The sequence below is a fragment of the Calonectris borealis genome, chromosome 15 (assembly GCF_964195595.1).
Source record: "Calonectris borealis chromosome 15, bCalBor7.hap1.2, whole genome shotgun sequence".
NCBI lineage: Eukaryota > Metazoa > Chordata > Aves > Procellariiformes > Procellariidae > Calonectris > Calonectris borealis.
In genome coordinates, this window is record NC_134326.1 from 15749367 (window position 1) to 15816671 (window position 67305).

Here is a 67305-nt window from a genome sequence, read left to right on the forward strand (position 1 = left end):
CCCACTGCCTTCTGGGTTTTGCAGGAATTGTTTCTTGATGGTCAGCCCTTGATTCCATCTGTCGTATCATGACAGCCCCTTGCATGCAAGAACAGAAGAGCAGTGTTTGTTTCCGAGCCGATAAAGGAATGTGGCAATTTTTTGCGAGACTGGCATTAAAAAAAAGAAATCTTTGAGTTTCAACAGCAGGCTTTGCAGTCAGGGGGCACTCGGAAATCAAAAAGGGAGCAGAGCTCCTGAGGGTCTTTTGTGGGTTTATTTTTTTTTTTGCACTGAGCAAGGAACAGGTGTTCAGCTATTTCGTAGCCAGGAGCATCATTCCAGTCAGAGATGCCTCTCCAGCGTCAAGGGTTTTCCAGGAACACATTTGCACTCATTAGCAGTTATTGCCACACTGGTACAAGTCAGCACAAGCTTGGGGTGCTGGCACAAATATAAACTTGGTTGCTGTCCAGAAAAAGCATATTAAGTTTGTTTGAATGAGGTGAAGAGAGCTATAGTGGAACAAAGCATCCTCTAGGTACCTTTAACTAATCTTAAAAAAAGCAGAGGAAAAGGGAAACAAAAGTCATTGTGTGTTGACTTGCATGTCCAAATATCGTCATCAAAAATACTTTGCCAGGCCTAATGCTCACACTGACACATCAGACTTGCCTATTCAAGCCCTGGGACTATGGGTATATATCAGGTACCATATATATATGGGTATATATCAGGAAAATGCACCTAATTAACCTTTTGCACATATCTCCTCATTATGTCTTCAGACTTACAGCCCTCGTGCTCAAAAATAATCCTCCCAGATGTGCTCCCCAGACTATTTCAATATCTGGGCCTGTATTTTCACCAATTTTGATGTTTACTCAATACAACAGTATCTTGTACTCAGCCAGCAGTTCCCATTTTCATATCCTTCAGACAGAAAGCAGTTTTCAATGCATATCTGAAGGCATCAGCTTATATCACTCCTCAGACACAGCATGCTATTTTAACTAGGTTCTAACTAATTTTATTTAGGCATTAACTCATTACATTAGCAAATCTGATCCATGACAGTAATTGCTCTCTAACAGCTACTGTCTGGCCACCCTCAGCTCTGCATCTCCTCAGCAGCAGCCTCATGGGAGAGGCTCTGGTCCTGATGGACATCAGAACCAAACCTTCCTTTCCTGCCAAGAGGCAGATTTTGTCCACATCTGCCAGCTAGAAGCTAGGCCAGGAACTACAGCGTAGAGTGAAACATCAGAAGCAACCAGACTTTCTGGAACAATTTTCAAAGAAGAGGTTGCAAAGCCTGTGTTTTGGATAAATTAATAAACCGCTTCCGCACAAGCCACTGGTCAAGAGCATTAACTCCACATCATCTGCAGCAAACACTCCTGTTTTCAGTCTACCTCCTGCCTCTGAACTTTACCTCAGTGATGGAAACAAGAGCCGCATCTTTCACCTTCCTCAACCTTTGGGGAGATAGCTTGCTTTTCCCATTCCCTCTGGGATCTCAGGAATCCCAAATCCTGACAGCTGGAAACAGGGCAGATTTGTCCCAAAAGCTGGTGTCCAAACAAGAACCTTATTTACCAGTATGCTTGCTGTTTCGATGGCACGTCTAAAGGTCTTGTGTGGTCTCTGTGAGAAGCCAAGCAGGGTGTAGCAAAGTGTCCGTGCTCTTAATTGTGTTTTTGGTGACACAGGAGGCATGGAACAGCACTAACTTCAAACAGTGCTACGGATACATGAGAACCACAAAGGTGGGAAGGAAGTATCTCAGGAGCTCAACAGCTTCCTGCAAAGAGCTGTGATGGGGCAAGAAGAGCGAGACCTCCATGCCATGGTTTGACCATACAAACTGGACTCAGCGTATCCTGACCAAAACCACTGCAGCCACACGGGGCAAAATGCGGCACAGGTAGAAGCTCTGCTGGTTCAAATTTGTTCAAAACGTTTCAACATGTCAACTTTGTACCAGCAGGCTTTATGCCAGATCAAATATCACCTGCCTGCACCACTCTAACTTTATGCTGGATCAAGTATTCTCCATCCTCCTGCCACCAGCATAAAGCTGAAATAAAACGGCAAAGCCAGAATGCATTCTGCATCTTGTGGTCAACGGGAAGGCAACTGTGTTCCCATCCCTGACCTACACCAATTTCCTACCTCTGGATGCACAGATCTGATACTGTACAACCACAACCTGAAGATGGAATTACACAACCACTTTTCCAAGAAAAAACAGAATTTGAGAAGTTCCCACTTTCCTGCCTGATGCAGGTCTCCTGTTCCCATCCCTACACCTCAATTTACCTCCTGTTTGCTTGTGCTGATGCAACTGGTTGTGGGGTTATGCAGTAAACTGGGTCAGGAAAACTTCTTCTGGATAGCAGTGGGTTGTTTTTTTTAAATTTTGGATCATTTCATGTCTCCACAAAGGGCTGCCTCAGCACAACTGAGGGGGCAATGAACTGTGTGGTACAGTGCCAAGAGCAAGTGGCCAAAGGTGGGGGCAAAACTTCTAAATTGCCTCTGCTGCTGGGGAAAACATTCAGGTAACTGCACCCGGAGTAACGTTAGCAGCCAACCTCCTGAGCAAGCTATCAGCAGAGCATTTGCATTTGAATTGAGAGAAAAATCCCCAAGGAGCATGTCTAGGCAGGTGGCTAGTCTAGAGTTGGTCAGAGGTGGGATGGAAGGAGGGCATTCTTCATGAAAATTGGGTAAACAGTTCCCCAGGCTGCTACACACTACAAGGATTTTAGGTTGTTTCCAAAACTTCTACCTATCTATCTGTACCTTTGCCTTAAGCTTTAATAAATAAATCTTCCCTTTGCTTTGCAATGAAACCTGTCTAGGGTCATGGGACCAGACTGCGCAATGGAAAAGCTCATCTAGCTAATTAATTACTGCTCCTGCCTCCCTCAGCATCAGAGAACGAATCCAGGTCCTTTGGCTCCAGCTACATGAACTAATAGGAAGGCACTTTTAATTACAGCTAGGGACTGCATCCTCCGTAGTTTGCAGTCATCAAGCTTGGTCCACAGCGGGGAATTTTCCCTGTTGTAGCTTGTGGGAAATCGATGGGAGCCACAAGCACGGGCCAGGCTGCGGGAAACCTGGACTCCCGAATCGATTCTGAATCTTGCCGAGGGTGGTGAACGCACATACCTGCTGCCAGCCAAGTCTGCCTAACGCCGCGTTTGATACTGTCTGCTGCTGGATTTTTATTTGCTTGCCTATTTCAGGGGGAAAAGGGGTGAGAGAGGAAGGGGGAGGTGAGGGTGGTAGCAGGATTACCACATATAGTCATTATAATCATTAACCACAGAGCACTAAATGAATCATTAGGCATCACAACAGATCCACACATGCTTTACTTCTTAAAGCTTCCTGACTTGAATCTCTGTTTTCTGTACAAATGCCCAGTGATTGTTTGAAGCAACCAAGCACATTTCCAATGTTACTGCTGCAACTCCTTCCAAAAAAATAACTAAACAGATGAAGCTCTGCTGAAGGAACAGATCTGTTTATAGAACATACTTTTCTTTCACTAGACCAAATATATTCAGCCCTCTCAAATAAGTATGTACGTTAAAGACTCTATAACTGGCTAAATCAGAAAAAGAAAGAAATAGCAAATGGGAAATTATGTAACGAAGAGCAACTTCAAGAAGAACGTGCATTTTAGAATACTTTATGCATGCTCTTTTGAGGCTAAATCTGAGAGAAATTTTTTAAAAATTCAAATATCTAAGACTGAATAAATGCTTCCATTAGAGACAGAGAGGAACAAAAATGTAAAGGAAAGGGATTATTTTTAAACAATAAATAAATCTTCAGTCTGTAGTATTACAACTTAAATGTTGTCTTAGCCTGGAATATAAGAATCTGAAAGCGAATCTAACTAGGCAAATAAAGCAATACTGACTTGTTTGTTTTTATTACCCAAGCTAAAATTAAAAAAAAAAAAAAAGAGAGAGAGAGAGAAATAATATAAATCTTTTTTTTTTCAAATTCTATTGTTCTTATTACTCAAGCAGCTATTTCCACAGTCATATGCTTGCAACAGTACCTGGCAGCAGTTTCAATAAGTTATCTGAGTATTACAAAACAGCTTTACAACAGCAGACAAAACCACTCCGTTCAACCCTCCTAAACTGATCCCCTTTTGGCTTCCATTCCAAAATAGCCCCTCTGGAACAGCCCTCCCCATATCACAAGGCTGCTGAGATCACGCCAACTGAATCAAAACCCCAGGAAATCACAATAGGATTAAAAAATCCTGAGGAAAGAAGCCAAACAGCAGTTTTTCCATGGACATTAATAAAAGCAGGATCGGGCCATAAACACAACACTGTAATCTCCCAACCTTCACTCAGGTGTAGACTCGGGTGGCCTGTGGCTTCACATATGTTTGCACAGTACTTAGCAGGCTGAAAGAAGCAAGTAATGATAATTATGCAAGGAACAGTTGGCTTCACTGATTCAGCTCCGTTGAATAAAGGTTGCAGGAGCAGGCTCAAGATTATATATCATATCTTTCTAATCCTTCAGTTTATTCTGATTTAAGAGAGGACGCGTGCAACATTCATCAGCAGAGCCCCGAGCGCCCCGGTAAGCCAGCAATAATCACTGCAGCTATATCGGTCCAGATAATATCGTCTTATTTATCAGCTGCCTCTGCAGTTTATATGAGCTGCTTATCTCAAAGAGCTCTTAGATCTGAACTTTAGTTCAGTCTTTTGTTTGATCTTGTTTCCTTCTGCATTCATTTGAAGCTCTGCATATCGTGCTTTTAATTTCGCATCGAAACGCATCAGGGCCTTTAATTTTATTCCTGCTACTGATGCAATATGGTCTTAGCAACAATGAGAACAGTGAGCAAGTCATGAAAATAATAAACCATGCTAGGTCTGGAGGCTATGAAATCAGTTCAAACATACTGCGGGGAGCTGTACTGCCTGCACTGAGACACATGGCTTTCCATGGGCACCAGCCCATTTATGAGTCATGAAACATAATGGAGTATTGTTGAAAGCTTTGGGACCATGAGAAATTATCTACTGCCCGGCATGGGGAATGGTATAAACTGGCAAGGAACTGGAGTTACATTCTTTTACAGAAATGAAATCAGACAGCCTTGGCCTGCTTTCCAGTATACAAAACCACAAATCATGAGGACAACTCCTTAATTAGGACTAATTTTTTTTTTTTTTTTAAAAAAAAAAAAAAAAGAGTTGCCACTGCACTAACCAACCAGGGAAGCCAACATTTTCTCTGTCCCTAGCCAAGTTATAATAAGACAGGGGACATGGAGAAGACAAAAAGGAGGGGGGGCAAGGGGGATAAATGAGACTAGTGTCTCAGGACAAGTTACAAAAGCAAATGCACCTTTCTCTCTCCCACACCAGGTGACATTCCCTCATGTCGAGGATTTGGTACACATGGGCAAGTAGAACAAAACCTATTTGCTTAATATTATGGTGTAATAACAACAAGGTGCCATAGGTATGCATATCTCCATGCAGAAGAGAGCTGTCAGTGGGGGAGGCAGCGTGTTCTGTAGGGAGAGCACAGGGCTGGACATCATTTCTAATCCAAACCCCACCTTCCTCCCGGCTCCTATGCCTTCAGAGTAAAACGTTAAATGGCCCTCTGAGAAAGAAAATATCCTATTTTTAAATGAATGGTAAAGTGCTTTCGAAATTGTGTAACTGCAGGAATACAGAGCTTAGTAGATAATACCTGATGGGGGGGGAGAAAAGAAGACAAAGTCAGAATCTCCTCAGTGGTATCCAGTGAAAGCACAAGGGGCAACGCGTACATTGAAATACAGGAAACTTCATTTAAACACAAAAAAAAGTTGCTTTACTGTGCGGGTTGTTTGAACAATGGAACAAGTTGCCCTGAGAGGTTGTGGAGTCTCCCTCCTTGGAGACATTCAAATGGCCCTGAGGAATCTGCTTTAGCTATCCTTGCTTGGACTAGATGATCTTCAGAGGTCCCTGCCAACCTTAACAACGTTGTGATTGCAGGAGATACTCCTTCCATGCAGTGTCCCCAGGCAAGCATGCTAGAACGGGAAATGCAGCACTAAGCGGGATGACCTACTGTGTCAGTACGACTTGCCCACATCAGCTGTCTCCGTGAAAGCGTGTAAGGGTAAAGCCAGACTATAATGGGCATCTAAACCAGAGGTTTGGCACAGACTAAATGCTTTCCCAAAAGAAATGCAGAAGTCCAGGACAGCTAAATGAAGAGTTAACAATGTGAATGTTCATTTGAATATTTATATAGATTTGCTCCTTCCATGCTCGCAGGTCTTTTGTGCTAGCTTGCCACAAACTTCGGAAAGATCAGATTTTACTGGCAGAAATGCTCATGGAAAGCACATTTGCATTTACTTTGGAAATGCTTACACACTCACCCAGTCAAGGAGACAATAACAATATTATGCGTATTCTCTAACAAATTTCAGTTAACTGATACAATCTGGATATTGAGTTTTTATTATGTATTCAGTGAGCCCAGAAAGGTGAATAAAATCCCAAAGATTAACAGCTCTTAACAAATCAATTGCTAACCTGGAATTAAAATATGCTAGAGGAAATTATGGTCTGTGTACCAGTGATGAATGAGCAGAAAAGGACAAAACTGAATGGATATTCAACTAGGAATCATTCCGTCTACAAATGCAACCTCATCTTCCGTTGCGTAGCAGTTGCATCATGTTACACATCACCAATAATAAATCAGGAGCTCACTTCCCTCCCTCCTTCCCTCACTTCCCATGGACTATCTGAGACCCGTTCTCTTCCCTTCCCCAAGGAAATATCCAATTGATCAAAGATAAATGCCACCTGAAGCATGTGATTACATTTGACATTAATGACATTTTTTCCAAGTTCAAGAAGGTATCGATGGCCCCTAGAGACTGCAGTTTGGCTCCAAATTTACAAATCCGCATGAGCTGTATAGGCACAGTATGTCTACTAGGCTTCAAAATAGAGCGCGTGGTTTGCAGAGGGAGTGGGTAGGTGCAACTCTGGAAGCTGAGGACAGACATCGCTTCTGAAAGTGGCATCCTTAATATGACAAAATATAAATGTCACTCTGGCACCCAGGTTTAAAAAGTTGGGTTTGAACTACAGTTTCAGCAGCATGTTGTTCTTCTCGAAGATCGTGAAGTCCTCTACCTTCCTCTAGAAGTAGAGAGAGAACTTTATCAGGTTCAAGAGACAGGGACTCAATTCCTAGCTCAACCCCAGCGGCCTGTGAGTCTCTGAGCAAGTTGTTTCAGCCAGCCTGTTTTTTTGGTTCACCCTGTAAAGCACAGACTGCAAGTTCTGTGTCAAAATGCCTAAAATAGAGAGTAAAGATTCAGAGGTCATGGTCCCAGGCAAGTGGGCAGGAGGGGAGATATGATCTAGTGCAACACCTGAAAAGAGTCTACAGAAAGATGGAATGGAAACCCCTATGAAAGGCTTCAGCTTAAAGCTGAGGCACTGGCATTTCATCCGAATCAACAAAAAACACCTCTCTCGAAGGACACGTACAATCTTTGGGGAAGGGACCACACATTTTCCATACTTGCCTATTACTCGAAGCAGCACAGCTTTGATACTAGCTGCAGGAACTTCTGAAGATGCATTTACAGTGCATTGAAAGTACTAGCACCAGTCTTTTAGACATCCCCAAGGTAGTGTTATCGATACCTGATCTAGTTAGCACAGAAGGATGGCTGACAGCAGCGGGAGTTTCAGCTCAGGCTCAGTATGCTCGCCCGAGACTTTGCGAATATATTTGGCAACTAAGAATCTGCCAGTGCCGTTACACCACTATTGGTACGGATACACGAGGCGGAGCAATCACACCTTCAGTTGGACGGCAGACGTACTCTGCGAGACAGAATAAATGCTGGAGACCCAGCAATCAGGCAACTGTGAAAGACAAAAAAAGAGAGTGTGAGTTTGGGGAGGCCTTAGGCAAACTCTTTGGACGGGTGAATGTCTGAGTTTCACTCCAAGAGTGAGATATCTTTCCTTTTATTGGAAACGATCACTACATAAAATTTTATATTCTCCCCATACGCATACCTAATGAGAACTGAGAACTCTTGCACATTACTGTTGTTCCTGGATAACCAAAATGTCACCTTCATACCTCCTTGTGGGTTGCAGTTCCACCTCATACTCTCTAAAAGTGCAGCTGGTCCATTAAAAAAATTAAAAACCTCAATGTTTGTGACAATCACATCTACCTTAATGTCTTCCAGGTTCTTGGCTGGGATGATGCATCCCAATAACGCAGCAAAAGAAAATGCCCTCTTTCATACAAACTAGACTTTTGTTTTCCACAAAGCTTTTCCAAGCCCTGGACACATGGTCATAGTAAATTCAACCTCTCTGACTTTACCTCTCTGATCCAGGATAATTGGGAGACTAGATTAACCAGAGTTTAAAACCACGTCACCACCAACCATCTTTGGACAAAGACTGAGAGAGGATCCAGAAAGGATTTGATCTCTAACCTACCAAGTAGGGTTGCGGAAATAAAATCTGAAGTCCTAGAACTTTGTGAATTTGAATAAGTGGCGAGCTTTGGCCAAGGAAAGCAATGAAGGTGAAAGCAGGACTTCAAAACAAATATTTTCCTGCATTCCTAAAAGGCCTTTAGTTTAAAAAAAGCATTTGTAATAAAACCTAAAACAAGTTTTAAAAACTTCAGAAGCCAAGGGCACAAACAAGTTCCAAGTCAGTCAGAGGAGCTGTATCATTGCATAAATTGTGGGGAGAAAAAAAACCATTAACTTAATTACATTGGTCAAAAAGTAAAGTATGAAACCAGAGTGGGGTTTGTTTGTTTATTTGTTTTTAAAAGGGCACACATGTTCTAAAGCGGTTTTGGGGGGGGGGTTGGGAGGGGTCTTCTCTTTTTAATGTCTGCCCTCTTTTCCTCTAGCTATTTTATGCCACTGATTATTCTGGAACAAAATCTCACCTCACTGAATTATAGCACTTTTATAAGTTATGCAACATAGGAAGTAATAGCTCAGTAATTGTCAATATTCAGCCTGTCTTGTGGGAAACCAAAGAAAATGATAAAAGTGAGAGGCAATTTATGAAAAGAATGTCCATTGCATCAGCCGGTCCATCTGTAAAGTTTTGTTCATTATGTAGATTATACCACAGACATATGGAAGAGACATTTCACTGTTGTAGTCTAGATGAAAGGAATTAAAGTGTTTTATTTCTCAACTAGAAAATCATATGGAGAGCCTCACAAGTTTACAGGGACTCCTAATATGTTTTCCCTTTGTCCTTTTGTACACCCTTCTTTTTTTTCCCCTCTCAATATGTAGACTAATTAGAGTGATAAAACAACTCATATAAGATGTGACTCACACAGCCCTTAGGAGAACAATACAGTACTACCCTCAGACAGGGAAACAGCCCAGCTCACAACAGGCAATAACTTCAGGCCTGGGGATCATTCCCATGGATGCTTAGATATGGAGCTTAATTGCAAGGTCAGGTTAGGTAAGTCTAATTTTAGACTGATTTTCTACCCACATGTCCACATCCAAGCCTTTGAACTTGGAAACTGCAAATAAAAATGGCTAGCTTTGTGTTTTGCATTTGCACGTATAGCATTGGAAAAAAACAACCCCTGGTGTTTGAGAAAATTCTGGCCCTGGGTGTGGCTGCCCGATGCCTTCTGCATGGAATTTGCCCAGAGATATCACCCAGACAAGATGCAACTCATTCAGTTCTTAGAAGAGGAACACGAAGTATAAATGCATTGCATATGATTCAGATATAGCAACTTGGCCGTGTTGAAATGAAGATCAAAACAGGCTAACAACTTAATGAGTGATAAAACCCAACTGCAAGCATTAACAGCAATACCAAGAAGGTCTCGAGTTGGCTTACCCAAGCCACGCTCCTGTCATGTCATGGCAGGACGACTGTTCCAGTGGATTAAGCCATCTCCCACCTCAGGACCATGCTGAACCACCCAATGCTGAGTCCCATGAGGGAGCGTACAAGTACCTCAGACCTTGACATGCTCCTTTTGTGTGCATCCAGCTTCCCACCTTTTGGCTGCTACTCCAGCACTAGTATTGCAGCCCACTCATTTGCATGTGATGCGCCAAGTGCACCTGCTGATTGCTTTTCTTGATGATAAATCCATAGGGAAGTCTCTCCCTGTGTATGATTGTGAAAGGACAGGCATGCAATCGTACTGGGGAATAGAAGATGAAGAAAAAGCGAGAGATGGAGTTTACATAAGCTTAACATACTACAAAGCAAATCACACTAAATGACAGACAGTGTTCCAAAGCCTCTCATTCCCTTTGCTATAGCCATCAGATGACAGCTCACTGCCATCCCCCCCACTCCCATCCCAGCTGTTGAACCACCCACATGCCGTCCTTATGTTCTGTGACATACCGCGCAGATGCCAATGGCCCCACGTCGTAAAAGACTTCAACCTATGCAGGGCCTGAGCCTTCCCTGCTCAGCTGTCACAGCCATAGTTCGTTGTGAGATGAACTATATATTTCTTTTCAGAAATGCTGTATTTCACCCAGTTTCTGAAAGAGCATTCATCATGCTCTCAGGAAGAAGCAACTGGGTTAAGACGACAAACCCAACTTCTCTGCACATGTGTTTACCTAACTAATGAGAAACGAGGAATGTCTGACTGTATGCAAAGTCAAATTCCTCCAGAGAGCAAGTATGCTTAGATCTGGCCATGAGAGTAACTAATAATATGCAAGTGTTAGGAACTATTTACAGGCTTAACCCAACTGCAATGAAGTCAACGGTTTAACTCTCCCTGCCTTCAAAGGCAAAGGGATCTGGGCCCCAGCGCTGCTTGCGGCACAGCTCACTGCTAGGCTGGCTCATCAGCCTGCGATGAGTTTAGTAACCGTAGCCTGTACGGGATAAATCCCCAAATTATACCTACTTCTCGCTACAGCGAATTCCGATGATTCTGTGCCTTCCCACTGTCTAAATGCCGTTATTTGAAATAGAGGTACTAAATTATATAAGTAGATACACACATACACTTCAGGTTGAACAGAAGGACTGAAATCATGAATCGTTTCTGGACCAACAGTTGGACATTCTGTCTCAACCCTTTTGTTAACCAAGCAGAAGTCATACTAAAGCGTCCTGTGAGCTCCTGCTCTCTCTAGACATTGCTGTAAAGAACAGCAAGCAAGACATACCACTGCAGCACCGTACTCTGAGAAGACGCAATTAAGATGCCTTTGCACCTCTGCATGCTTACCAGCGCAAGCTCTTTCTATACAAGAACAAATTTACTTCGGCAGTCGGAGCACAGGAATGGCATCCAGAGCTCCTACCCTTGCCAGCCATTTGTCCCATTTGTTCAACCATCTTGCACAAGCCACTTAATCCAATTTTATTTTTTTCAAGCTGGTTACCTGAAATAGGGCCTGACCCAATCCCCAAAAAGGCAAATGGGAAATTTCCAGTCCACTTCAGTGGTACCCACAGACTCATAGGCCTCTACATCTATATTTAGACACTTAAATATAGTAGTCTGGGCTTCAGAGATTAGCGAGTGCCCACAGCTGCCACTAATCTCAGACAGGGGAAAAGAAGAACAAATCTCAGGTTCAAAAAGTTTCTCCATTGCAGTCTACTGCAGGCTAGGAAGGTATAATCAAGGGAAGTATCATTGTATTCTTGCTGTGTTATAGATTTCTCCTCACACAGCGGCCCTGATCCAAATCAGACCCAAGCTAGAGGACTACTTGCACTTCTGGGATGACACCGTACAGCTCTTTCTCTCTTCCCTCCCAGAGACTCAAGTACTAAAGATTGCAAGTCATTGCAAAAACAGTGCTTAAATTCTCCAATATATGGTCACACTGTCATTGTGAAGGTTTAGAAAACTTCACACAGACAAACCGAGCAAGTTCTCAGAGAAATGAAAAAAAACCCACCATTCTCCAAAGACCATCCATCCCAGTTCTGTGCAGTTAGACTGGTATTCTGCACAATGCCCTCGTTTTGACAAAACTGCAGAAATCCATTGAACTGATACTCCACAGTAGTCAAAGAACATCCCCAGCACCAGAACCTTAGGTAGGCAGAGTTAGGGAGAAAACTGATGGGCACATGGCTGGAATCACTCCATTGCCAGGAGAACCAGCACATCAGAAGAGAAACAGGCAGAGCTAAGGAAAGACAGGGCTCAAACTTAATTAATTTGTCCTATTCTTTAAGGCAGAAATAATGTGACTTCTTTGCACATGTCCTTCCATTTATGACATTGGGAATTTCACTATAAATGGTTTTAGTTACGGAGTTTTCATTTGGGTTCATCACAGTCTTCAAGTTCACATTCAGACTTGTTCCTCATTTCTGAACCTACTGCCCCACTACAGCAGCAGAAGAGAATCCTGACTGTCTGGTAGTCTTCAAGAGCTGCTTGTCAAACAGTTTAACTACCATGAGTCTCTCCTTGAATCCTTGTGCTTACATTTTCATTCATACATTTACAATGGTTTACAGGCATCATTCCTGAAGGAGACCAAGGAATTGTGATTATGGCAGGTAAAAATCACCAGTAAGATGTGTAAGTGTAACACAGAGCGTACAATCCCAAAACTTGACGCAGAATCAGATGCACAAACAATGCTGGAATAAGTCTACAAAACCAGGTTACAATTTACTCCTGTGTTTGTTCTCCTTCACCTGCATGCCTCAAGTTCAGTCAAAGGACACTCCAGTTTCAGTACACTACAAATCAGACACCAACACAGAACACGTATCAACTGAAATCTCTCTCAAATAGGAATAGGCTGCATTTTGCAAATAATACATGAAATACAAATATGGTGTAGTAGTAGTAATGATGTCAATTTGTAAAACTGTATTTGTCCTATGGACAGTGCAATTCTATAGACACTTCTGTCTATGCGTCTAGTTATGTCTCTCTTCAGGAGGACACTGGACACGGCAAATTCTCTTTCCAACTGTGTAACACATTTTATTTCTGCCATTTTAGAGAAAAGGAGAAGACAACAAAAATCTTATTAGAAAGAAAATAGTAACGCGTTCCCTCCTGAAAGGGAATTTGGAAGTTGATGGACCTGGAAAATGAAAATTTAGCATTTGTCATTTCCATGGCCGTTGCATCCACAACAGCTAAACCACAGCAGTCCCTGGGATAAGTCCCATGACTTCTGAAGAGAGCTCCAAGGGGGCGAGAAACCTAAAGCAGCTCCTGCCCGGGTCTAATGGAAACTGGCAGAGCAAGACAGCAGGGATCTTCAGCCGACCACATTAGAAAGGCAGGAGGCGAACAGCTTCCTGGCAGGGTTCACAACATAACCCAGCCATCCCATTTTCTGCTAGGAGGGGCAAAGTCTGGCTCGAGAGAAGAGGATGCTGCCACAGGGAAGGGAAGGGAGGGCAGGGAGGCAAATCAAACCACATGCCCATCTGGAACATGACCTCTGGGTAGTGGTGGATAGACTTCAGCAATTTCACCTTGTCTGATGTAGCCCTGCCTCACAGCGGCGATGAAAGGGGTGGCCTTGTGATAGGATTGGCTTTGATGGGCAGGTCAGATTTCATGCCAACACAGTTGTTCTGGGCTGGGGGGGAGAATGAAACAGTGATTGATGTTCCCTCTTTATTGTACAAGAACTTTGATTGTCAGCTGACCTCTCCGTTGGTTAAACATTAGGCCAAGGTGAGCACCTGATTTTTTCATTTACAAATAATAACAAATGATCATATGTATCAAGATCCTTTAGCTCTTCTTGTGCATTTCTCCCTCCCCCAAAAGCCAGGCTAGGGAGAGACATATATAAACAAAATCCTGAGAAAAAAGCCTAGCAGCTCTCAAGGGCAGAGTGAAAGTCTGGACTTGTAAAAATACTTGGGCAACAGTCCAAGCAAAAGGCCCGATCTTTAGAACAACTAAACAAAGGAGAGCAGGATCTTGTCCCACATCAGTCTTTCGAGGACAGTGAGAATACGCAGAACTGTGGTCCCAAAGCATTCAACATCAGAGGGTGTGAAGAATGGCCTCCAAGAAATTTGGGAGTGCTGCCCAAGAACCCACTGCCAACTTAAAGGAGATGGAAGGAGAAAGGTAACCCAGATACAAACCAGTGAATGTCAACTTATTTTTAAACCTGCTCTATAATAACTGAAAGCTGAAATGCACCAGGCAGGAATGGGTGGCACTGGGGCTTGTGTCACTTGGCTGTGATGGCCTTAGTGCGTTGTTTCATTCCTCAGACGAGTTAGAAGATGATCTCAACCTTTTTGCTAAGAAATTAAGTCAGGCATAATCAGTACAAGCCACCAAATCCAACCTGGACTCAACCACTTTCTAGTGAAGGGATAAAGGCATATTGTTCCACTCCACAAAAACCCCACTGGCCGTGACTGACAGATGTTCTAAACCCTGAGCTGCACAACAGAGAGAAGGGCCATACACAGCCAGGTCTGTTAAATTCTCATTTGCTGGTAACCTGTGTGCTCAAAATACTGAGCCATTCACTTCCTTGGGAGTTTATTTTTCCCTTAGGAGAATTATCTGTTTCTGTGAATCCTATTCATTTTCCATTCAAGTTCCAGATTGCGCAACTTCCCCGATACACCTCCTTTTATAAACTAGAAAGGACCAAAATTACTAGCAAAAGTACAGACATTGGTTTCCTCATCTGCCACTTGCGATCTCTTCAGTTGTTGCTGATGTTGAGTTCTTACGAGTGATTTAATTGATGTTCTTTGCTAATTGTTTCTATAAAGCCAAATCAAGATAGATCTGCAAGATGTTCACAAGCAGATGACAGGGCGGTTAGTGCTGCGGAACCAGCTGCAGCCAAGCACTAGAGGATGCTAGGCAATGTCTGAACTTCACCACCACCTCGAGTCTTTCTTCACCTCCCCTCTAATCCCTCTGGCACTACCAATGGGTGCAAAGGTCTCGGCGGCCATTCCAAATGGCACGTCAATGCAAAGACTCAGTTTGAAAGGATTTGGTGTTCTCGAAGCATGGGCAATGCTCAATTCCCCTGCACCATGAGCTCTCAGGATCCTGGCCAGTCTCAAGGTTTTTCCCACCCACCCACCTTCAGCATCAGGCAGTTTTCTGCACCAGAAGTATGTAGAGTGAAGCTGTCCCTTGCAGTGGGTCTAACCCAAGTTGGAAGAGACTTTGGGTGAGGGTCCTGGGAATGTCCTTTTCCCCCACTCTGACCACATCCAGCCCACTGACACATTGCCCTTCCTGACAACAGGAGAAGGGGGGCGGGGAGTAAACGGCCCAGAATATCAATTGGGAGTGGAGAACTTCTTCAGGGAAGAGTGTTTTTTGTGAGCTGAGGGTCTCCATGAGGCAAGTGGAAAGTTACTGGGAGCCTTTTCTGTTCCAGCATTATGCCACGGTGCAGGATTGCAGTGTCCCAAGAAGATTTAGATCTGACTCTACACTGGTGCCACTGATGTCAGAACTGGGCTGGCATGTACAAATAAATATGAAGTATTTTGTTGCTATGTCACAACGGCAGCAGCCTCTTTTCCATATTTATGCCTGCAAAACGTTGCTCTGCAGGATCAGAGAGGACTTCTGTGTAATCCAGGCACCGGTGACAAGCCTCCTTTAATTGCACTCAGAAATATATTTTTAGGAACAAGACCAAGAAGTCAACGCAGCTTCTTCCTTGTTAAAAACTAAAATAAAAATGTAAAAGTGTCTGAAGGGCTGGGAGTGAAGAAAAATGAAAGTGTTGATCAGCTCAACAGCTGGAAAAATGACTACTGGTACAAATAAAATTTTAAAAACCCTGTTAATATTTTAAAGACTGTATGGCTGGAAAAAAAGTAATTTTTTTTGTTACTGTTAGGGATTTACAACTGCTGGAGAATCAGGTTTCCATAAAAACCTACCTACTGTTTAATGCCTCTAAAAGCCTGGTAAATTAACTTCTTAAATATTTAACATTTATAGATACTTACTCACTGGAAGCTCAAACCAAGCTACAAAGGAGATGTGATAGCTACATCGGGGATTTTATTAATTTCAACATCAGATATGTTAAGGGGGCTGGGGGGAACAACTTGTTTTCTTTTTAAAGAGAAAACCACTCTTGCCCTTGACCCCAGCCAGCCTTCTGTTCCAACCACATGCCACAGGGAAGAGCAGGCTGCAAGATGAAGTATAGGAGACCTGGGAAACTGGATTATTGCTGTTGGTCTAGCTCTGACTGCCCTCCTAACATGAGCGAGTACATCAGGATGCTTAAATGTGTCTCCTCGTTCTGAATGTCCAGCCTAGGGGACAAAGGCCTGGTTTTCCCAGATACCCACCTTCTTTTTCCAGCTAAAGCCAAGGGAAGCTGCAGATGCTCTGAATCTCACCTCAAGTACTTCAGGTCAAGCATTTAAGAGAGGAGGTCCACAAAATCAGAGGCCGCTTCTGAAAAGGACTTCTATTTCCATGCAGGTTCTCAGAGCAGCGTATAAGATTTCCAGAGCATTTGGGTTTAGAATTTTAAGTCACCTCAAGCAAAGCTAAATGTCAGCTTTAATAGATTACAAACCCGCCTCTCAATTCCAGTGCCAGCAGTCAGAAAAACTGTGAAGCAAAACTGCTATTGCAAGCACAACTCAACCCTCATTTCTTCAGATCAGTGCAGCAAAGTTCTAACTTTACTGTTAAGTACAGTTTTGGCTGCTTTCTTTAGAAATGATAAACAGCTGATCCATTTGTCTCGAAGTCAATAATAGTAAAAAAAAAAAAAATCATAAACACAGCCTAGTGATTTTGAACTCCCACTTTCTTCGTTTCTTAAAGAAATCAAAGAGAATTACTACAGACAAATAACACATTCCCTCTCAAATACCTCAACCTGCAGTTGAAACCTATCTACTACTTTTCCTGGCTAGCGTTTTACTCCAGCCAGAGAATCCAAGCAAAAGAGCCATCAGAAAATAACACAAGGGTTTTTTTCTGTGCCATTTGTGCATGATTTATATTGATGACGATCATGCTGAAGCAAGAAACAAGGCAGATTGACATTCAGACACCACAACATTTGCAGCACCGGCATTTATAAAAATTAATTTTCTTCACTTTTCAACTAAGCAAATTTACTCTGCACTCCACATCGCAAAAATGAATGAAAAAAAAAAAGATGGAAGACTGATGCCAGCTTCACATGGATCATTTCCAGATTCCAGCCTCCATTTATCATTGCTTTGTCTTTGATCCTCATGTAAGTTCAAAAGTACATGTTTACATCGAAGTCATTACAGCTGACTCAATAATTCGGCAAGACAAAATGTTTGAAAGAAAATAAGTGGTTAAAGTAACTATTGAGGGTTTTGTTATCAGTTTATGTCATGCCATAAAGCAGAAAGTGACCTTAAATATTGAAGGAAAAGACATGCATGAGAGAGAAGCCATAGGCAGCCAAAAGCACTGGGATTCTGGATAACAATTTACAGCAGCAAATACTCTTGAACTGTTTAACTTTTACATGGTTTCAGAGCAGGAGAAAGTCTAACTCTCTAGCAGGCAGACTTTAACTCTAGGAAAAAACTGTTCAAAACCATGAGGCTCTTTCATCAAACCTCATTTGATATTTTTTTTCCCCAGTTCTTTTCTATGTGAATTATGAAAAGTCTGAGGGTTGCTTTTTCTACTCCCCTTCACTTGAACTTTGCAGGCTCTTTCATAGGCATAGATCTTCCAGGTTTGCTTGAAAATGAGTTAACAGGTAAAAATGACAAACATCCTATACCAGCTTCCTTTCCACAGGGTTATTACAGTCCATGAGCTAGAACAGACACACATAAGTTGCCCCCCACTCCCACTGAGGTTTAAGTGATCTGCACTCAAAGGCAGCATTAAACCCTAACAAGGAACAGTGACTGTCTCTAACTCATATTTGGTGACAGAGCTTCTGAATATCCCTTGCATGAAAACAATGACAGGGACAGCAATAGCAATTAAGCGTACGTTGTCCTGGAGGAGGGAAACGGGCTAACACACTCTCTGCATGTCCACTGTGGAGCTGCGGGGTGTTGATAGCTTGATACGCCACAGCCAGAACATAAGGGCAACCAGAGCTCAGATTGCCAGAGCTCCATCATCCCTGCAGTTCAGACACCAAGGTCTTGGTAAGGAGGACCTTAGAGCCATCTTCTCTGCTTAGCATCAACCACGCAGTTTCCAGGCAAGAGCAAATGGATGCATGATGCTAGAAGTCCTTTTGCCAGGTAACTTCAAACACAGGAACATCACAAACAGTAATGAAGGTATGCGTTTATCCAGTTTCAAAGTATTTCACAGCTCTGGAGACTAGAGATGAGCTTTCTTCCGTAACAGTGTAGTCACCTTGTGGGACGCTTGCTTCTGTGGCTCTGTGGGGAGAACATGACTCTCATTTCAGTAAATCACAGCACTGTGCTTGCATCACGCTGGCAATCTGTGTGTGGTGTGACCTGCGTGCACACATGTGCTTCTCTATCGCGGGAAGAAAAGAATCCAAAACCCCTCTGTTTCAATTCTGATCAGATTTCCAAGAGCTGGGGAAAGGGAAAATAGAGGGCAGGTTTGAGAGCTGGCAGAACAATTCAATGATTCATCAGAAACAACACAGGTGCCACAAGCAAGGAGTTTTCTCCAGTAAGAATGACTGTTTTACCAAATACCCAGCTATGTACGAAAAACTCCTCCAGCCCTGGGTTTAACCCAGGCTTATCAACACACTGTGGTACAGTCTAACCTTTTCCCTGTTTCTCGTCCTCTGAGGCATATCCCTTCCACCGTCCCCATCTCTCCACTGGTTTTAACATTTCCCTGAGCCAGAGACTTTAACATTTCTCTAAAGCCAGACTTACCCCCATGCTCCATACCTGAACCCAGTCCCAAATGTCTCCCCAGTACAGTGGGTGACTTGGCTCCCACTAATGCTCTGAGCTGAACCTCACTGCCTTGGATGAGATCCTTTGTCCTACTACAGCCCCCGATCAGCCCAGCATTAACCTCTAGAGATCCACCACGCAGATGTCCTCCCTCTTTCACTGTCTAGTTCTCACTGAAAAAATGGCATTGTCGTGGTAAAGTTACTCTTCTGGCTTTGGAGCTTTCTAGAATTGATGAAAAGACTCACTGACTGCATCAAGCTCCCAATGAATTGCTGTTTTGTATATCACAGTACTTAAATACAACAGGGAACCCGCAACTACAACTACCAAAACCCCTTTATATCAACTCTTGAAATGCTGCTGAGAAAAGTTACATTACATCCTAATCCAGTGGCAATATTACTTTAGGTCACGCTCACGTCCCATGTCATTTGGCCACCTGATTTACCATCAACTCCCCTGTGCTGATACCTATCCATCTGTTTGATAGACAGGCGCCAACATTGTAAGTTACCTCCACCGAATTCTATTAAACCCATTGACCAGCACACTCCATTGGACAGGAGTTGATCTCCTCAAGTGACTTTGCAGGTCACATTCCAGCAGTTCACCCCTGCCTCTGCATCCACACAAATGCCAATGCTCTGATGGAGAACAGCGATTACCAGAACATGCGAGATGTGGCAGGAGGCAGGGGAGCAGCTTGCAAGGAGTGTGGCCACCCTGGCAGCACCTACAGAAACTCCTATTAGGTGGAGATTTAAAGTCAGCCAGGTCTTGTGTCATCTTTCATCAGTCGTCTTGGCTTTCCCTCTCTGTGAGCGAATGATGAATATGACCTTCTTTGTTTGAGTTCTTGCGATGAAGCACTGTTTGCATAAGGCTCTTTCTTATTTATTTTTTTCCTGCGGCTTGTTGACTTTTATAAGACATTCATAAATTTGTTCTGAGTGCCAGTGAGATGCTTAATGGTGCTAAAGGGAAGGTATTAAGGATAGTCGACTCATGTTAGAACAAGCCACTTGAAAGTAGCTATAAATATTTGTCTGGATTTCATTTTGCTAACAAACAGCTTCTTTTCTTTTTCTCCCCCACTCCCCCCCCCAAGAGCTGATTTCATAAACAACAGAAGAATTTTCACATTAATATGAAAGTGCATGTCTGGGTTTTTTGGTTTGTGTTTTGGGTTTGTTTTTTTTTTTTTAATAGAAACTTTCCTATTGGGGACATTCGAGTCCTTGTATTCTGTCTGCATGAAATCGGCTCCCTTTTCAGGAAAACCTTGGCAGCTTAAGACCTCCAGGGTGAGCTCATGTTCTTTTGCGCTCCCTCAAACTCATCTCTGCTCTTTCATTGCTCTGGCAATGAGTTTAGGCTAGACTTAGGGACTGCAGTGTCCTAGAACGAAGCCAGTAGCTACACATTCCTCCTCATTTTGCTCATAGGCACACTGGAGGTTTTTGGATTCTTTCAGGACTGTAGCCACTAGCCACATAATTTGGAACCTCCACCCTCTGGTCCTATTGCTCTAAGGTCACATTGACACAGACGCAGAATATTCTGATCTTATTGTCTTTGATACCAAAGTCCTTCTCATTGGGAACTATGACTGGAAATTGGGGGCTACCGCTCATGTGTGGTCACCCTCCAGATCCCCATCAGCCCCAGGGCAGCAGAGACAGCTTTTTGCACAAGAATAGTCCAAAGCTACTTCTTGGAATCAGCAGGCATCAATGATGAGGACTTGTCTCTGCCTCTGGCTTTGGACAAACAGAGCCCTTTCCTTCTCAGAATAGTCTCTGCATGCATTTCAGCCCTGAAAGACCCAAAATTGTGTTGGGATGCAGTGGTCTGAGAACCTCCAAATAGCTACTGCTGGGACAGATGAGCAGATAACTCAGTGCTCAGCCAGCAGGAAAGGACAAGGGGGTGCCCAAAGGAGCCAGGTGGGCAGGAGAGGAAGCCCCCCTCCTCGAACAGGAACTAGGGGACCAAAAGGAATGGGGGAGCGGTGCTTGGGAGAGTCTTTTTTTGTTTGTTTTAACTGTGTGGCAAGAATGAGTTGTCAATGGTTATTGGTTTGGGTTTGTTTTTTTTTTTAATTCATTTTCTTGGTGCTTTCACCAACCTTAGCTCATTACAGCAGTCCAGAAAGTACCAGCAAGGAAATCTTGAACACTGTTATCTCAAACAACTCTCATAAGAGTCGGGGTCAGTTTTACCCCAGGAAGGACTGCCAGCTTGGGTCCAAGCTAGCAAACTGACTAACATTTTCAGCTTAAAGTCACCTCTAAAAATATTCAAAACTAACGTCCCCCAGACAGCAGGAGAACCATAGGGGAAAATAAACTTTCTAATACAGATCTTTAAACTGTCTCCATTGTTTTTTCTAGATACTTTTGGATTTTCTGGCTATGCGCACAGCTACATCCCAGTACTCTCCGTTATAACACATTATTATGTCACAAACAAACCCCATGCCTCCAGCACAGTAATGGCAAAGACCTGGCAGATGGTCCAGATCAGCAGAGATAAGAGTAAACTACCACATAGCTAAGGTACCTGCCCGGGGGAAGGATGCAGTTACCTGCCAACATGCAGCTCGCTGCTTCTGTTGTTCTCCCTCCTCCCTTTTTTTTTTTTCAAAAATGCATGTATATCATTCAGCCAGGTTTTCCAGTCCATGCAAATGCTAATTGCCATGGTTTGAAACATTCTGTACCCCACTAGAATTAAATGGCAAACCAGCATTGATTATATCATGGTGAATGATTTATCCAGTGATATACTACATTCCTGCAGCGTGCTTAAGCAATAAGGGACGCTGGGGAGAATGTTTGAGTGATTAGTTTGCCTCTAGTGTGGGCTACAGTCAAAGGTTAACGACCTTGAGCACCCAAGAAGTTCAATTAATGCCTTGAAATGGACTACCTAGAAGGCCTCACGGCTATTATTACATGGAACATTAATACAAGGAACACTATTTCATGCCTTTGCAAGGCTTTGTAAACGTGGGTAGAGTACTTCTCACCTCCAAAGCACTCTAGCCATGTTTCTAAATTAGCAAGCACCTGAAGAACTATTTCTTGAGAGATGGGCCCCAACTGCATTAGGGACACACACTTCCACCATCACCACAAGTTTGGGCTGGTTAGAGAGCAGTGTTTGGGTTAAAAGGCTTAGAGGAAGCTGTGGTTTCTGGTGCTATTGAAATGCAGGCAACATGCAGTTCTATACCACCTCCTCCATCACTTCAGCCTCCACGCCCACCAAAATGCCCAAAAGCCTGAAATAAGCAGAGTGAAGAAGAGCATACCCTTCAGAGTCCTCCTGGGGAAGGCAAAGGAGTGCTGGCACTCGTTGAAGTAACTTGCCAACTTCAGCATTACTAATGACTAAGGGGACAGACCCGTCCCAGCCACCACAAAGATTTTGCCACGTGGACTCATTGCTCTGCTGCATCCTTGTCACACCGTTTGCGAGGGGAAGAAACGTACATTGGCAAGAGCCAAGAACTAGTTTGGCAGATGATTTATTAAAATGCTCTGTAGCAAGGCTCTCCTGTAAATCCATCTAAGCAACCCATCAATACTTCCAACTGACGCCACCAACAGCCATATTCCTCCACCCCCTCAGACGAGTGCAGAGAGAAGCAGCCAGCTCATTCAGGGGCCACAAGAAACCCTCTTAAGAGATGGCACTAGCAAGAGTGGAGCTAGGAAGAAACCTCCAAGGATGATGACTTGCACAGGAACCACCCGCTCCCTCGGTGCCCCTGAAGTCATACACACGTGTTGCCTCTAATTGCCCAGTCCTAGCTTCTTCCTCTGCTGAAGACTGATGCAAGGCCCTTTCTCCACAGACTACCCATCCATTTTTAGTTAATTTAAAGACCCTAACTTACAACACCTTCTTGGCCAGGACCAAGCCAGTTGTGATACAACAAGGTGGAAGTGTGCTACAGTACAGCCAGCCCAGGTTTGCTCTTCTGAGGCTGCCCATCCCAGCTATAAAACTCCCTGCCAAGACAAACTGGATTAAGCTCAGGTCAGATTATGCGAGAGCTGGGCTGCGAAGACTTTTCACTCTAGCCTTTCTTCAGTAAAAAGAACTCCACAGGCTCAGCATGACAACACGAGAAGAGAGAAAGGAGAGACTGAAGCCATGAAGAGAGAACTGGACCCCTGGGGAGAGGGGAACAAAGAGAGATAAGATGCAAGGTAAATAAAAAGGCACCAGGGCTTAGTTGTGACTTCAGGGAGAGAAAGTGGGGGGCAAGGGGTCAAACTTTACATTAATTAACCTTGTGTCAGCAAACCCTGAAAGTCTGCAACCGCCCCAATGACTCTGGCATGGGCGGTCAAGTCCGGCCCATCTTCATCTTTTAAACTAAGGATGAAGAAAGTGACAAAAAAGTGACAGCTCCACCTTCAGATCCCAGGCAGTTTGCTATGCTACGGGTCCGACCTGAAAATGGGAGTTTGCTCTGGAATCTCCCCACGGCATCATTTTAACTTTGTAAGAAACAGCATTGTGAAAATATGCACCTGCTCCCTGATCCACCAAAGCATAGACATACAAGCTAGCCTTTAAATACAGGAGCTTCTGTTAACCGAGTGTGACTATTCACAATCTGAAACTATTAAGCATTTACTTAAATACTTTCCTGGATCAGGAAGAGTATTGTCATGGGTGTCCTCTAGCTGCACAATTAATTGAAGCAGTACCCGATTCTGTCAATGCTATTGACAGAATGGTAAAAATCATTCAGCAAGTAACACAAATGTAGAAACCGTGAAGAATAATACATAAAATAAATTGAACGTCCATGTCTTGTACAGTGTATATATATAGCATATAGAAAAAGCGTGGTTTATACCTCTGTCCTCAATGGCTAATAGAAAAATAGTAAGCCTGGTTTGGGTGTTCCGGCAAGTAGAAACATAGCGTGATTGCCATTTAATGCATTTACTTGTTGGCTTGGAAAGAGAATTCAAATTCTTGGTGTATTAACATTGAAAAAGCATCATAGAAAAAGGTGCTTTCTTCAAACACTGAACAACCAGCTTTATTCTGATAAAGAAAACTGATCACCATAGCACAAGTCTGTCTTCCTTACTGCATCCCTCTAGAGCAGGGGATCCCCAAAAACACTGGAAGATCCACTCAGAGCTTCTGCATACAGCCTACAGAGAGATTTTTGGGTTTTTTTCATTATTAGTGTAGTACTGCATTACAATCACATATTCCAAGAGTTACTGCCATACAAATTAACTGTTACACAGTTACCGGGAAGATCTGCTGCCACCTGAACAAAACTGTGGCGACCCCTCTTTTTCAAGCTTCTGTCTAGAAATTTCATACACCTTTTTCCTCCTGCTACAGAATTTAAATACAAATTTTGCAGGATTTGGGGAAGGCAAGGTCAGCTCTGCCCAGTCCCTAGCACACAACAAACTAATTAATAATCACAGCAGAAGAAAGACCATAGCTGCGTTCCCATTCTCTCAGTATGAGAGACCAGTGATTGAGAACTCCTGCCTCCTGAAAAGTCTCTTTTGCTTCCCAGTCCAGTTTGTATTTGTTTAAGCCTGAGGCAGGCAAACAGGACACAAGCCCCCAGGAATCCATAACCACCCTGATGCTTCTGGGTTGCAAAGCATCCCCACCACCATCTGTTTTCAGTCACTCCAAAATGAGTTCTGAAGAGTCAATTGTTTTCTTCTAGGAAAAATAAACATGCAAGCTGCTATTCTCCTGATTTCCAGCAATTTTCTGCTGTGGGTAAATGTAGCTTCAGATTTTAGAACCAAGTCTCATTCTCATCCAAAGAATTTTGCAATATAATTACCTCATTTTTACTGACTTGGATAAATGCTGCCCTTTAAAAAAAAAAAGTGTGTAAAGTCTGCAAGACTAATTCCTCCTCCTGCCCCTTTGTTATAAAATCTTGGAACAATTGATAGTGATTAACCTCACTTGATATTTCTTTGGTTCTCTATTTGTTGATTTAAAGGCATTTTATGACTGATTGTTTTCAGTTGCTTGGACAGCTGTCAGATCTGTACTGTGGTTTGATTTGGCTTCCAGGGAGTAAAATTATTACTTTTCTTATTTTTACAGCTCTAACGCATAGTGGCTGATGGAGGTGGCCCTTCAAAAACCATATATGTGAAACCAAAACTACCTCCAGATTGGGAGAAGATCGCCTAGAGATTCTGCAGGCAGATTACACAAGCAAGATGTGGAAAGGCAATAATACAGTCTTTTTTTTTTTTTTTTAATTTTATTACTGGTTTTTAAGATGCCCAGCTTGCACATTGAATGCACATACTCTCAAATACAGTGGCAAAATCCATCCCTGGGTGTAACATCAGTGGCTTTACAGGAATGGCTCTGGCCTCTGGAGCAGTACCGGCAGAGCTGGTGGGGTCTGCATTTTCTGCTTGTTTGGGGACTGGAGTGCTCCAGCCCAAGCAGTGTCCCCATCCCTGCATGCTTGGCAAAGGCTGTGCTCAGTGGAGGGAGCGTGAAACAGGGTCCAAGACTCTGGAGCACAAAGTGAGGCCAAAATGAGACATAAAAGAGTTAGCAGAACTCAAGAAATAAGGGTGTTAATACTGAACTGCTCAACATCCAACAGCTTCACCTCCCATCTTCAACCTCCTGGCTGTCTCTAACAGTGACCTACACCCTTTGACTCTGAACCTTACTTACCCTCAATTTTAGCCCGTTTTCATCTCTGCATCATCCTTTTACCTGCATCTCACAGCTGTGTCCTCCATGTGTCCATCCTCTCTTTGCTGGCTCTCCACTTTTCTCACGGTTCATCTACAAACATGACCAACACCACTTGTATGTCAGCCCTGGCTCGCCCTCATGTCTCTTTTTCTGATTCCAAACTAAAACCTCACCAGCCACTATCTCAAACAAATTATGGAGAAAGACCAATCATCTGTCAAAGTTCCTGCTCCAAAATGTGCAGAATAAAGTTTCACTAAAGCAGAAATCTTTGATATTAGACAGTGCTTTTCATTGCTTTCATATACAATACTCACAAATTTTCCTTGTTTTCAGAAAGTATATGAAAATCAGGTTTTATTCTGGAACGTCAGGGCTCTGCATAATCACAACTGCATTTTCTCTATGGCCTGCTGTGCTCATTTATACACAATATCAGTGCTAACGACTTGACCTAAAGCAGAACTTACATGTGAGCTTAAGCGGACGGAGAGAGCAACTGACTGCTATTGACTACAGTTTGCTAAAATGTAAGCACTTCTGCACAAAAGAAAGAATGCGCTTACTGCCGTGGTGTCTTCCTGGACAGATTATGTGATCTGCTTAACACATCTTCATGTTTGTCCCTGTCCAGTTAATAAACGCTAGGAGGAGACTGCTTTAAGCCAAGCACTAGACGGTGGTGGCTTAGGGACACAGTCACAGCGCAGGGGCCACACTTACTTCCTCCGCCTTTTTTGTAATCTGTGCTTCCACTGCCCAAAGTTAGCAGCACATAGAAACAGAACAAGTCCTGGGAAATACAGTGAAATGAGGGATGGGAATCATTATTTTGCATGCCCCCACTGCCTACAAAGGAAGGTGCCTCCAGTTCTCTCCACCACCCTGAGACACCCTCTCCTTCCACTGCCCGTTACTTCTTAGTCTGCCTCCACTGCCATTCCTAGTTGGCTGCATTACTGCCAGCTCTCTTGGGGCGGGGGGGAACAAAAAAAAAACACCACACACAAAAAAAACCACCCACCCACAAAAAACCACCACACGACTCTTCTTCTGTTGCCAGATCGTTATTCACCCTTTCAGCCCATTCTGAAGCATCTTAAATTATTTAGATGAGATGCCTCCCTGGTTCTTTTCTTGAGCCTACAGCCCTGCTACTCTTTTCAAACTTCACACTTATATTTTTCTTGGATTTTTACTTTTCCTCTTCTAGTCCCCTCCTCCACAACACACTGAAAGCAGTAGAAGCAAGCCCCATATTATGCCCTGAGAGACTGTTTATAACAATAGACTTGAGCTTGGTTTTACTAAATCACTCATACTGACATCTTTGCTTCTTTGCTTTCTAAACCATGGCCATAAATTGTTGGGAGAACAGCACAACAGTTGTATCTTCACGTCTATGCCCTCATCAGCTTCTTTAATATACTGCAAATATGGGCCATCAAATCCACCAGGCCACATTCAACCATGCACAACACACAGATCTAGCACTACAGACCATGGGTGAAGTTTCCCCCACCCTTGCTCACATACAGATCTTCCAACCCCATTGAAAGATCTGGGAATTCCTTTCCCAGGTCCACAAATCCCAGTGTGTTCCTTTCCTCTCCATCCCTCATCATCTTCTCAAGCTACCGTCTTCTGCAGACGTGTATCACTGCTGCAGCAGTGCCGTCTTCTTCCAAGCCACTTGGATGCAGTATGGATTGAGACCATCCTTGAACAAATCACCATAGCGTTCCCATCTCTTCTGCTTTCCACCACTCTGGTCTCATTTCTATAATCTGATTCCTCTTTATCCACATCGCCTGTTCTCATACCCATTCACGTCACACATTTAAGAAGGTGACAAAGAATGTCAAATGTTTTTATAATCCAACTAAACCACATTTGCTGCTTCAACCACCAGCTTAGATCACTGTTCTCCTTTTAAATAAACACAAACAACTCCAGAAGATCTAGTAACAACGGAAACAGGCAGGCAGCAGAGCAGTACACGCTGAAACTCAGCATGGTCCCCCATTAGGGGGAAAATTTCAAGTGCTTTAATCATGACAAACGGCACCACAATGAGTCAGTGGATATGACGGGTCAGCCTCTTGGCTGGTGCAGCGCCAACAGCTTCCACAGGGGTTCATCAGGCATGAATTGGCCCCATATGTGAAAACCCGCTACAATTTGTCCAGTTTCTCCCATCCCTGTGGAGCAAAGTCTCCATATGTGAGATCCCACAGAGCTGTCAGCCAATGTCACATTTCAATAACAGCAAAAACAACCAGGGCTGCATAAACCAGCAAAGCAATCCCATTGCTCATAAACTGGCAAGTGACCTAGGTTGGCAATGTTTTTGTTGATCACAAGCCTTTCTATGGAACAAAACATAGGAACTATCACGCCAGAACAGCCTCAGTGATCCATCTTCTCCTTGTCTCCTGCAGAGGCCAACATTGATGCTTTAACGGAAGATTAAAAATGGATATACGAAGCCTGCAAGGCACCTGGGTCAGTTGTGCAATATTTTGCCCTTGACCCAGGGCAAAACTCCACTACTGTCATATACAACTGTGCAATATTATACTGTGTTATCCCACATATGAAAGACTGTCAGGTGCTGTCACAAAGAAATATATGTCAAAGCCAGAGGATTGTCCTTTCTTCTTCTCTCTTCCTTTTTATTTTAGCTTGATTAATATAACTGCACATCCTTTTCTTAAGATCAAATCTTTGACTTCTCAATAGACTGGACTTCACAAGTTAATTCAACTTCGTGTCAAAAAGCTGTATTATTGTTCTTACTTATGTTAATGTCTTCTCTTACGGAAGAAGTAGTAGTTTCATAGGATTCTTTCTTGAACTTTTCCCTGTTTCACAGAGCTCTAATCCCTTTCCTTGCCTTATTCAACACCAAATTAACGTTGGTCTACTCGATCTCTTTTTAGAGAGATTCTCTCACCCCAAACTTTATAAACTTTCATTCTTTTCTACCTTTATTCCACATTGTCTTGGACAAGCTTTACATAGTTCAGCTACAAAAATATTTAGTTCTACCCTAAACCAAGATTGCATTCTCAGTTCCTACAATGCAAACCAATATATCAGGTGAGGAATAAAAAAAAAATAAAAAAAAAAAAAACCCAACACTGAAACGATTATCTTCTGGCCTGTTGTGTCTGGAGTAGAGTTTAGGGAAGTTGGCCCTGATTATACTGATGGCTATACAATGAATCATATTCTTTCTAAACTGCTAATATTTATTTTAAGTACAAACAGTGCTTCATTTCCAAAGTAGAGATCATGGTCAGGGGACTGTTTTATTTGTATGCCTTTTTGTCACAAAATGAATGATTTTGAAAATACTCAATCGTAAGAAAATACAATCTGATCTATTATTTCTTCTATTTTTCCTATCTCTGAAACAAGTACTTTTTAAATGCTGTGCCTGTGAGCCTGGTAGAGCATGCCAACATGAGGAACTTCTAAATCAATTAAAAAAAAAAAGTATAGACACTTTTGTTTTAAGCTAATAAAAATAAAAACGTTTGCCTCACTCGATTCACTTACTCCTAATACTCATAGCATCTTCTGATTACGGAGCCTGAATTATAGAGGGAAAACGCTTACCTCCATCCCCAAGCTAAATATTTTCTGAAGTGCCAACTGCCAATTCTGGCAGCCCCACCACCCTTGTTAGGTGATAAATTAATGCTCGCGCTCCCATTGTGCGCCTTGCCAAGCCAGGCAGAGTTCAGCCAGCCAAAGCCTCGCTTTGTCCAAACTGCACCCACCCTCTAGTGGGATGAGGAAAAAGTGCTGCTCCGGGCTGCTTTCGCAGCCCCGCTCCCACGGGCTACGAGTCTCTCCTATACGTGCTTTATCCTGCAGCACAGGACAATTTGCTGTAATATTGAAAGAACATTCACATAGGATAAGGACGCTAAGATTTTTCTTTCTTTGCTTCTCTCTACCCTCCACACATCTGCTAGATATGCGTTAATAAGGCACGTTAGCTCTAAAAGATGATTACAGCCCTGATGAGTTTCACCAAGAAACTTTAGGGGCAATCTTTTCTTTCCAGCTTTACCTTGCAGTCTTCAGAGTCAGTGCCATTTTAACTACAGTTTCACAGGTGACTAAGCAGTGATTAGTCCAGTGAATTAGTGGCTGTAACTATCATTATACCTTTCTTTTGCTATGAAGAAAAAACAAACACAAAAACAAGCAAAAATGCTTAGGGGAAAAAAAAAAATCCAGCCCATTTTCCCCTATGGATTAGATAGACCAATACAATTGACTGTAAAAACTAGAAAAGTGGAATATTGTTGCTAAACAACGAGCACTGCAGTTGTGGTACGATCTGTGAAAAAGCAGCAGAGCTGTAAACAGGTTTCAAAGCACGACCTAGGTCAGCTGTACAGAACATCACAAGCGAGCAGTCCTTAGGGCAAACCACTCTTGAAAGTGTTTGCAGCAACTGAAGGCCAGATCCTGCTTCCCACAGCCAGGGAGGAGGCAGAGCAGGATGCTTTGCAACGGACAGACAAGCAGGACCAAGGATGAGAGCAGGGCAGCACCCCCAGCTAGAGACACAGCCCCCCTGGTACCTGAGTAAGAGCTGAGCGGATCCCGTGGCCACAACCAGCGTCAGCCGCAGTCCAGAGCCCCAGGCAAGTCCAAATCAAGCCAGAAGGTCAAGGCTAAGCACAACAGCCCCAGAGACTGAGCCTAAATGCAGATCAGGACCAGGGGGCACAGGGTGCATGGGTGGGGGCCCAGGTGGAGCTGCTCAGGGCACCTTCTGAAGTCTGGCAAACCTTTATAAACCCAGACTAACGATCCCCAGTGAATTTAGGTGAGTCAAATTAGGTCCAAAAGAAATAAGTAAAGATTTACAGCAAAGATGCAAAGTGAAAAACTACTAACAAATATATTCTGTTCTCCAATAAGAAGATGGAGCTTGCAAATAAATCTACTGCCTTTAGCAGCAAACCTCGATGAAAGCTGGAGATAAAGAATTGACTCTACAAACAGTGATGCCTTTTACTAGCCTGACTATTTTGTCCACTGCATGCATGACAGCAAGGTGAGGACAGAAATAAAGCAGCCAAGGCCATTAAAAGCAAGATGGGACCTGAAACAATTGAACAGGACTGAAGAGAGTATGATCCTTTCCTCGACATGATGCAATCAGCAGCCTCCAGCAGCCTGCAAGGCAGACTCAGGTCTAGAAGGGAAACAGCGTGAAGTGAAGGGGGGGGGAATAAAAATAAAGCTATCTTTCATAGATCACATGGTCCCACCAGGAAAGACGGAAACCTCTGACTTGTCTGGCTCTCTGTCTCTCCCTCCCTATGGGTCTTCTGCAGAAAGCATAGCCTGTGTGCCCAGGAGGTGATGAAATCCCTAATGCTGTATGGCACATGGGGAATTTGGGGGATTGCAAAACAGGATGTTTCTTGGAGGAAATACAGTCTCAGCAAGCAAAAGGTTCAAGTACGGTACATCTCACAATGATGTAAGAGCTTGATTATGCATCTCGCTTAAAGCCGAGCTTAGGGTTTTAGTTCTAGTAGAACTAATAGGCAACACCTGCTGCGATGAAAACAATTTCCGTCCCTGAACTCTAGCAGAAGTGTTTATCTTTTCAGTTAGAAAATGTGTCTCTAATGTCTGAACAAGACTCCAGGGACAGGAACATATGCCCAGAACTGACGTTTCTGCACATTAGATCGCTTATAAAAATGAGAATTAGAAAAACCTGGTATCATCAGACATCTCATCCAATAAAGTCATTAAATGGAAAGTACAGAAAGGTTCCTCTCCCTGCCACTGTAGTCCTAGTTGCTCTTTGTAGAGCAGAAACAGAGGCTACTGAAAAAGCTTGCTGGGGTAAATCCTGAGTTCAAAATTCAGGGCTTTTCCAGACCTGTCCCTGGCAAAACTACCATTGGCTTCAATGGAAACTTTACCCAAATACAGGCCTCAGGACTTGGGCCTCTTGGTTTTAGTTACTAATTTTATTATTAAAGGTTAAACAGAGCTGTTGACAGTACAAACTATTTTCTTACGTAAGCAGTGAGAGTGTCAGATACACAAGATAAAACAATACTGCCAAGTCAAGGCAACGTAGGTTATGGGTGAACGTCCTTTCACAGAACATACTGCACCAAATCCCGGGTTTCGCCCTCTTCCTCAAGCAAAACTCCCATTTAAATCAACTGGAGCTCAGCGTGATCAAGAGACAGGGCCAAGCCTAAGAAGGGACCTCGGGGTGCAGCCAGGGCTGCTACAAGGGCTTTAAGAGACTGTGGCTGTTGAAAACAAAAAAGCTCTACCTTTACAGAACAAAATGAGTGAGCAGTGAAAGTACATCACAAACCACATGCTTTGCTTTGCACTGAGAAAGGAAAAGGCACAGGTCCCAGGCTCGATCAACAAAGCTGAAGGGTGAAGCATTGCTTCATTTTGAACTTTCGGGGACTGTTTGTCCTAATAACATCCTAGAATGATAAGACCGACCTGCCCTGACAGATGTAACTGCTGTACAGATTCATTATTTAATACCCATTAAATACTACAACTGCCAATTAAGTGCTCCAGCCATTCAGTGACACACACACCACCCTTAATAATAAACCCCTGGATGATACAAATGTCAGGGAGGGCACGCAGGGCTTTCCTCCCATACTTTCTGCTATGATATTCTTTATCTAAAGCTTGGACAGAAACCAGAGACTTGTTTTTGATTCTTGACCAAAAATAATAACAGCAAATGATGTGATGCTTAAAAATAATAACCATCCAGTCGAAGGCAAACGGTTCTCAGTTCAGTCTAACACACTTCATTGGTTTGGTGATTAAGTGGCAACCCAAAAGTTAACTTCCTGGAAAATCTACTGTTGTTATAATGAAATCGCACTGTCAGAGCTATACGATAGTTCTGCCTTTAATAACAATGCAACAGACATTGAGGGAAATTCCTGTGGTCGTCTGTCCTATTCAGAAACAGTTATCATCCAATAGATCATCAGCTGTACAATAGTCAATGGTGTCGCAAAGTTTTTGACACAGTTAACACATTAACACATTAGACAAATGTAGGATTTGAGCCAATTCTCACCAAAGCCAATGGAAAAACTCCAACAGAGTTGTACTGGGCGCAGGGATGGTGTCACACGTATTGTCAATCACGTAGGAAGCAAGACAATCACAGCAGCTCTCTTCTGACATCAGCGTCTGCCTCTACTTGAGGCTTTGGCAGAGCCTCATGAAAGACTGGCTCTTTTTCTCCCGTTTCTTTTAAACACCCTGAGAATCACTGGGGTTTGTTTTTTGGCATAGGGTACTCAAAAGGACATTGTCAAGGTTCACAGAACTGAAATCTAAATCATTCTTGTCTTTTCTTCTTAAATTTCATATACTTTTTAAAGTGTGATTTGATTTTTACCCTTTCACTTTACCCAATGCTTTTTAAAATAAAGAAGCAACAAACCCTTGCCTTACAATCAACCCCACTACCATAAATCACAGACCAGGTCCGATCGTGTACTATTGAAGCGTGGTCATATCAGCAAACATGCCAGTATATCTAACCACAGAATATTTTCTGAGCAAATGTTTAGTAAAACTCACATCATTTGCTGAGTAAGAGTTCACTGGGATTGATCCGCTCAGGAAAAGAACACCACAGATGAAAACATACTGTTCCTTTACAGTCACAATACTAACACAGCAATAAACACTACCTGAACTGACAAGTCAAGCTTAAAACAAAAAAATCCTTGTGCAAATGGTGCTCAGAAATACCAGAACTCCCAGGTTAAACTAAAAAGCTAAAAAATAATGAAAGAGAGAGAAAGAGTGTATATTAATCATTATGGCACTGATTTCTGCTGGGTTGAAGATCCAAACGAATGAGTGGACGAGAGAACCTGATCCTGGAAATGTGCTCACAAAGACGTAAGTAGGAGCCTAAATCCAAGATAATTGTCCCTTTTTGTAAAATCAGGGCTTCAATAGCAGAAGGAAACCTGTACATTTTCCTATTAATATGGAAAAATATTAGCCCAAGGCTGAAGAGGCAGAGACAGAACAGATAATAGGTGTCAAGGAGGTCTGAATGAAGCCTCTCTCCCCCTTCCTCGCCTTTCTTCCCCATCCCTACCTCCACCCAAATTTGCTGCTATCCATGATTTTTTATGTTAGCACATCTGCACCCGCCCCTGCTGCAGGGACAAGGCTGCTACGTGGGCACCCCAGCGGGGAGTTTCTTGCTCTCCATCCCCCCCGCCTGAGAGCTTGGCAGCGGCAGGAGCTGTGCCGGTGGAGCAGCAGGTCGGCAGCTGAGGTTTGTCTTTCCCGTTGCCGCGCTGCTCTCGCAGATGCTGCACCAGAGTCAGCCCCGCTCCCAGGGAGGCTGTGGCACGTCCTCTTCTGCACTGGCCGGACTTCAGGGGACCATCCTAGCAGCGGGTGTAGTAAGCAGGAACATGCCTCCTCTCTCCAGTACATTTTCCTCAGCAGACGCTTGCTGTGTTGCATCTGTTTCTGACAGACATCTTAGCTTTTGGCCTAATGCAGTACTTCAACAGTACTTGATTAAGTTGCGCTGAGAATACAGGCTGTGCAAGCGCTAACTAAAGGAGGTTTCTAGTCTCCTGTCTCAAAGCCTTCAAAGGAAAATGGTTGAAAAAGATGATAAGCAGGTAAATGGCTACTTAGTTGGTGGTGGTCCATCAGGATCAGCTGCATAACAGCAGCAGCCGTTATCAAACTTTGCCCAACATAATACCCTTATCCCCAAAATTTAAATCGCTACAAAAATCATCTCTTTTAATAAAGTGGAAATGTGTTGTGAGGGACTTCTTTTTATTTCATTGCAAAGAACACAATCAACATTATTTTTTTAGCCGAAATTCATAGAAGACTGCCTGGTTTACATGAGGAAATGGGGAATGAACCTTCACTGCAGTGTGTCTGCGGAGGGAAAGGAATTACTTCTCAGAAAGGGCCAAGTTCAGGATTTCAGCCTCCACTCTAAGCAGGGGCTAAGAGTAAAGTCCTGCCTGCTGGAATTGTGAAATCTCTGTAAGCAAGTTTAGAAGCAAGTATTAGCACAGCTGGCAAAGGCTTTCAGCTAGGAAAAAGCTACTCTACTGGTGAAGACGTGCAGGACAGTGCAGAGAAACTGGAGTCTGCAAAAGCACATCAGATGGGGGGCTGTGGGGACTGGAGGGCTGTTAAGAAGCCGCTGCAGTATTCATGAAGGATTTTAGGTCCTTATACCAAAGAGCTTTACCCATAGCTATTGGCAAAATATTTTTTTCTCTGTTCCCTGCATGGACTCCAGTTTTGCAGACAGCTACAATGAAAACCTTTTGAAATGCCAGTCGGAGGGAGGAGATGGACCTGACACATAACATGCCATGAGGAGACTGGTTTGGTAGGTCCTGATGGAGCCCTTCAGCCCAGTGATGGATTTGGGAAGCAGCTTGTACTGAGCTGAACGCAAAACTCGTAATGAGAAAAGATGCCTGTTCTTACAGGCTCCATTAAAAAAGCTTTCGTGAAAAGTCAGGTCATAAGCAACTGAAGGAAGGAACTTCAAAATCTACACTGGTGAAGAAAAAGAAGGTACGGAATGAACCTAAATTAGACAGACTCCCCCAGGGAAGCAGAAGTAGGGGTCTTGTTAAAGCACCAGCTGTTAATTCCCATCTGTATGTAATTTCCATTCCTATCGTCAGTGTAGAATAAAGCCCTTAGTGAACTGGCTAAAAACTGGAGGAGGCCCAAGTGCAAGCTTGTGGTAGGTGTCCCACAGCTCGGAGGAGACCATGTCTGTTTCCCACGTGAGTTTGAGGGCAGATGACATTTCTAGGCAGTATAGAGGCAAAGGTCGGCAGTGACAGGATTGCCCAAGTGTAGGGAAACCACATCGGAGAAAACTAGAAGTTGCTGAAGCAGCAGAGTCACCGTCAGCCACTCTTCCCAAGTCCCACGCAAAACGCTGGCCACTCAGCTGCCACTGAAGGTACGACACTGACAGCTTGAAAGCCACACCGCTGATCAGAAATAACTCTGACCCACGGAAAACGCGCACGGCTGAAGTACGTGGGAACTGCAAGAAGTAAATAAACTATAATTATCAGCTACCTCAGGAGAAATCCAGCTCTTGGTGAAGTTCATGTCTATATAAGGGGTGGGCTTTTAATAAAATGATCACCGTCTCTAGTGGTATTCAGTTTTGAGTGACGTCCACTTCAGCTACCGTTGTTTCACCACTGTGAACTGCAGCTGAATTAACTGAGTAAGGTGCTGGTTTGGAGTGAGTTCATCATTTTCCCCTGGACATTTTTCAGACATCTCCAGTGGATGGGATTAAGAACAAATGCTGATTCTGGGGGCAACTCACGGTTTCCCCACCGTTCCTCCAGGGTGACAGAGATGAACTGCTCCCCGTGTGGACTCTGAGTAAAATTGTGGCAAAACTCGTTCATGACGCAAAGGATTCTCCATGTGCTGATGCCGTTTCAACTGGCTGGTGGGAATCAGCTGTTCATTGCTGGACCAGTTCGTGCTGGACCAAAGACCATATTCTGCAGGAGAATGACATGACCAACTAGCAGGTGCGGCTGGTGGAAAGTCACGTCACAGGGACAGAGTGCAGTGTACCTGGTGTCACAAGAGAAGAGGTTGGCTCTGAAATAGCTTGGTGAGTTAAAGGCTGGCAGATGTGACAGCAGAAGGAAGAGAAAGGATGTAACGAGAAGAGCAGCTCTCAGGAAACGCTAGTCCCTTCTGCAGAAACGAAGAAGTTAGGACCTAGCCCTCATCCAACATTAGACTGCACTTAAACCAGACAGAGCTCTCCAGAAGCTCTGTCATCATCGCAGCGGTCAGATGGCAATGAAAGAGAAACAAAATCACATCCTGGAGCACAGCCAGAGGCAACTACCTAAATTGCCCTCAGCAGACCCAATTGCAGCAGTAAGAAATGCCAAGAGATACTTAGACATATGAATTGACTATTGAAACCTTCATTTACAAACAAATCTACTGCTATCCCCCTGTAGCTGACATCCAGGATAAAACAGCAAGAGTGAAATATGTTCGTAGGTTAGAGATGGTGCCTGTAACACCATCAGACTAAAGCAGTATCCAAGTATCAAGGCAAAATGAGTGATGCCCTGGTCTACTCAATGTCATTGAAACCCATAAATGTTCAAGAGAGACGTCAGAGAATGATACATGATCTAACCCAAGATTTGAGAAGTGAAAACATCTTCACTTAGATTATGTCACCTGTGTCCTTAAAACACAGAGGGAACTTTTGGTAGGAGAGTAACAGACTCCAAATCATTTTAATGAGATAAAGTTTTAATTTTCAGAGACCAGACACCAATTTGAGAGAAATCATATCCTCCTGGTGGGATGTTTAATCATCTGATTATTTCAGGAGACACGCTTTGGCACACTAAGGTGATGGAGCTGTTTGTAGGTTCCAGGAAATCGTACGGGTTTGCTCAAAGCTTCACAGAAAAGGCACAGAACTATTATGCCAGCTAAATAATTGAGATTTTTGACTGGAAAAAGGAATACTCAATGTATTTTAGAGAGTTAAAATTGCTAAAAATCAATCCCTTCTCATTTATCTGAATTCAAAGGACTTCAAAACCAAGCTGACCTCAAATCACCAATACATCTCACCTCCCCCAAAATACCTTCAAGATGCTGTCAGTCTGCGTTTGAACCAGTTGAGATGATTGATAGGCAGCGATTGTGTCACCTGAGGAATCTATAAAGGTTTTGAGAGCAAAATCAGTATTCCACGACTAAACTGGAGCCTATGGTCAGCAAAGATGTTATATGTGAAGACCAGGAGTAAGCTTGGAGTTCCCTGGGATGTGCTCTATTCCCTCTACTCCCTTTTTTTTTCAGGGTGCTAAACTCAGCTGCGTTGAGCCACCCGAGCCTGGCTCTCTTTTGGCAGGTCTGTTGATGCACAAAACACGACTCAGGCTCCCTGACTTGTTCTTGCGTAACGCTGTCACAAGACCAGTTTGAATCTATTCTCACTGCTCTTTAGCCAGCTGAGGACATCTGCACTGAATCCTGCTTTCCAGGCAGGAATGTATACACACATGGTATATACAGACACGTATACCCGTATATCTCCAAGGGTGCCCTGGATTGTACTGTGTAAGGAGGGCTCTGCTGGGGGTACGCTGGGGTTTCTGTACCTTACAAATCTTACCCAGCAATGAAGGAACTGAACAGCCTATTTTTTGCAAATGCCAAAACAAAGATTTGGGCCTGCTTAGTACATCGAGACTGCCACACGCGTTCATTGAAAGAAAGGCAAATACTGAGGGAACTCCGTGACCCTCCCAGACAGATGCAGAAAAGAATTTGGAAATACCCCAGTGTGTTCCAACAGCCTATAATGGGAGACTGGCTGTGGAAGAAGAATTGCTGGTATGATCTCAGGACTCAACCCACTGTAGTCAGACAGTCTGCCCACAATGATGGGCCCAGCCAAGACAATACAAACTCTATACTCACTGATAATCTAGACCCAAATACAAACAACATCCCCATGCCTGACTATGCTACTCAAGTGGGCAGATGAACAAGAAAACGTAACGTAGATAGCAGGCTACCTGGTCTCCTAGTTTCAACACCAGTGAAATTTCTTTGCTGCTTTCCAAAACTCCTAATGGGGCCAGTTGAAATGATGGATGTAAACGGCTCCTCCAGCCACAGGCAGTGCTGGATATTCCTACGAGTACTAAGCTCCTGTGTGTATTACACGGCTGCCTCTATTCAGGAGACTAAAAAGAAGTTCAGTCCTGCTTGTATATGCTGGAATCATTACATACAGTGTTCCCATAAATCATATAAATGAGTATCACTATGTCACTAGTTAGGACGGTTGCTGTTATTATTGAAAAACCTTCTGGCAATCCAATCCTAGTGACATCCAAGCCGAGGTTGGCTTCAGTGCAATTTATACCAGTCTCAAGGCTGTGCCTTGCAAACAGTTTCCCAAAAAGACTCTGGCAGCTAGACAGTGTTAAGGCTGCTGTGCTCCTCTCCATCATATTCCCCAACCCAAGGGTGAGACAGGTTGACACGGAGCCGTGTCACCAGCCACGCACCACCAGGACGTGCGTCCTCCTCCAGGCTGCTAGTGCTCTGCACCCCTGGAACGGGGTCTGCTCCACGGCCGCCACACATCCGAGCCCGAGACAGCCTGTTTTCCACTTGGGATGAAACCCCCAAGTGTTTCACAGGAGACTGGGGAGAACCAACCCCAGCCTTCCTGCTGGGGACATTATACACCCAGATGAATCTCAGCAAATGCTTTCAAGGCGCCCAGCAAAGCGGCTGGTGAAAGAAGACACAAAAGCACAGGCAGCATTTACCTCGGCCAATGTGCCATCAATTATCAGAATAGAAACTTGACTAAACATGGAGATTTGAAAAGGCAGAGAGAAGAGGAGTCCCAGGAGGCAGCAGAAGACCATGGATACCCTGTCTGTGGTCTCGTTCTGCACATTCCACCCTCCAGTCAGCTCTGTCTGAACTGCTTACGCAGAGTCCAATTTATTCCTGTGGATTTTCAAGAACTATGAATCCTAAAACAAGATGTACTGAAAGTTCAGTACATGGTATTAAAGCTAGTATCCGTCATGTCAATTCTGTCTCTCCAATGTATTCATTCTGCTTGTTATTATCATCTGACTGTAATCTACTCATAAACAATACCCTTATGATTTTTTCCATGCCTATTTATTTCCTCAGTCATTGACTTGGTTTCCTGAGGCTATTAAAAAAAATATATAAATATTTATATAAACACATCTCTATTTTGAAATGGTCCCTAACTACTTATAAATGCAATATGACATCAACCAAAAATCAAAGCATATTTTGCACATGGGACCCACTACTGGCTATGAAAACGGGTGTAGCTGAAATAGCCCCAGGAAAGGACCCACCCAACTCATATACAGAATCCAGTTAAATAAATATAGAGTCCAGTTTTGGTCCATAGACGGGCAAAACGCTTAAGCAGGTGGGACAAGAGCCACCTGAACGACAGCACGGGGGGCCATCCGTGCACCAGCCAGATGTGCAGATACAGTTGTACGGTACTGCAGCACCACTGCTTATTTATAGCTGGACGGCTGAAAGAGTGGAAGAATTGAATTCCATTCACGGACACGTTTCCAGAATAAAATCTGATTACACTAGAATAGAGAAGACAGCAAGTATTATCTCTGAGGGTTTTTCTCACAGAAAATAGCATCCAGCAATTCTTCCATTTTGGGTTATAGATTTAAAGTAATTTAGAATAAGGAGAAAAAAACCTTCTGAAATAATCCCTTTGCAGACATGAGAAACTACCATGTACGGTCCCATGCTGATGAGCCCAGCTATAATCCAATCTTTGCTTTCTGCTGACTAGCTGAGCTCTCGTGGTTTATTATGTCAGTGGAACCCCTCAAAAGAATTATAGCCTTTTATTCAGCTCCGAACCATGTATTATTATGAATACTAAACTGGTTCAAATAGTCTATTGGTCCTGCTATAACATTAGACAAAGTCTTAAGTAATTACCTATCTCTTCAAAGAATGTGTTTTCATTGGCATCAGATCCCACTGAAAGCAGGCGTGCATGCTTGTGGACACACTGTGCACAATGTCCCCGGAGCAAGCACATGGCAATGCATAAACAACAGGACAGTGCTCCTGCCACCAGAGCACTGCAAAATAAAAGGCTTCCACAGCAAGCAAAAATCTAATCTGAATAAATCATAATAAAAACACATTAAATGATGCTCAGAATAAATACAGATACGGATGATGCAGGCAACATGCACGTCACAGTGGCAAACTGCAAGTTACTTTGTGATAAATAATAATTAAAGATATTAATAAAGCTACTTCGAAAATAGATGTTAGCATCAGCCCTGCAAAAAGATGGGCTCAGACAGGTTCCTGCATTTAAGTGATCCCAGTGGAATCAGCAGACCCCATGACAACAGCAGGACTTTAATTTGTATTTTAAAAGTTGCCTGTTCCAGTATTGGTAACTGCTCATCTAACACCCATAAAGCAGCAGGACCGTGGCTCTATGACTCTGTTCACTACATTGAGCCCTGTTTTTTCTACACACTGTCTGCAAGTCCTGCTCATAACTGATAAGATTTGGGGAATCTTTTTAGTCTCAGCTGCCTGGGCTTGACAATTAACTATTCACTGAAAAGCTTTTTTTTTTTTTTAATGTGAGTTTCAATTCACGGTAGTCGTTATTTCACAGGGAGAATACAAACCCATAAATTGTGTCATGTGGGTCACAAATGGACCAGCACATGCAAGTATCTCTAAGCCAACACGGTTTACAGGCTGTGCGGTGTGTCAGAGCATCTGCCTAGATCCCATATAAGTGAAATGAGTGGTCCCACCAAGAAATTGTAGTTAGGGCATGGGAACAGATAGAGCTATGGGTTAGTTCTTGTCTGATCTACACTGAGAAGTCCCAAAGCAGTGGGAAGACCATCTACACGTACACAGTGAACTGTGGTTATGAAAAGCCAATGAGAGCCCAAGATGGGACTGTAGAGGTGCTTTTTCTGCCTCGTTGCTCTTACCCGCTCTGCAGGATTGCATTGAATTTGTTGGGTCCAACATGAAAACAAAAACTGACCCTTAATTTCAGCATCAGCTGTTGGCTGAAGTGAATCAATGGAGAAAAAGCATAGGGGAGGCAGGCAAAACATCCATTCAATTTGTGTTTGCTGGCATCTGCACGGCCATTCACAGGAGAGGCAGATTCACTTTCAATCTGAGGTCAATCCAACTGAGAGCCAGGACTGGCGGGTAGGGAAATTTAAGAGCATTATATTGTTTGGACTCTGATTCTGGAATCATTGTACTCTGCAGAGAGTCGTACTTTGTGGGCGGTGACTACGGTGCTATAATTACCACTATAATTATACTGGCACGTTTCCTTCTTGGCGAGCCCCATGGAATTACAGTCCCGTTACCTGACCTGGGTTTCTGATAGTCCTAGCACGATGGGTGATAGCATTTTTTTTTTGCCTGGCCACAAGCTCGTAGGGTTAGTATGAATTGCAAGGCCAGGAATGCTAAGACAGTTTCTTCCAGAGCAAAAAAAATGTTGTTAATGTCCACTTTGACTGCAACTATCACTTGTGGCTCCTTCAGGAGGTGAGGTGGAGGAGGAACCAAGGAACCAGAACATCCAAAGAAACTGGCACTGCAAAGGAGAAGGACACCCTGGGACTAGCAAATCTCACCCATCTTTAACTTCTGCCTCATGTAACTGCATCATAAACACCCATAAGCTGGGTGTGTCCGATAAATATGCCAGCCGTGACACTTAAACTTCATTAAATTATTTGCATTGGGCTTTGGCATTAATATCGTAGTAGTAGTTCTCACCTCTCCTACAGCTATGGCTTCAGGATTTGGCAGGTTCAAAAACGCAAAAACATCTTGTGTTGCAGATGGAACCTAGTTCATCTCCGGGTTTTGATCTTGCCCATAATGAAGCATGTGTTAACCTTGAATTGTAAAACCAAGAGGACATCATATATACCAGGTGGTCTTCTGACAGGAGGACCCAGATAACACTTTTTTGCTTTATATGAAAGCATGTTTTTCCCCAAATCAAGGAGGATTTCTGCAGAAGAGCTGTGATGAGTTTCCATGCTCCTCTGAGCAGGATCCGACACTGCAGCCCTCGGTCGGGAGACGGAGCTCGCTGTGTCCCAGCAGGCCGTTGTCTGGATGAAACCAGAGACTCCACTGCAAATCTTTTGCAGATTCTTTTCTTTATAACACACAGGGGGATTCGGTTTTGGTGACTTTGCTGAACAATTCTCTGAATCAAAGCTTCTTCGCGAAACTCTTTTCTCTAGTTTCTGATGTATTTTTCTCCCTGCTGATTTGGAGTCCGACCTGGGAGTATGAGAGTTACAGGATGTTCAGCACTTCTCTGCGTCAAGCCACAGCTGACTGAGGTAGCCACTTCACTCAAGGAAATTATTTGAGGTTTTCTGAGAGCCTCTTGACAGTAGGTGAAGATTGTTTCAGCTTGTGGGAGTGCCAGCTAGAACCCTTTATAACCTGAATGACATGTAATGTCATAAAAACTCCTGCTAAAACTCACTCTGTCCTCTCAAGACAGCAATTTTGACGTCAATGTCTGTCTTTTCAACCATCGTATAGCAGCTCATCGGGATAAGAACCGGCAAGTTGAAGATTGCCTACAAGTATCTCCTAACAAGAGTCCCTTCCATGTATTATTTTAGTTAAGAATGTAACTCAGCATGTCTTGCAGATCTCTTCCCCATTCTCTCAGGGGAAAAAAAAAATGTACTACTGTGAGAAAAAGGGAGAAATACACGCTTTTGGCCAATGCTCTTATCTGGTGACTAAGCAGACTGCGGTCTGATATGTCTCAATCTGAACAGCCACATTTTGACGACCCTTTCGCACATAATTACCAACAGAGCTTCCATTTTTCTTTAGCTAGTGCAGTAGTCACAGAAATCATGACTGTTCGGCGTTATCTGCCTTATATTAGTTGTAATCACATCACATTTTTGTTTATATCCACAAGTAATAAAAACCATGCATATCTTTAGTTTGACTTAAAGAATAAAGTAAATACATAATTCTGGCAAATTGTTTGGAATTATAGTTTAACGGCATCTGGTTCAGATATTCTGTAGTAAATTGTTGGCACCGACATTGCCACTTTTTTTTATTTGAACCAAAATGTTCTCAGAAACATGTGTTTTTCGTCCAACTTCCATGTAATCCATTTTATGAAGGCCGCAAAGCTTACGAAGTTTGAAACTTAAACTACCTGGGCAGAAGGGATTGTTTCTGGACACTCATTACACAGCTGATTAACTGAGGAATAAACAATTCTGGCATGCAACCTAGCGTGTCTGTTGTTTTGGCTTTTTGTCTCAAGGAGTTGTCTTTCTCGAAATACCTCCCCAGGTACAATGTGTACATTCCACCCTGTTTTGCTCACAAATTACATACCTCTCTTTTATGTCAAGTCCAATATAGCTGCACCAGGTTTTCTTATTCCACATAAAAAGTAACCAATTACTTGAGTAAATACCTGTTTTAAAAATATCACAGAGTGGTTTCCTGCTGCTCTAAATACTAAAACGTTTGGTAGGATTTCTGACCCTTATAAATCTTTCAAATAGTTCATATTTTATCAAAGAAGCCAGACCATCTTTAAACCTGGTGCATAACTCATTGAGACCATTTCTCAAATACTTGATTTGTACACAAGCAGTCAGGAAAAAAAAGGCTGTATAATTTTTAATATAATTAGCTCTGACTTTTCTAGCATTTCATTCTCTGTGGCTTTATTGTCAACTTCTGCTCGTTCATCATAAAAACTACAGTTAACACAGATTCAAAAATACTAAATTGATGATAAATGGGGGTAAAGCGGCTTAAAATACAACCCTTTGAAGCTTCCCAGCAGACCTACATTTACTGAGCCGAACAGGTTCTCCAGTGTCAAATCCCATTCAGTCACTGTCAGCAGCTTTACTCGCACCATCCAAGAACCAACTTGTGGGAATTAAATCAACACGTTCCCAGAGCAGGTCCAGCACCAGGAGGAACCAAGTCCAAGAAGCAGCTTCCCTCCGCTCTCCCCGACCACTTTCCCAGCAGTGCTTTGCAGCTCTGGGCTGGCTTCGTAATGATGTGTCATTTGCAAGTCAGCACCTTGCACTAAGCCCCGAGGTGGGGAAATTACCCAGGAGAAGAGGCAACAATAAATTCCCCTGTCTTGCTTATTTTCTCAAGTCTGATGAAATCCCATTGAGCTGCTGGGACTGCACAGCGCAGCTTACTCTAACTCTACTGTGAAATACGTTTAGTCACAGATAAAAAACCCAGAATCCAGACCTCGGCACACCTTCCCCACAGCATCCTCTCCCCTTTTGAAGTCATCGGCCGCTCCGTCCTTCATAACTGGGTGTACTCGTTCTCCCGCTGTGCACCGGGGCCTCTTGCACAGCATTCCTCAGCCTTCACCTGCCTGAAACAGCCGTGCAGGGACACGGTCCTGCTCGTAATCACGGAAGTAGCTCTTCTCCCTAAAAACCCCAAAAATTAAACGCTTCCTATTTAAAGGTAGTTGCAAAACGCTCGTGCTACTGCTTGATCGTATGAGGTTTTAATCAAATTATGAAACAATTAAAAAGTAAAACCTACGTATGTTAGCTAAAGGGAACTCAAAAGTGTATTCCTAAAAGCCAACAGTTGTTCAAAACTGGTGGAAGTAGTTGTGATCCTCTCCGAAGTGTTACTCCTCAAACACGTCATCAAACGCCTCGCAACCGGACACCATCCTGCAATCAGGCGCCTGCGTCCACGCAAGCTCCCTGCTGCCGGAGCAAAGCTGCAGGCTCAGAGCCTGGGGATTCAGGCATCCCAAGTCTCCTGGAAACCAGCCTCTAGAACACTAGAATTGATAACTATTCTATAAAATCACCTGGCACACAAACTGGCAGCCGATTGTGCTGCCAGGGAGGGAGTGAGTTACACCGTGCTCCAAAAGATGCCAAATTTGCTAGAGCATGACTTGCGTCTCACGCACATTTCTCCTGACAGCGCTCACCTTTAAAATGCAGGCGCAGCTTCTTGCCTTGCTAAGGAAGGGCTGAGTGGGACCAAATCCTCTAATCCCAGGAGCACCCTGATGAGTGACCTCGAGAGAGAAAAGCAGGGAAAAATCCCACAGCTCTGAGCACCACCCGCCGCCCAGCAATGCCTGCTGAGCAGGAAGAGATGGGAAATGCTCAACGTGCTGAGAGCCGGCAGATTTTTTCACCAAATAGTGACACGAGGGGGTGCTATTTTAGGCACGGTTTTGGTAAGGAAAAGATGTGAAAATAACCTTGGATGGAGCAATTAATACAACATGGGCTGAAGGGGAGGACGAGCTGCACTAAGGCAGCCAGGGCTGCCGTGGTTCGAAGGACACACTCTGAGAAATGATGAGACCTGACTAGAGAAGTCAGCCAGAGGGAGGAACCCGGGGTCTGGCACATGGAGGATGCACAGAATTCCTTTAAGTCAAAAGGGCAAAACCCATCCAAAAATTGTAACTTTAAAAAGAGGCAGAAAGATTGATGAGGAATGGCTGCAGGAGGGCATTAACCCTAAAGCAGCAGGGAAAAGGCATTAGGAGAAAGCACAATTTGTGAGGCACAAGAAAAAAATTAGAATATATATAATATGTATAATACAAACTTGCTGGTTAGGAACAGTACATCGGTTGTTACCTAGAGAAAAACTGCTGTCCCTTAAATTCTCCTGCCCATACTCTCTCTGTGCTGCTCCTGAGTTCATTCATACCTGCTCTTTGAACACTGGAGATGAGAATTGTTAAAGTCGAGCTAGTTAGACCTAGCAAAGGCAATTAAATAGCAAAACTCTTCAGCAGTATAAATAGTAAAAGAACAAGGACAAAAGAAGGGCCACCAGGCACTCAGGGTGAGGTAAAAATGAAGAAGAAAAACCTATTCCTTTAATAGCCCTGTTGTCAAAAAGGGCAGAGCCCATCCCAGGGGCACAGGGGCTTTGCAGCCATCCGCACTGGCACAGCGAGTTCCTTAGAGGAAAGCTGCAAGTTGCAGTTTACTAAGGCAGCAGCATATTGATAAAAGGGAATTTCCACATGAGCTTGGCACCACCATTAAGAATTTAAATCTTAAAAGGATGTTTCGAAGTCAAACCCTAATGAACGATAAACAAACTTTGCACCGCTAAGACCCAGCAAACAAACCTCCTGGCCTGGGACAAAACCAGGGAAGGCCCCGACGAGTGGAGCCGGCAGGGATGTCTCGGGGGCTGCAAGGGGGGTGTCAAAACGTGCCTGCTGGTGCGTAGCCGTGGAGCCATGGTCCTGCGGCGCGGTGTCACGTCCCGCCGAGGAGACCCTTGCTCGGGGAGGTGTGAGTGGATTTCCTCAAGTGCATTTTGACAGCTGTGAGGAAGCGGGCGGCAGCAGCAGCTGGAGACATTCCTGGCTGCCCCCCCCCCCCCGCGGCGGGACCCCCGCCGCCGGCACAGCCCAGCGCGCCCCGGCAGCGCCGGGGGCTCGGGGGCTGCTGGGGGAGGCAGGAGCCGCATGGGGCCTGCGGGGTCTGATGAAACATCTGATGTGCATTACGGCAGGGCAAGGGGAGACACGCACGCCCCCTCCCCAGCCAGCGCGGCACTTCTCATCACCTGCTAGAGATTTTCCTACGTCCCCCACCCCCCTCCCCGGCCCGCTCCCGCTCCCGGACAAAAGGGAGCAGCCAGGGCTGGCTATGGGGTTGCTCTGGGGGGGCTTGCAAGGGTGATGCTCTCCCCGCGGCGGCAGAGGGGCGGGCGGGGGGTGTCAAGAAAGGCAGCGCCCGGCCCTGCTCACTCGGCCGGGTCTGCACTCAGGTACCACGTCCCCCCTCCCAGTCCCCCCCAGGCGATGGATTTGGCCGAAATCCCCTTGGAACTCGCAGGGTACAAAATCCCAGGGGGAAAAAAAAAAAGGAGGGGGGAGAGAGTACAGGATTTCCAAGAAAGTCAGTGCAATAGCTGCTTCGGAGAGGCTTTTTTTTTTTTTCATCAAGTCTTGCCATGAGGCGTCAGTGCCGCAGGACGGCCGGCTCCGGGCACGGGCACCCCCGCTGCTCCCCGCGCAAGGGCAGCGGCGGCGTCCGGAGCGGCCCGAAGTTGCCTTCCCGGCCCCGCGGCTGCGGGGGGACCACTGGGTGCTGCCTCCCTCCCTCCAAAGCAGTGCGCTTCTCAAAATCCCGCTTTTTCACCTTTTTCTTTTTTTTTTTTTTTTTTCCCTTTTTTCCACCCCCTCCGCCCATACCGCCGGGGGGGAGGCACCTTCGCACCCCCCCTCGCCGCCGCCGGGGGTGCAGTCCCTGCCCGCTGCCCCCCGCACGCCCATCCCCCGCGGCGCGGGGCGGGGGGGGGGGGCCGGGGGAGGCGGGAGGCTGCAACCTGCCGGCGGGGCAGGGCCGGCCCCCGGCGGGCGGTCGGAGCGGGGCGGCGGCCGCCATTGGCCGCGGCGCGGAGCGACACCTGCTCGGCTCCCTCATGCGAGTGACACCGGGGCTCGGCGGGGATATTTGAGGCACCCTCCGGCGCCGCCGCCTCCACTCCGCGCTCGCCGCCGCGCCGGGCACATGCGGTTCGCGGGGCCGCGGCGAGGAGCGCGCTGGGCCCGGGTGCGGCACCCCGCGGGGGAGGACGCGGCGGCGGCGGCGGGGGGAAGGCGCGACCATGTGCGCGGAGCTCCGCGGCAAGCTGCTGGCCCTGGCCCTGCTGCTCGCCAGCGCCCGGGCGGCGGCGGGCACTGAGGCCACCCACCCGCCGGAGGGGCCGCAGGACAGGACCCCGCAGCAGAAGGGGCGCCTGTCCCTGCAGAACACAGGTACGGCGAGGCGGCGGAGGGGGGTGCAGAGGTGGTGTGTGTCCCCCCCTCGCTGGTTCTGGAGCGCCGGGGAAATAGCCGCGTTGAGTTATGACAGGCGCTTTATGTCGGTGTCCGACTGTCAGGCATAAATCATCAGAGGTTATAAGCGCTCGCTCCTAATTACCTTTAAAGCCCGGCTTTGCCAAGCACGTGTTGCCCTTGCAAGAGCCGCGGCAGCACTCCGGGCGAAGCGCCTCTGCAGCCGCGCCGGGCACAAAGTCGGTGCCGAGCGGCCCCGTGCCGGCGGGGAGCGGCGAGCGGGGCCGGGGGCGGCGGGGAGCCCAGCGGAGCGGCGCCCGGCCCGGCCCCGGGGATGCTGCGGGCCGCGGGGATGCTGGGCTGGAGCTAGGGAGGAGAAAGTTTCTCGGCGCAGCGTTTGAAACCGGGTCGAGGGGTGGGGGGGGGAGACGGGAGGGAAGGGGAAGCGGCTGGAAATGACTGGTGCTTTGCCTCCTCCATAGGGAGTCGTGCAATGATGCAACGGACCGGGGGTTTCTCTCCTCCTCTCCCGCCCCCTGCGCTCCCTCCCCCGGGTATTATCTGCCTAGAAAGAGAGAGCTGAGGCGTGCACTTTGCTGGATCGCTTCCCAGCCGTGCAAAGAGAGCGCGGGATCCAGACGCTTCCCTTCCCCCCCCTCCCCCCCCCCTTTCTCCTTTTTTCCCTTTTTTTTTTAAACACTCTCAGTGCTGCGAGACGTGTTTAAACACACACGAGCAGGAATGCACGAATGCCCATTAGGGACTGCCACATGTGAATCACGGCACTGTGCAGTTCTCAGCACGCTGGAGCCAGGACATGTGATCCGGCAAAGGGTTTGCATCCGGATGCCAACACAAGCACTACAGCTGAGCTCCCGGCCCCAAAAAAGCCCAGCTCCGCGCTCTGCAGCGCTCCACAAAGAGCTCCATTTTCCCCCCCGCCCCGGTGCGTGTGTGTTTGCGCAGCTTTTCGCGTGTGGCTGAGACAATCCCGGGAGCCGACCCCGGGGCTCCCCGTGTCCCACCCCCAGATGCACTTCGAGGCAGGTAGAAGGGGGGAGGGGGAAGGCAACGGCACTGATTTGGTTTTGAGCTGGGGGGGTGTTCATGTGAACTCCCTCAGACTTCGCATTTACATCGCGGCTCCTCTCTCTGCCTTGCAGCGGGTTGAAATTAGACCGAAAGTTGCTGTAAAGACTTGCAAATGGACCGCATGGCGAAGGGGGAGGCTGGGGATGTCTGAAACATGCTGCGGTTCGGAGGGGGATTAGGCTGGCTCCCAAGGGCGAGCTTTAATTAAAGGTACCACTAGGGCACAGAGTACAGGAATTCTTAGCATCCTCAGTTCTGGTCTAAAAGCTGCCCCTGTTTAACTTTATCCCCAGGCTTTTTCAGCAACCACCTTCCCTCTGGCAGTACTACTACATCCATTTTTTTTTAAAGGACCAGAAGCTGTCTTGTTAAGAATTAGATTTTTGGGGTTTTTTTTGGTAAGTGAGTATTAGACAGCATTTTTTTTTACAGTATTGCATAACATCTGAAAGGGCAGAATAAACACATATGTAACGGCTAGCTCCAGTAGATCTGTTTTATGTACTACATATATAAATATATAATTTTTTAATTGATTTCTGCATAGGTGAGGACATAGTTGCAGCTTTATGCAACACTCAGTGCAAAGGACTTTATGTATCAGTGGGAGTTTTGCCATTAACTTTGTAGACATCACAACAGGGGAAACCCAGTGGTCTGTAAAAATCATCAGAAACTAGCTCAAAGTACCAGAAATGAGAAATTTTAGCTGGCTGGGCCCTGGGCTTCTCATTTTGGTACTTAAATTCGATGGGGAACTTTGTACAAGTCAGACAGCAAAAATCATGCCCGTCCTTTGCTCCTCAGGAATGCAAAAGCATTAGACAGTTCTCAAGTGAAATAGCTTGACGTAAGCATAGTGGATTTGGCATTTACTTCTTGGCTATCACTTTCATAACATAATACACCCAAGTTTTGGCCTAATTTCTGCAAAAAGTGGGCATGCTGTGGGTACAATAACTGTTGTCACATGTGTTTTTTCTTTTGAACTGATGATGCTAGCAAAATAACTCTTTCCCTCCCCACCCTACCCACCACCAGCTTCTGTGAACAGTTCTTCAAGTTAACTGTAATCAATGCTCATTTTAGCTGAAATCCAGCACTGCCTGGTTAATGCTGGCGATGTGGGATGTGGAGTGTTTGAATGCTTTGAAAACAATTCTTGCGAGATCCGAGGCTTACACGAGATCTGCATGACATTCCTGCACAACGCTGGAAAATTTGATGCCCAGGTAACATAGTGAAACCTCCTGTGTATCTGCTTGCTTCCAATATACACACGGCATGTATTTTAGTTCTTTAACATATCTTTTGGAAAAAAGTTACCATTACGGAGCAAATCTACTTCTGCACAAAACCAGCTTCAATAATCACTTTTCTGTTGAAGGGCCCAGAATCAAGACCCAAGAACAGTCACAGAGCAGCGGTGTACAACCTGTCCCAGGAGACAGGCTGGCTCTAGCTACGGCTCCCTGTGATCACTTCCTCCTCCTGTACCCAGGATAACTTAAATCAGAACACTAATGTAGCTGAACACGATTTTCAGAAACACTAAGCGGCTTAAGCTTCTACACCATGTTTGTTCAAAGCTGATTCTGAAATGCAGCTTGGGCACCCAGTTCATTTAGATGTATCGAAATATTTCCCAATGTGCAGTTATTAAAGTTGGTTCTCAAGACTTGCACACAACCAGTACAGGCAACCTCCTAAAGCTGCTGTATTCAAATAAGTCTTTGGTTCAAGCACTGACGTTAAAATACATTACTTACATGGTATGCGGTATTAAGTTTGTCTCCTTCATTTTCTCCCCAGACCGTTTATGCATCATTGAGACATCCTGTTATTATGTCTCGTAAACCTACTCTCCCATTTCAGTGTGGAGGGAAGAGAACATTACGACGGGCCAGCGGCATTTGGCTTGACCATGCAGTTTACAGTATAACTTGACTAAAAGCACCAGCCTCATGGCACTGTTAAAAGCATGGTATAAAGTAGAGCTGTCTTCAGGATTCAGCCTGTTCCATGAGGGATGGTGGGACCACCCAGTAGGAAACATTTTTGAAGTGCTGGAGTTTTAGGTTTAAATTCTCAAGGATGTACAAAGGGTCTGGCTAGCCACTAAAACAGGAATTGTTTCTTCTGTGGGTATCTGAAAACCTTCAACTTAATTTCCAAGTGGCTTCCAAAAAACACTCGTTTATTTTTGCACAATATTCTGTCAGTGAACAAAGTTGACAGAAGAAGTAAGCCCTGTTGGAAGGGGAGGGAAACGCCTATGAAGGCTGAGCGTAGCCATTGATGCCTGTTCCCCAGGATCCCCAGATATTGCTAATCAGATACAGCCCATTTCACATCCAGGCTCCCTCCATTGCAGTGCAGAAGTATGAAACCCCTGGAGCTTTATTTAATATAGAGGTGACTTTAGCCTCTGCTATGACATGGCTTTTCATCTCTGTATTATCTACAGTTATTTCAGGCTGCATTAAATGACAAGACTAACATTGGCCAGTTTCTGTTCTCTGCTTTCTGCTCTCCTTCCCTCTCTCTGAAACCTGAGAATTTATGGCAGGTTTGGTTTGCATAAGAATTTTCTTTTTTTGTCCTTATTTGCCTAATGTGCTGTGCATGTTTGTCTCTGAAGGGAAGGGCAAGTAAGTGCCTTTGGTATAGGGAATAGAAGGGGATGATGACTGAAGCAGTTCTTTGATCAGCAAGAAACATTTTTGGCTTGAAACATTTCTGGCTTGAAACAATTTGGGGACAAAATCTGCTTGCAGGTCTGGGTGAATCTTAGTTAACGTCAGTGGAGCTGTGCCAGTGTACTCTCTGGATAAAGGTTAACAAGAATTTGGTCTTCATGAAGCACTTGTGTAGAATCATCTGAAGCTAATGAAGAGAGAGAGGCAGTGCAGGAGGCTTCCACACACCCATTGCTCAGCAAAGTAAAGGGAGTCTGAGCAGAGCTGTCCGACTGCGACACGTGCACCGTGTATGGCAGCTATAGTGTCAGATAGCAAAGAGAGAAAAGGAAGGGATGGTTTTGATGCCCGCTAAGCAACCGAATGAAGGAATTGCAAACAGTGGTTAAAGAGATGCTACTCAAGCAGCTTTCCTGCAACTTATTTTTTTAGTTTTTTGATTTCATTTTTTTAATCTCACTTAGAATTTCTTGCAGCAAACAGACATCAAGACACTGTAGGATTATTATTAATGCTGATTTGAGTCCCTCTCTGGGGAAGCGGTAGTAGAGAAAATACTGACAGATGGGAAATGGGGCAGGTGCATATAGTCGGTGCATACATGTCTATGAGTTTGCAAACTAATTTTAAAATTAAAAAAAACTAATTTGCAGTTACTGAATGGGTATCTGCTTGTGGTCCTGGAGACCTCAGCCATGGCAGGATGCCCTCTCCTTTGTGTGAACCTGCTGTGCTGACAGCCCAGAAGCGAACAAAGCCAGTAACTCGAGCATTGAATTATTTCAAGGTGCTTACTTTTGCCCTTTCCCTTGTTGGGCATTCAGCTGCTGGGGTAGAGGAAACCTCAAAATACCAGTGAGGAAGCCCTGTGTGTTCAGCTCCACCAGAATAGCAAGGCCAGGTAACTTGGCATGATCTTTAAGGGCAGAGAAACAAAGAGAAGAGGGGGAAAAGCCATTAAGTGGTACCCTTAGCAATCTAATAACCCTTGACATTGTTCTACAGAGGAGCAGCTAGCTGGGCATAAATCAGCTGTGCTTAATGGACAAAAATACAGAGCTACTCCATTTCTTTTCTTCTCAGGGAAAATCCTTCATTAAAGACGCTCTGAAGTGTAAGGCTCATGCCTTGAGGCATAAATTCAGCTGCATCAGCCGTAAGTGCCCTGCCATTAAAGAGATGGTGTTCCAGTTACAGCGGGAGTGCTACCTGAAGCATGACCTCTGCTCCGCTGCCAAGGAGAACGTCCAGGTCATTGTGGAGATGATTCACTTCAAAGACCTGCTGCAGCATGAGTAAGTGCCTCCGTGCTAGTGCAGTCAGAGGCGTGGGAGCTCCTTCCAGGAGCGCGATGGTGCCAATGGGCTCTGCTTCTGCCCAAGAGCTGTTTCACCTCCTTCTGGCCTTAAGCACGTCTTGTTTTCCCATGTACCAGACCAAGGTAATGCCTTTTTTGCAGAGGCCCTTGAAGACTAGTTTGTTTACGAAGGGCTAGATGTGACTGTGGAAGGGAATGAAATGGGTTGAAGTTGGGAGATCTGGCTGTCTCTTTGGTCCCTTAGCAAATACAGTGTCAGCGTCTGCTGTTTCCAGAGGCATCTCACAATGTCTGTGTGCTCTCTGAGCTCAAAGGCACCGTTCCTGACTCCAGTATCATGGCAAAGATGACAGCTAGAGGAGAAGGGGGAAGAAGGTCTATGCAAAGTTGTCAGTAAGATGATAATTTCTTCTTTAAATACATACTTTCAAATGTCTTGTAGTTAATTGTCCCTGAAAGAGCTGCAGTCCCCCCAGGTAATCTCCCATTCATCTTATTCCTTATTAATCTCAGATGTTTTTTAATAAAACATGGAGGTGTACAAAATGAAGGCACAAGTCAGATTTTGAGGAGTTCATCCCTCTGACTGGGAACACAGCTGCCCTCCGAGGAATGGCAGGCACAAATCCCATTTGGAATTGATCAAAGCTGCTACATGACAGCAAAAAACCAGGCACAAGCTGTTTGTACCAACTCTTTGTGCACAGATGCAAAAATCGGAGCCTGTTTTTCTTGCAGGTGAACATCTCGCTCCCAAACAAGAAGGCTGAGCCACAGCCTGGCAGCAGGCTTACCTTAGAGCATCTTCCTACCACGCCTCTATGCTGCCTTATCCCTACCAGATATTAGCACAGAAACCCCAAATCCCAGCAATCATGACAGATACGGGTTGGTTTTTTTTTTTTATAGAATCATTTCTTTGACTTTTAGCCTTGCATTTTCATTGGTCTCCAAAGGAGCTGTGCCCCAATTCCTTTACTTTCGGTTGAAAACCACCTCCCTAATGCTTCAGCTGCAGTCGCAGAGAGACGCTTTGATGCCAGTTTACTCTCAAATGCAGAATCGTTTGCTGTGGTTTGTAGGAGCTGAACACGGTGGCCTGAAAGCAAGGCCCTTCCCGAGGACATTCCTGAGGCTGGGATCGAAGGCATGGCTGGTGGCAGATCTTGGCCTTGCCAGGGCTGCTGGCTGTGCCCAGGGCGAAGGGCAGCATCCCACTGCCTGGGGGAGAGGGGCAGCAGGGCTCTGTCTGCACCGCAGCACCTCTCTGTGGGCCCTGCCCGGGCTGTGTTCGTGGGCTATAAATTGGGTACTTGGTACCAGTTAACCCCCCATCATTTGGAGATGAGAACTATGAAAGTCAAAGGCCTGTCCAAAGAGAAGTTAGTTATCCTTGTTTTACAAACAGGCTAAAGCAGGAATGCTCAAAGGCAGCTGCTTATTTCTGGGGAGCTTAACTGGGGGGTTCTCGGTTTGAGAAGAGACGGAACATTCAGCTGAACACCTATAATTTGCACGATCTCATTTAGAGCTGCCTACACTTCATTTTCAGCATCTCACAGAGTCGGAGCTTAGCTTTCCTATGCTGGACTCCCCAAATAGAAGCCAGCCAGCCTCCTCCCCTAAATTTAGAGGCCATTTCTGAAGCTTTTGAACTAAGGAACTTGTTCAAGATCAATAGGCAAGTGTGGCAGAGCTGGAAAAAAAAATCACGTCTGCTGACTTGCAGCCTTGTGCTCAGTTCAGGTACTATGGTCAGGCCAGCTGAAATGCAGAAAGTAAAACAGTGAAGGAGAAATGGGCCAGTATTAATCCGCAGGGCTCTGGCGGACTCTGAATACCTGAAATATTTGGAAGCTGAGCCACTTTTTAGTCACACCAGCAACCTTTTTCTTCCGAAGATTTTTGTAAAGGTTATGCCCGATTTCAACAACTGATTTCTCTATTGGTTTTTTTTTGCCTCCTTCTGCTGGATCACTTTTTATGCGATGTGCTCAGTTCTCTCTCATCTTCTGTTTTACGTTTAAAACAAAAATTAAGAGCAGAGAAGCAAGTGGCAGCTCTCAGACTTGTTCTCTTGACTATTTTATTCTGACTGTTTTCTCCCAATGAGCGTTGAGGAACGCGATCGGGGTGGTGAAGTCTCCTCCTGCGTCAGCTGCGGTGGGGTGGGGGTCAGGCCGATTTGCTATGGTGGAAGTGGTGACAGGCTCTGGCAGATCGGTCGCTGCTGCATTCCAAGTAACTTTTTTTAAACGGCAGAAACAATCCAAACATGGGAAATATTTTGAGATAGGGGAATAGGTGGCTCTCCAAGATTAGTCATTCAAAATGAGTTTAAGCAGTTGGGCAAAGTAAAATCAGGGTAGTGTCAGACACTGATCATAATCTGTTGGTTTTCCTCGTCTCTTCTGACTTAGTTCATGGGAAGAGATTTAGACTTGTCCACAGCCACCAGAGCTGATGGACGGTGTGTCCAGAAGGTGCACCCCACCACCCCATACGACCACAACCGCTGACCCCAGGCAGTTCTCCACTTGCACTGTGGATGGTTCCTACTGTGGAAGACTTCTAAGCACGTCCTCCTGGGCCTGCTAGCAGCTGGGCGGTTGCGTCAATAGACAACATCAATATTGACCCACAAAACTTGTGACCGCGACTATTTTAAAATCACTGCACTCGGTGACCCGTGGCTGAGGAAGCCGAAGTGCCTGCGCTTGGGCTGCTTTGTGCTGCGGGGGCACAGAGGGACGGGTGGGAAGCAGAAACGGTATTTGGCCATGGCTCATTTGGAATCCTTGTTTGGCTGGGAAAAGGTATATACTGAAAGCTGTACTCAACTCTGTAAGGAAATGAAGAAAAAAAACTTGGTGTGGGAAGAAACAGTGCCACCAAAATGGATTTCCATGTGTCTGAGCTCTGTGCAGTTGGAATCTGAGTCCAGATAGGATCTTGCTTGTGGTGGAGATCAACACCTGGTGCTTCAGGGAAAGCTAAAGATGATGAGAAAAGCCAGAGAACCTCTAGTTCAGTATCTGCTGCTCTTTGCGGAGGTGAGGAAATGCCTCTGTCTTGCAGACTGGTGATCGGTGTATGCTCTGTACCAGCCGTTCACCTGGAGATGGTAAGCTGTTTGATGAAGTTGATGGCTTGGGACATGAGCAGGTTTCCTTTGTTCTGTATCCTGACTAAGAAAGATGAAGGGGCACAGAAAGAGAGAGAGGCAGAAGGTGTGAGATAGCAGTTCTTCCATTTGCCAGCCCCATTTGCCAAGCTTGTAGACCTCATTTATTCTTCTGGTGGACGTTACAGTTCTCCAGAGCATCTCTGGTGGGGAAGCAATCAAGGCAGATCCAGCACTTGAGTGAAGCTTCATTTGACAGGATGCCATCACGTGCGTTTCTTACAGCGATATGGCCGATGAGAATATAATATATTGCATAATAAACACATGGTGTAGAATTGCTCTACAAGGCTGCCGAGTCAGTGGGTAGCAGCGGGCTAACGCTGCTGAACCGTGCTGTGCCCAAGGGAGGGTAAGGCCGAGAGGCCGTTACACTTGTTTACTGATGGATAACCCTTACATATTTTTTGACTCTCCTCTCACCGTTTCCTTTACCTCTAGGCCATATGTTGACCTAGTGAATATCCTGCTCACCTGTGGCGAGGAGGTGAAAAAGGCAATAACAAGAAGCGTCCAGGCCCAGTGCGAACAGAACTGGGGAAGTCTCTGCTCCATCCTGAGCTTCTGCACCTCGGCTGTGCACAGTGATACCATCCTGGGTCCCGAGAAGAAACTGGGTGAAGCCAGCAAAGCTGCTGCTGGCCGCGGGGACATGCTGGCCCACTCCGACTCTGACCACAAGGAGAGCTCACGAGCATCTAAGGGAGAGAGAGGTACTAAGGGCCACTTGAATGCCCATGCCCGGGTGAAAGCTGGGGGCCACGGTCCCAAAGGGGCACATGGGATCATGGACCGGGCAGACGAACTGTCCGACTTCTCTGACATCCGGAGGTGAAAAAAGGCACCAACTCCCCGTTCCCCCCATCCTCCCCCTCCACTGGAAACCTCCTCCGTTGAGTCCCATCTTCCCGTCTATGGACATTCCAAAGCATTTCCCATTCAGAGGTCAAGCACAGGGCATTGCAAGATATATATGGACCTCAGCAACAGTGTATATAGTAGCAAAGGGAGAGCAGTGGCAATGGGTTATCGATCCAGCAAACTCTACACTTGAGCAGCCACCGAACGTGGCAAAATGTCTCCAACTAAATTCTTTTCCCCTTTTTTTTTTACGAAACAGACATCAGCTGAAATTTAGGATCTTGTTTGGGGGTTGTTGGGTTGTTTTGGGGGTTTGTTTTTTTTTTCTCGGTCCCCTTGGCTGGGGAGAAGGTTCCAAGAGGGCTTTGCCAGATTGCATGTGCCTGCTTGTGGCTTAGCACCTCCAAAGGTTTAGCGCGCAGCCTTACAGCAGATGGCTGAATTCCGGGGGGATTTGGTTTCTGCCTGTGGCTGAGAACGCAAGAGCTCAAGGCTCTCTATGTGACGCTCTCTAATGAAATAGCTACCCCGTCTCTCGCACAGGAACCGTGCGGTCCGGAGCTCCGCCGCTTTCTCTTAACTAACGTCTGAGCCATTGTCCCCATCTGGGTGATGCTGCCTAGTTTAAGTGCCCCTTGTTTGTTTTTTAACCACTGCGTAACTTGACACTTGCTAATCCAGTCACTTCAGCATATCGAAGGCGAGTAGTCAGCTTCCAGACAAGGCAATGTGACTGTTAAGACTTGCACAGTATGGAGGACCCCCAGGAGTATACTCATGGACCTCTATACACCCTGTGCATATTCTCTGCTTACACCTGCCCACCCAGTGATACAGGTCCTCCACCCTTATGGACAGCCCAAGCTTAAAAGGATGGGCATAGGCTTAGACAGCGAAGGACCCATATATTCTTCTGTAGGGCTGCGTGGAAGGCCCAGCAGAAATCTGTCTCTCCTTAGCAGTAGCGTGGTGTGGTTTGCTGGGATGAGGAGCCCCACTCCAACCTGCCTATTAGCTTGGTTTATCCAAATGCCAAAGATAAGGAGGCGGGGTTGACTTGGTTTTTTTTTTTATTGTCATGCAGATAATGACCACCAGTCTCTGCAGAATGAGTTACTAAAGATGAAGAGTGTCAAGATCTTATTGTCTCTAAGCAGTTTTAAGTGTGAATGAGGTGTTCGGACACATCTCTCCTACCCCCTATGCAATTGTAATTCTCAGGTTGCAGATCTGCAATCCTATATCCCCAGATATTGTACTGGAAATGGAGGTTACAGCATCCACGGGGACAGAAGGGTGAGCTCTTCAGCTTCCTCTAGAGAAAAAAATGAGTTTTCTTAGAAAGTGGGAATCACACCAGGGATTTGAGCCTTCTCATTTAGAAAGTTGGGGAGGAAAGCTGTGGGGGCAGGAAGGCAGTTCAGTAGAGACAGAACGTACCCAGTGAACTAACGTACGTCTTGTCGCATGGTGGGAAGGAGCTGTATAAACAGGAGAGGGTGTTGGAACTTGGCTACAATTTCCAACTCAGATTTTAGTTACTGCTAAGTGAACACAGCTCCTAATAGCTATATTCAGGGTTTAATGCATGTATCCACCCGCAGAAGTTATAGGCATTGCTTTTAATAGAAGCCACGTAGGAAGCAAGAGAGGACCGTTAAGTTGAAAAGGTGTGTCTCTATGCGATCACCAGGTCTTTGTTTAAAGACGTGACCTTGATCCTTGCCTGATTTTAGCTAAGTTCTGTGACAAAATTTTCATTCGACTTAACTGGGAAGAGGTGGGATCGGGCCAGGTACTGTAGCGGCAAAGACCACGCTGACCTGAGGAACGGAGCTCCCGGCGGTGAGAGGGCCAGCGGCCCCGCTGGGTTGCAGTACAGCTCTCCCACGGATGGGGCACCCGGGCTCTCCCACGGAGGAGCTTGCCAAGGTTGGTTCAGGCCTGCCTCTGATGGCCAACTAATTCCTCTGCTCCAAAAACTAAGTGGCTGCTGGTGGTACCGTAAGAAGGTTTCTGGCGTGCCTCCGTGGGTTTCCTGCGAGCATCCTCTCCTCCTTGGTGGCATATAGCCACGATGAAGAACAAGCTCAAACCAAAAAGACAATCCAAGCGTTTTAAAAAAAAAAAAAAAGAAAACGAACGCCAAACAGAAACAACAACTCGCTACCAACGTAATGTTCTTGCATTGAACTAAAATAAGATCCCTCTCTCATTAGAGGCCTGATTCATCAATGGGAACCAAACATACAGATCTACATCCTTGAATGTCTCAGTCAACATATCACCTCAGCATGCATACAGTTTTATTTGTATTCATTCGTTCTGTGGGGAAAATTGTATATTCCCCTTGTTTAGTCAATGAAAATTTGGGGGGGTGGGTAGGGCAAGCTGTGGGTGGGAGGGATTTTTGTATAAGGCATAACTTTTTTTTCCTCTGTGTGTGAAGATTTTATGTGTTCATCTACTGATTCCACATATGCTATTATTGTAAATATTTAACATTTCTATTTATTATAGTGTCTCCATTTAAAAAAGAACACTGCTGGCTATGATAATTTAAACGTGCGTTATGACCTGTGTTGTATATATTCATGCCACTAGTATGGTTTTTTTTTTATGTTTAAAGCTGCGTAAATATAGTTTTATACAGTTCCATAATGTTATTGACAGCATAAATCATTTATTTATTGTTAAACCTTCTTTCATATCTAACAAATAGGGTGCGTTTTACCTGAGATTATTTTATTGTGACATCTACATAGCCTTAATTCTTTATAAAAAAAGAAAAAAAAAGTCCATTTAGATACTGTATGATGCTTTAATTAACATTCCTTATGAACTTGCTGTTCATGAAGGAGGTTTAGCTTAAAAGCCAAGGTATGAATGTTTCCTTTACGCTTTGCATCTGGAATGAGCCTTGTTCTGGAATGAAAATACTGGGAGAAGCAAAATGCCTACTGGAAAAAGATAGCAGTAAACCCTGGAAAATGCTGTCCTAACTTAAAGTGCTGAACTAAAAGGAAAAAAAAAAAAAAAAGACAAACTGTCCTTAATTCCAAATCTCTGGGAGAAAAACATACTAGTTTTATCTCATGTAGAATTTGCAGCCAAATAAGCTTGTAAAAAAAGAAAATGCATATGGCTTTAGACAAAGCTCTGTACCTTTCACACTATTATTTTCCTTAAACACTAATAAATGTTTTGAATAAGTCTGTGGCTGGGTTTTGTCGAGCTGGAATTTCAGCTGCTGCGATAAGGGGTAAGAAAAGCCCTCTGAAGCAGGGCCAGCAGCCTCAGCCGAGCAGGGCAGAGGTAATCTGTCTGCTCGTCCCCCAGAGCCCGTCCCTCGTGCCAGCCGGGCAGCGGCAGAGGTGCCCTGGCTGGGGCAGGACGCGGGGACGGAGCCAGCCCTTCCTCCCTGTATACCGGGGAAAGCCAGCGCAGGGGCAGAGACCTCGTCACCGGTGTGTCGTTCCCCCGGGGGAGGGAGACCTCGTTCGCAGCGTAGCTGGGACCTGGCAGCTTGGTTTGAGGGCAAAAAGGGAGACACGGAACAAACCGGAGGACGAAAAACATGGGGAGCAGAAGCCCCTGTCCTTCCCAGGCTCGGACAAAGCCTCTGTGCCTTCTGGGAGGTTTTTTCCTTGGCAGGATCTGGTAGGACATTGCAGCGCGTCAGAGCCACCCCATCTGCTTTAAATTAGTCTGTGTTCAGGTTCGGAAGGGAGTAGGGGGATGCAGGTGCTATGGGTTTCCTCTTCTCACTGCCCTGATGATCTTGGTTTACAAAATCCCCTTGGGAGGTGGCAGTGGCACCATGCTGTGCTCAGCCGGGTTGGCTATAGGCACAGCTCGGCATCCCATAAGGGCCGGGAAGGGGATCTTGGCTGAGCACAGCACGCGCCTGTGGGTGAGGTGACAGCAGCCCCCAGCACGGGGCCAAAGCCCTAAGCACTGGATTTCGGCCAGACCCATTAACAAATACAACAGCAACACTTTCTAAAAGCTGTAATAGCTGATAAGATTTGTCCTGCATGTATAAAAAAACCCAGTCAGTTCATGTAATAGCAAGAGTTATCCCTTCAAGATCTTGCCTTAAAAACAGAGGACATCCATTTGGCTCTCCACTGTCAGCTATTAATAATCTATCAATGAGTACCAGTACAGGGATGTAACAGGCACATACAGTAGCCGTAATTCTCTCTCGGATCACTGCATCACCTTCCCAGCAATGATCAGATATCAAAATCTTAAATGCTTACTGGAGTTGCAGCAAAGGAGAAAAGCAAAATCCTAAAATTTACAAAAAGCAAGCTGCAGAAACAGCACTTTGTGTTGTCTCCAAAGTCATTTTCATACAGCGTTGGGGTGTTGGGGTGTAGGCAGCAAGGGGATGAGGAAATTATGAGAAAGCACCTCAGAACATAAAGCACGGGTTTTTTTTAAGGCTGCTTGCATGAAAAAGCACATTTTTAACACTCCTTCTGTGGGGTTTAAAAATAACTAATCCAGTTGAAGCCTTTGGATGAGATGGGCTTCACAAGCCCAAATGTGATTTGCAGCAAGCTAGGACCTGTAGCATTTCTTTGCCTTTAGGTGCAACAGCTCTTTATAATCCTGCCACAGACTGTCGTCAAACACCAACGGGAAAGTGCATCTTGCCAGCAGAGATGTGACAGAGTTTGGTGGGATGTGATCTCAGACCAACCGCAGGCAGGCTGCAGCCAAGGAATAGCTTGTGCTGGTGTTGGACCACTCGTTGGCATTAAAGATCCCACTGCAATTTTTGCAGGAGCTGGTCCACACCATGGCTGTGATGCAGCTAAGGTATCCGCATTCTGCCTTCTACCATCCTCCTTGCAATTTCAACTAGAAAAGTTATTTTTCATCTCCTGATGCGTAAAGTCGTGAGACTGCATTCTGCTCCAAAAAGTGGCTAGACATTAGTGATGGAGAAGTGACCCTTACCTTCCCTTAGGGCATCACGTCTCACAAAATAGCACAGTAACAGAGTGCTGACATTAAAAAGTACAGAAGCACAGAGAGAAAAAGAAGCCCTAAAACAGACTGCAGAGCAGGGATTCTGCATTGCACAACCCTGAGAAGTGTATAACTTAAAATATGTTTAATACCAGCATACGAGTCTGCTGCAAGACTGGAATGATCTTAGTCCAGTTTGGTCTGAGTCACTTTACAAGTGAGGTAAGGAAAACCAAATCAAGGCAATTCAAATTGCAAATGCACGTCCATACACAGGTCTCAGCAACCGAACAAATCCCACCAGGATTCATACATGTGGTCCGTTTGGATTTATTCTCCTACGGGCTCCCTGTCTAGCCTCCCAAAAGAACAAAATTAATTCCAGATATTGGCTTGCTCAGGCATACCAAAACATTTACAAATGTATATGGCAATTTACATATGTCAGCCCACGTAGTGAGCTGAGTCAAACCTACTGCCAGTGCTTCTGCGTTCGTCTTTACTGGTTCCCAGGTACTGCCCTTCGCTCTCCTCCCCGAGCCCATGCCTGGAGATGCCAGGAGAGCCAAGGCAGCTCCAGCGCAGCTCTCTGCTGCGTCACGCCTGATGAATTCATCGCAGCAATCTTCCCAGGTGAGGCAAGAGTTAAAGCTTGCTGGGAAGCCTCTCAGCAGTGCATTTTTAAAGTTATTTCCTGACACCAGAAACACAAATCCCACTCAGTTTTCGCTGCTAGTTATGTTCGTGTTTCCATGCTCTCTTCGCAGACTCTCGCAGGAAAGGCTTCTCTCACACTTGCTAAAGGCAGAAATTGCCGCACGCTTCCCCAACGACAGATACAGCAGATGTCGAGCCTTGAGCAACGCCGGGCAGCCTGCACCACCCAGACCCAGCACAGTCACCTGCCCTGCGACCAACCAAAACTGAATTGAGCAGAGGGGATGCAAGGGGGTGCAGCTGGGCCTCCCCGGAGGCAGGAGCTCCACCGATGCCTCGCTAGGTCCCTCCCAGGTCTGTTCCTGCGGTCCCAGCACTAACAGGTCCTGCATAGGGTTGGGGCTAAGCATGACCGTATAATTAGTGAAATCCTAACAATTTTTGTTTCTGTACATTTTCTTTAGGGAAAAACATCCCAGCCAGTGGAGCATTTCATTTTGAAATGAAAACCTCATGTCTTTCTTGATCGGGAATGTAAAATGGGGACTTGAGGGTTTAAAGACATGACAAATTATGGGAAGTTGCAGGGGCTGAGAATTCCTATCTCCGAGGATGCCGACTGTTATAGCCTTGACCTTTTCTGCAAATACCATCCTCCCTTATAAAAATGTGGCTTGGAGTTTACTTAGAAATTCTTTTAAAATAAGAAGTCGTCTTTGGAGAGTCTGCTATGAGGTTCTCCACATAGATGGGGATATAGCTTTTTTAAAGGGTATTCCTCCGCGGCTGGAAAGTAGTGCCCTAGGGGCGGTGTCACCGCAGTGAGATGTGGACCGCGCTGCCGTGCATCTCAGCGGCTCTGATGACACTGCAGAGATCAGGTCTGACACGTGGTTCCAAATAGGAACCTCAATAGGGTTGAAATTGAGCCTGGGTCGGCTTACACGATGCAAGAACAAAATGCCCCGGTGGCACAGACAGCGCCAGCTTCCCTGGTGTCATTGGAAACACAAGCTAACGGAAAGGCAAAAACCAGGCTGCATTTTAACACAGCACAAGATCAGCCCTCCGCGATCTAAGACATTATGGCACGTAATCCTCTCTATAAACCCTGCTTCCATTTCTCAAATTGCTTTTCTCTATCCCACAATCACACCAGGCTCCATTTGTCACCCATGAATAATCCCACTTACATTGCAGAGTCTCTTCCTACCCTGGAGAAAAATGCAGTGGGAGGTGTGGGGAAGCTCAGTGAAAGCTGACAGCCAGGAGAGACTGGGAAAGGCTTACAGAGCGCCTTATTTAGATGTCCTATTTTAAGATAAAATGAAGAGGAACGATGCACATTCAGCATTTTGTTAAACTGACGTGAAATCAAGCCACTACGAAATCAGTTTGCAGAGGGGTGCGGTGCACATGCTTTGAAGCCTTCTTGAAAATATTATTATTATTTATAATGGCAGTAGCTCCTGGCTGTCAGCAAGTCCCAACCTCAGGGCTACTGATCCATATATCACAGGAGAAGGGCCTGGCCAAAAAGAGTTTCCATCACCACCAGTAGAAGGAAACATTGTCCTTTGCTTCCGCGTGCAGGAAGCGAAATAGCGTCTACCTGGGCGCTCAGCATTAACTCACTGCACAAGATGCTTCCGAACAGTAATCACGGGAATCGCGTGGTTTCCTCTCGGATCTACCACCTACGCTTACTGGTCCAAGAGCTAACACCAACCGATGATGAGTTTGCAGAAGCCCATCAAAAGCATTTTGGCCTGTACGGAATGAGGGAGTTAAAGCAGCCAGGATGCCTTGGAGGGGGCAGAGGGTGCCCAGGGAAGCTGAAACTGCTGTGCAGCAAGAAAGGGCTCCCGAGGGTCCGGGCAGCCCACGGCGGCAGCCGGCTGACTCTGCAGATTCCTGGAAGAGGAGATGTATTTTGTGGCTATCTGCATTACATGGACTAGTGAAAGCTGGCCACAGCCGACAATCCAGGACCGGGGAATGAGTCTTGGATAATAATTAAAGGTCCAGTCTGGGGTTCAGCAAAGCCTCTGGTAAAACATCTTATTGATAATAGTAGGACATTAGGATTAGGCTTCTGCTGGAGCTGGGAATCACTGAAGCTTTCCTGACTGCATAGGCTTATCAGAAATAGTCTTAACAAAATCAGAAAATAGATGAGGCTGAAAATAATCTGTTCTCAAACATCCCACATTCAGAAATGCCTGGATCTGAGGCACGGGGTTTTTTTGCAGCACACTGTAAGCACAGACCATTTGCAAACTGTGGAAGAGCAGGCAATCCATAGTGTCTTTCAACATCATCCAGAATTGTATGAAACACTTTTAAATATGACAAAGACAAGACTTAAACGCTGCTTTTAAAAACCTGCAATAAAGTTTACTAGGCTTTATGACATTATATACCATACTGCTTGAATTCTGGCCATCCTAGACATAATGGCCTCTCCCTTTCCTTCTGTTGATCAGGTAGCACAGCTTTAGCACAGCCTGGAAAAGTGGTCAGGCCTTCTCTTCAACGGAGAGAAGACCGGCTATACCCTCCCAATTAAGACAGTAGCAGGATGGTACCATTTATCTGAGAAAATACAGCAGTTATTCTAAGCAATAGCTTAGAAGTCGAAAACTTGGAAAGGGTGGAGAAAAAAAGAGGACCAGGAGACAGTACCGAGAATATGTGATGATGCCATTTAAGCACGTAAACTCATTTAGGAGCTTGCTTGGAACAAGCTGTTCTTACAGTATTGCCAGACTGACCAGAAACAAGAAGAGCATTAAGGTCCAATTGACCAATAAGTTGGTCAAACCCTCTCTCATGAGACTGCCAGCCAAATTCGTAAACATTGAAGGTCAGATAAACATACAAATGTCGCAACTTATTGGATTCACATTCCTCTGGCGATTCACCTATGTTTTCTTCTGTCGGGACTAAGGGTTCGAGGGGATGGCGGGCAGCTAACAGGAAGATCATGTTCCCTACCAGCATGAGGCACAGACAGTACAGCTGCAATGGAAAACCTAAACTTCATAGGAAAAAGAAACCCCAGACCCCAAAGCAACTCCCATCCTTATCTTTGAAAGAAAACCATGAGTATATTCCAATCTTTGCAATTCTCTTGAGGATAAGAAAATGAGCGAACTTAAAGTCCTTCAGGGGCCATAAAACCTGCCAAGCCATTATAAACCAGGTACTGCCACTGAGGGATTGCTTTGGAGCAACATCAGCAGGAAGGGAGGGAATAATCTGAGAGGTGGCTCATCTGCACAGGCATGGCACATGCCCAGCAGCCTGAATGCAGCAACCAGAGAGCGAGGCACAGCGTTGCTGGAAGGACGGCTACATAAAAGGCACACGGTAGTTTAATTCAGCAGACTCCCCCCCAAGCCCTCGTCCCTGCATGCAGACCGCATGAGGTACATTTGTTGCGGCGAGCACTGTCTGTCCTTAGGGCTGTAACCGGCAGAAGCCACGCGCTCTCGCAGCAGCTGCGGGATCCAAGGTTGTCCCCTGGCTGCGACTGCAGCGCCGCAGGTGTAGCTGCACTGTGGTACACCCGTAGTAACGCTTACGCAACCCTGGCTCTAATACGCTCGATGACACACACCCCCACAACCGCAGCTTATTCCTCCGGCAGAAATACAGCGGGGCCAGTCTTAGGGACCCTCGTATGGGACTGGCAACTCTGCAGCCGCGTGACACGAGGGCTGGTGCCCTCAATATGGTACCTGGTATTGGATGAATCAGAAATAATTCTGATTGCAATCTCACAACCCACCAAAGTCACTGCAAAAGCATAAAGCTGGATCCGAACCGTGTGCTCCCGCTGACCAAAACATAAGCACGTTGATGTGGTGCATCTCACCTGGATGTACGTTACCGAGCAATCTGGTAGTGCCCAGAGCCAGCGGGGTCTGTGATACCCATGGCATCAGCTCACAGGTTACAGTAGCAGAGCATGCAATTAGCTAACGTGCTGCTACTGGCAGTAATAGTACAACAGGCCCAAACAGAGACTGCAATACCCGTGTCCTGAATTCATAGGAAAATGGCAAAAAAGGACCCTGCTCATTGCAGGGGGGGTTGGACTAGATGATCTTTAAAGGTCCCTTCCAACCCAAACCAGTCTATGACTCTATGACTTAGAGTCCAACCAGACCGGGGGGAAAAGGTGGAGAAGGAACAATAAAGACATGGAAACATCAGTTCTTATCCACAGGGCCATGCTGATTCCCACTCTGTACTGTCAGCAAATGGTGCAGATCTGAAGCAAAACCAGACAGAGAGGAAAAGAGAGA

General features: G+C 45.3%; 1 protein-coding gene across 1 annotated transcript; it reads left to right on the forward strand.

Moving 5' to 3' along the window:
- The first annotated feature begins 47022 nt into the window (after window positions 1-47022).
- STC2 (stanniocalcin 2) lies at window positions 47023-60565 on the forward strand. Its single transcript, XM_075164383.1, has 4 exons — window positions 47023-48177; window positions 50380-50522; window positions 53073-53284; window positions 56933-60565. Exons 1-4 carry the CDS (start codon window positions 48027-48029, stop codon window positions 57324-57326), a joined length of 900 nt encoding a protein of 299 aa, XP_075020484.1. The 5' UTR covers window positions 47023-48026; the 3' UTR covers window positions 57327-60565.
- The last annotated feature ends 6740 nt before the right edge of the window (window positions 60566-67305 follow it).

Excerpts from the sequence above, each read along its gene's own strand:
- STC2 (XM_075164383.1), top strand. The coding sequence starts at position 48,027 with ATGTGCGCGGAGCTCCGCGGCAAGCTGCTGGCCCTGGCCCTGCTGCTC. Across the intron at positions 50,523-53,072 it reads CTGGAAAATTTGATGCCCAG|GGAAAATCCTTCATTAAAGA; the intron begins GTAACATAGTGA and ends TTTTCTTCTCAG. Across the intron at positions 53,285-56,932 it reads AAAGACCTGCTGCAGCATGA|GCCATATGTTGACCTAGTGA; the intron begins GTAAGTGCCTCC and ends CTTTACCTCTAG.